We start from the raw sequence: 68,127 nt of genomic DNA, 5'->3' as shown, positions 1-68,127 counted from the left end.
TTTATATATGTAAATGACATTTAACAAAGAAAAATTAACCAAAAAAATGAGTTCGTGTGTCACCTCTGACACGCGTGTCATAGGTTCGCCATCACTGGTCTAGGAGATGAAAGAAAAGAGAGAACCACAGGTCCAGGCCCTGGGATGACAGAGGAGAATGGGGTTCCCCTGAACCTCATAGTAGATAGTGAATGCACTGAAAGTGTCACTAAATCCCCAAAGAGTGAAGAAAAATCAGGAAATGAAGAGGCAATGAGTTTGGTAGAGACATGTGATGGTAAGTTTCAGAAATGCCTAGTATATGGCAATATTACTTTGTCAACAATAAGATCTCTAAAGCCCAGGAATGACCATTCTCCCTGCATTTCTGAACCCAGACACTGGTGAAATATCTACAGGAGGAAATGTTGTTATAAAGTATTACTTTGTGAACAGTAGACTATAATTAGATAGTCATCACATACTTGTTAAATTACACACAATAAAAATACACATAGTTCAACACAATTCATTATAATTACAAGTTACTCAAGGCTACTTGAAGTTCCCAAGTAGCACACTTTTCACTAATAGTAATATATTATACTAGAATGTGGTATATTAAAATTACACTTTGAAAAAATAATTTAAATTCTTCCATGTTCAACAAAGAAATCTGAATGATATAATGCAAAAAAACATCACCATCCAAGAGGCGATTGCAAGGAAAGGAGAGGGTAGGAGGATTTATACCTGTGCCTAGAATTGGCAAATTTATGTGTGGGATGGCAACACGATTTAAAAAGGCCTGAATTCTAAAAGCAGGCTCTCACAGAAGGAATATAGTGACTTGGAGCCTGGCCTTCAGAATTGGATTTGGGCTCAAAGCCAGGCAGGAACTTTGTTCGCTGTGTGATCTTTGGCCACTTATTCAACATCTCTGAGCCCCAGATTCCTCATCTGTGATATTGAGATTATGTACCGGGGGGGGGGGGTGATATTGTGAAGATGAAATGAGATCATGCTTGTGAAGAGCTTAGCCCAACATGAGGTTTACAGTAAACATTCAATAAATAGGAGCTCTAGTAATTATCATTATTTTCTTAGGTCCAACCCCCTCTCCTGCTATGTGTGGAGTGGTACTCAATGAGAGTCATTGAGAGAAGGCTGGGCTACTTTTCCAAACAAGTCCAGGAGAAAGGCAGGACTGGAAGCTGGAGTCATCGACGGGTACGTCTTCTGTGGGAGAGTAATGACAATAGGGAAGTCTGGATGTGAACAGTTGTGTAATTATGAAGGCATGGTCGGCCCGATAGAAATGAACAACAGGGAGAGAGAAGAGAGTCATAGAAAACAGGCTCATTAGGAAGCACAATTAATTAGTTATATATAGATGAGGAAAGGGATGATTGCTGGGTAAGGATTTCAGGAAGAGGAAGAAGAAAAGTATGCCCAAGTACAGGTAAGCAGAAGGTGACTTACAGGTGAGCGCGCAGAGGGAGGCAGCTGATTGGTTTCAGTGCAGATAAAACTTGTTCCCATGAGGTTCTTGCATCATGACCAACAGCATTCCTGACCTTGGCTGGAAGTTCTGTCATAGACTTCCCCTCACCACAAGGAAACCAGAGCATGAGTAGATGAGTGCAGATCCAGCCAAACAACTCAAATGCTCATCATGAAAGGATCCCCATGAGTTTCAAGGCTCCCCCCTAATCCAGGCACTTTCCCGCCCTAGAAGGGATCTCTGATGTTTCACTTTGATAAGATGCTTAAGACTCTTAAGTCTCTGCACTCTGGCTTCCCTTCTATCAAGCTAAGGGAGACTTAGGGAAACATTTTTATAAAAGCGTAATATGCTAATTAGATCGGACAGCCGAAAGACCTTTCGGATGGATGAAGCTGGGGCTGCGAGGGCCAAGGCAAGCCACCACGGCTGCGAAGGCCGAGCCCCTTGCACGAATTGCGTGCATCAGGCCTCTAGTTTTGTAATAAAGAGTCTGGCCTTGCCGTGGTGGCTCAGTGGCGTCAATCCATGGACCAGGAGGTCACAGTTCAATTCTCGGTCAGGGCACATGCCCAGGTTGTGGGCTCAATCCCCAGTGTGGATCGTGCCAATCAATGATCCTCTCTAATCATTGATGTTTCTATCTCTCCCTCTCCCTCTCCCTTCCTCTCTGAAATAAATAAAAATCTATATTAAAAGAAATAAAATGAAAAATAAAGAGTCTGACTCCATTTTCTGATATTTGAATGCTGACAGGTGTTAAGCCTCACCCTCCCCTCTTTCCTTTCTGTCCCACATCTGGGCAAGCTGATGAGAAAGCCTGGGTACTCCCTCTTTGGCACAGAAGGGAAGGTCAAGCCACACAAGCCCCTGCCCACATATGTGGAACCCTCACTCCAGCCCCACCTCCTAACCACCATGGACACCCCAAGCCAGCATCCTTTCTCTCCTCTCACCAGCCATTGCTAGGCCCGCCTGGGCGTCTGCCCTGCCCTCCCCAGAAAGGCTCATGATATAACTAAGAAACCTTTTTCTATCCTCTTGGTGTGTCATTGGGCTTGACATCCAAACCAAATTTTGGGCGGTGGACCATCCTATCCTGACTATTCAAGATGATCCAACCACATTCCATTTGGGTTTTAACAGAAACACGCAGGGGCCCAGGCCCGAGGATCCCCATTCCCAGGCCCTGTGCCGTGGAGGACTGTGGTAAACACACACCCCACACCTGCCAGCTTATGGACATACATGTGCATGCCCTGATGCTCAGATCAGGTGCGCAGTGCCCGTGGGCACAGTGGGTGAGTCTAAACATCCACTCTCGGAACCAACACTGTCAGACCCAGGTAAACACTTCACATTTATCTCCCCGGGTCCTCAAAATAAAAAGTGACTCAGTTTCAATGCTATGAATCTCCGTGGGCTGTCATCAAAGATGTCAGAGAGGTGGATGCTTTGGGGTATGAGAGAGTTTGAGTGGTGGAAATTCTTAGACTTTTTTAAAAAAGATGAACTAATGTACTGGACAAATCTCTCAGGTCAAGAGATTGCTGTATAACTAAGCATCATTTCCGAGTAATGCCTAATATTCATCTTATTGTTTCACTTACTATTCGATAAAGATGTACCTGGTGGGGAAGGCACACTTTATTAGCAATACATGTGTTTTTTTTACTCTGGCAATTAAACAGACTGAACACTAGAGCTGTTAATAGTTGTTTTTTTATTAAAAATTAAAATAAAAGTTAATTAAATGTAAATAACTTAATTATTATAATTAATTTATAATTTGCTACTTGATTATAGTTTTGAATATTTTGAAAACATTTTTTTAAATATATTTTATTGATTTTTTTACAGAGAGGAAGGGAGAGGGATAGAGAGTTAGAAACATCAATGAGAGAGAAACACCGATCAGCCGCCTCCTGCACACTCCCCACCGGGGATGTGCCCGCAACCAAGGTACATGCCCCTGATCGGAATCGAACCCGGGACCGTTGAGTCCGCAGGCCGACGCTCTATCCACTGAGCCAAACCAGCCTGGGCAACATTTTTATTTTTAAAAATATATGAAAAATTATTTTAATTTTTTATTTCATATATTTTAATTCATTAGATCACTATAACACACATACTGTGAAAAATCTTGATTATAATACCTTAATTATTTTGCTGAAGTGAGGCAAGATAAATAAATGATATGGAGTACATGTATAAGAATATATGAATTGTGTATATTTTGATGACTTATACAAACATTCCCCAGCCATTAACAGAACATATGCAGTAATAATTAAATTCAATTATCTTTGATATTTTGTTGACTTAAACTATATATATCCTAGTCTTATCTGTATTTTTAAAAATGTTATTGTCATGAAGGTATATGTGTTAAGGTAGGATGATGAAATATGTTTTATTTAACTTTATTTTTTTATTTATGACTTATAAATGTTTTACATATGAGCTACAGGCCTCCACTGTTCTTGCTCAAGACCCCATGCATGTTGGGGGCAGGACTAGCAATAGGAGTAGTCAGATATATTTATAGAGTTTGAAGTAACTTCCAGGTAGAGTGATATTATCGTTAGTCATGCAGGTGTAGGGATGGCTTCCAACAACACTGTGCTGACTAACCGGTTTGTGTCACAAAGATGCAAGCAGGCCACAAGTCTCGCCAATAGAAAAACATGCCCAGCGGTAACCGGCATTCGCAGTGATGGAGAAACAAGGTTTGGAAGGTCTGAAGCCAGAAGATGGTCTATGGAAATTTCAATGATCAGATGTGTGGAGTGCAAGTGGAGAACGCGCTGTCACTGATGCCTCCTCAGAATAAAAGTTCTCCTGTGCCCGTAACACAGCACATACAGTGTTCCCTGCCCCATACATTTTTCTTATTTATACATGAGAATTGCATGAAACAGAATTTATGAGAATTTTAGTGTTTAAATTTATTAATAATCTGACAGACATACTGACTTCCACAGAGCTGACCTAGAACTCATACGCCACTACAAAGAAGACAGCGACAACGTACTGGTGAATGAGTGTCATCGATGTAAAGAATATTTACAATTAGTAACTTTGCAGGAAGACTTGAAGTGCCCTGAGCTCTTACAGCTTATATAAAAATAACTTCAATGAGGATGACTTGCCCAAATTTGATAATAATCCTAAAAGTGTAAAGTAATTATGAGATGTGAAGCTGAAAGAAACTTTTCCAAATTATCAACAATAAAAATAATTTTTACCTAGCTGGAGGAAAGACTGTTATATTTATATTTTCTTTCTAAAAAAATATTTTATGAAATTTTTGTCATATGAAGAGACATCAAAGAGTGTGTAACCAATAAGGAAGGAAAAAGAATATTAGAAAAGTATGCCAGTCAATTAGTAAAAATATCACATTTCTCAATTTTGCTGTTTGCAAGCTTTTTGAAAAAATATATTTTTATTGATTTCAAAGAGAAAGAGAGAGGGAGAGATAGAAACATCAATGCTAAGAGAGAATCATTGATCGGCTGCCTCCTGTATGCCCCACAGTAGGGATCAAGCCCACAACCAGGGCATGTGCCCTGACCAGGAATTGAACTGTGACCTCCTGGTTTATAGGTCGATGCTCAACCATTGAGCCACGCCGGCCAGGCTGCAAGCCTTTTAAATCATACTTTTTGTGACTTTTGTTCTTAAACATTCACTTTCATATCTGAGTATTATTTTCAGATTGAGGTTGCATAATCTCAAAGAAAGCCCTACAGCATGTGGAACTTCCCATATGCTTACCTTACTGATGATATATGGATAATATGATCATTTTCAGAAAACAAAGCACTTTCATCCATGAATGGTTCCTACTTTCTGAAATGCAAGGATCCCCATTACATACTGTTCTCTTTGATATACTAAAATAGGTATATGTATCCCAATATAACAAAAATTATATTCCCACAATAAATAATGCCAAGAATTCAATACTTCTAATCAGGCTAAATACTGGATTATTTCATCAACTAGTTCAATATTATTTATAGTATTTATGCTTCCATATCTCCGAAATGTCAGTTGTCATCTTAATGAATTTAACTTTTCTGTGGAAAGGATGACTTGGGGATAACTTGAAGACAATTGGGTTTTCTTTCCACAAGAGAGCCAGTATTTGGGCTGCTGTAGACAGAAGGACATATTTCTATCTGAGGTTTATTAAATACATATCCTTAAGCTCCTTCCATGATAAATCACAAAACACATTGTAACCAAAGCACTTATTTCCCTCTGGTAGATTTTACATTTAAATTTTACGTGACAGTACAGGATCTAGAAAAGACAGCCCAATTCAACATCTGGAGAGAGTTGTGTGCGGGACGTTCTCTGGAGAGAGACAAATAGAAATAAAGGGCCTTGGTCTCTTCTGATAGTGCCATTAGCCAGCTATGGCCTAGGACAATACATCCCCTGTTTATAAAAATGAGGAAGTTGAACTTTGTGATATAAGGTCCCTTTTGTGGTTGGGAATCAGCCCAGGCTTTGAATTTTAAGGGTCACATTCATTGATATTTGAATAAGATCTTCTGAGAAAGAAAGAAAACACTTGACCAATTGGCTTTCTCCCTTGCAATAATGCTGGTGCTGTCACCATAAACCCATCCTAAAGTGTGATGATTTGTTATCACACTGACTCTGTGTTTCTCAGTCAGGTGGTGACTCCGGACACCACCCAGCAAGGAGCACCTCTCTTGGGGCAGGACACCATTAAGTACTTTGAAGAATGGAGAATGACTTGAATTGTAACTAAAAAAAACCCAAAGAATCAGTGTGTGTTGATAGGAAAGGGGATAATTGAGGTCTAGTCACATCTGAGACCTTGCGGTGGCATGAGAAAAATGAGCACCATTGTTATTCTAAGACAGTGGTCGGCAAACTCATTAGTAAACAGAGCCAAATATCAACAGTACAACGATTGAAATTTCTTTTCTTTTTTTTAATAAATCTTTATTGTTCAGATTATTACAGTTGTTCCTCTTTTTCTCCCCATAGCTCCCCTCCACCCAATTCCCACCCCACCCTCTGCCCTTACCCCCCCACCCCGGCACTGTCCTCATCCATAGGTGTACGATTTTTCTCCAGTCTCTTCCCACATCCCCCAAACCCCTTTCCCCCTCGAGAATTGTAAGTCCACTCCCTTTCTATGCCCCTGATTCTATTATATTCACCAGTTTACTCTGTTCATCAGATTTTTTATTCACTTGATTTTTAGATTCACTTGTTGATAGATGTGTACTTGTTGTTCATAATTTTTATCTTTACCTTTTTCTTCTTCTTCCTCTTCTTAAAGAATATCTTTCGGCATTTCATAAAATACTGATTTGGTGGTGATGAACTCCTTTAGCTTTTTCTTATCAGTGAAGCTCTTTATCTGACCTTCAATTCTGAATGATAGCTTTGCTGGATAAAGTAATCTTGGTTGTAGGTTCTTGCTATTCATCACTTTGAATATTTCTTGCCACTCTCTTCTGGCCTGCATAGTTTCTGTTGAGAAATCAGCTGACAGTCGTATGGGTACTCCCTTGTAGGTAACTGACTTTTTTTCTCTTGCTGCTTTTAAGATTCTCTCTTTGTCTTTTGCTCTTGGCATTTTAATGATGATGTGTCTTGGTGTGGTCCTCTTTGGATTCCTTTTGTTTGGGGTTCTATGCGCTTCCTGGACTTGTGAGTCTATTTCTTTCACCAGATAGGGGAAGTTTTCTGTCATTATTTCTTCAAATAGGTTTTCAATATCTTGCTCTCTCTCTTCTCTGGCACCCCTATAATTCAGATGTTGGGACGCTTGAAGTTGTCCCAGAGGCTCCTTAAACTATCTTGATACTTTTGGATTCTTTTTTCTTTTTGTTTTTCCAGTTGGGTGTTTTTTACTTCTTCGTATTTCAAATCTTTGACTTGATTCTTAGGATCCTCTTGTCTCCTGTTGGATCTCTGTATATTATTCTTTATTTCAGTCAGTGTATGCTTAATTTCTAGTTGGTCCTTTTTCATATCCTCAAGGGTCTCACTAAATTTAACAGCGGTTTCTAGAAAATTCTTGAAAAACCTTATAACCATGGTTTTGAACTCTATATCCAGTAGTTTGCTTTCCTCCATTTCTGTCATTTGTGATCTGTTCCTTTGTCTCCGCATTTTTTATGCTTCCCTGTGTTGGTAGAGTGGCTTTGTGTGCTAGGTGTCCTATAGGGCCCAGTGGCAGCCTCCCCAATTACCTGGGGTGGACGCTCTTGGTGCACCCCTTTGTGAGCTTTGTGCACAGTCTTGTTGTAGTTAAGCCTTGATTGTTGTAGGTATCACTGGGAGGAATTGACCTCCAGGCCAATTGTCTGTGAGAATAAGCTGTGTCTACAGTGAGAGAACTTCTGTGCTGAAGACACCCTTATGGAGCAAGACTTGCTTCAGTGGGGCTTTGGTGCTCCCTGAGTCTGCCCCCTGAGTGTGTCCCTTATGGATCTGAGGAGTTGTAATCTGGATGGTCCCAATCTGACCACTGGGTGGGTACACTGGCTCTTGGATCTAAGGAGGTGCTAATTTAGCCTCTGCCTGAGGCTACCCAGCAGGAGCTATGGAGAGATCTGCAGATTCCTCTTCCTTGTTTGGGGTTTGGAGGTGCCCTGATGAGGCCCAGCTGTGAAGCAATGCAAGCTGCTGTGGGGCCTCAGGCCTTCCTCTGGATGTTCTGGGTCTTTCTGTCCCAGCTGCAGTTTGTTAGGTAATTTTAGATCTCAAAGGGCCAGGCCTTTCATATGCAAAAGCCTCTGTGCACAGCTTGGGTGGGCGGGGTCTCAGGGAATCAACAGGGTGGAGCAAGCAGCTATGGCTGATCCTCAGCCCTGCCCTAAAAGGTCCCAGGTCTCAGTGTCCTGGTAATCGCTGAAAGCACCTCTGAGAGAAAGCTGCCCTCGAGTTCCGCCCATTGCCAGACAGTCCAGTTTCTCCCCATATGAGTCTGGGTCCCCAGAGACTCGCCTGGAACTGGAGTCAGGGCTGCCGGGAGCTTATGCCTCCCTCCTGATTGCAAAAGACACCAGCGTCCTCCGTTGCCAGCCCCTTTCCGCGCGCTCGAGCCTCCGTACCTCTGCACTTCACTTCCACACCTCCTCTGAGTCTCAGTGTGCTTTTCTCTCTCCTTCTAGTTGTAGAATTTCCACTCAGCCAGCCTTCCTGTGGTTCTGGATGATGTCTGTTTTGTCTTTTAGTTGTATTTTTGAAGTGGTTGTGCGAGGCAGCAATTTCCGGTGTTTACCTATGCCACCATAGGTTTCTCCCAGACCTGAAATTTCTTTTGAGAGCCAAATTTTTTAAACTTAAACTATATAGGTAGGTACATTGTTATTAACTTAATTAGGGTACTCCTAAGCTGGCCTTTGCTAAAAACGTGGTATTTTGTGGAAGAGTCATACTCAAGGGGCCAAAGAGCCGCATGTGGCTCGCGAGCTGCGGTTTGCCAACCACTGTTCTAAGAGAACAGAAACGGGAGATGAGCTTCATTATGCACTGTGAAGGGGCTAACAAGGAAGCAACAACAAGGAACTAAACACCTTTAAGCTCCACCTTAAGAATGAAGCCCCCCCCCCAACCCCCCACCCTGCCCTTGCGCTGGGAGAATCCTAAGAAAGCAACAGGACTATTTGACAGATGAAGAGCTCAGCTTAAGGAGGAACCTTCTAATAAATGTTTCCAAATCAGATCTCATTGATTATTTCAATAATATATTTGAGAATCTATTTATACTTGTTATAAATAGGACATTAGGGGTTTAAATACTGAAACGGCCCTTAAGGAGACTGCAGTCTAGTAGAAGTCATATAACATAGGCATAAAGAGTCCCAAACCAGCCGGGCCTGTGTGGCTCAGTGATTGAGCATTGACCTATGAATCAGGAGGTCACTGGTTCAATTCCCAGTCAGGGCACATGCCTGGGCTGTGGGCTCGATCCCCAGTGGGGGGCGTGCAGGAGGCAGCCTATCAATGATTCTCTCTCATCGTTGATATTTCTATCCCTAGCTCTCTCTCCCTTCCTCTCTGAAATCAATAAAAACATATTTAAAAAAGAAAAAAAGAAAACCAAAACCTAATAGAAGGTCAAATTTATGAACTGAATAGAAAAGTAATACATCCAATGTCAGTTGGCGATGTTCAAGGAGAGGCTGTGTGACTATGTGGGGTGACGTAAGAGAGATTTATACATCCAGTAGGAAGTTAAACTACACGACCTTCAAGATCCTTTCCAACAAATACTTGTGGTTTTATTAAGACTGTAACTCCAGTGAAGGTTTTTATACAAGACAGGACTCTCTGATTTTCTGACTCACTCACATCTCTATTACATACCACCATTTTCCAACATTAGTTCTTGGAACAAATATTCTCAATTAATTTATTTAAAACATGTCTGAGAATTCAATCAGTTAGAAAAAGCCAATAGAGCATATTTAAAACCATTCCTAAAAGGCAGATGCAAAGATTTCCCCCCCAATATAATTATGATGGATTTTTAAAGGAAAACTTAATTATTTTATATACTACAAACCAGAAAAATGAGACTAATATAATAAGCTTACATACATCTATATTTTCCATTCACTCTTCATACTATTTTAAGTCTAAGATTAATTGTTCGGAATCTTATTTCACAGTCACTCACTTTTATTGACTTTGATATTGACAGACTTGGTACAAGTTATAAAGTCTTATGTGGCACAATATATAATTAAAATACTGTATCTCATAACTTAGATTAATGGGTACATGTCAGAGAATGTCAATGCGCCTCTGAGAAGAGTGTAAACTCACATTAATTACCTTATTGTGGAAAAGCCTATTAGGGCCTTTAACCACTTTGCCTTTGCCTTCCATAATGCTGGCAGCTACTAGCTTCCTTCATGTGACTTCGTTAACAATACATTCATGTTCAACTAGCCCACTGGGTACACTCTTCAAATGTAAAGCCACCAGGTTAGATTTTTTAAAAAAAATTTTTAAAGCATTAGTAAAAACATCTTTCCCTGGAACGACCCACTAGCACTTTGATCAGCACTTTAAATTGTCCCCAAATTTCTCCAGTCTTTAACAATGCCTAAGCTTACCCATTTAAAAAAATATATATGTTTTTATTGATTTCAGAGAGGGAAGGAGCATGACAGAGAGATAAAAACATCAATAATGAGAGCATTGATCAGCTGCCTCCTGCACGCCTCCTACTGGGGATCAAGCCTGCAACCTAGGCATGTGCCCTGACTGGGAATGGAACCATGACCTTCTGGTTCATGGCTCGAACCTCAACCACTGAACCACACCGGCCAGGCTAAGCTCACCCATTTTTACGTGGACTTTATCCTAGGGTCATTTTTTCCCCTAAGTTATTGCGTAAGGGAGCCTCACTATGGTTCCTAAATACTCATGCACAACTTCAGTTGAATGGCAATGAGTATGGTCCAACCATTTCTAGAACACTCGGTTATAACTAAGTTAGTACCAGGGTCTGGTCCATTCTTTACAGGTCAAGATACTTACTCTGTTCTTATGCTCAAGGGTGGTAAGTAACTGATGTAGCCACTCAAACTGACCAGAGGCTGCTACGTAAACTGGACAGCAAATGTATTAATGTGTAAGGAGCAAAGATACTCTACTGTCTGGTAATTATGGTCTCTCCCCCAAGCCACATCCATAACGTTCCTGTTGTTTGGTGAGCATAGCATCTGATCAGGGAAAGCTCGTCGAGTAATATTTATGGCCACTGCCATCCATCTGGGAAACTGATGCATTTATCTCCACAGTAACAATATCCTTGAGGCAACTGGCTGGGTCCATTTTTCCCCTACACAGTTCTGGGGACACTGACAAGTCCTTGCGCTTTGGACTCTCATACAGGTCATTCTCTTTAATACAGCCTTTCATCGAAGGATGACTGAGCATCACGGAGAGGCTTTGGTCAAGGTGCCGGTTACTCATTCAAATACCTACAGGACCAGCTAGTCACAGAGATAAGTAAGGCAGATGGGATGGGAGAGAAATGAAGTGTCAGAAAAAAAACAAATTTGTTTTATATTCCTGAACATGGTACAAATAGGCATGTATACTATTTACAGATATTTGACATTTTAAAACAAAAAACGACATTATAAAGATATTTTATTACTGACATTTTCTCTCATCATTTGTTACTCCCTAACTTGTCATTGAAACTAGTGTAAGACAGCCCTGGCCAGGTAACTCAGTTGGTTAGAGCATCATCCAGATGCGCCAAGCTTCCAGGTTCAGTCCCTGGTCAGGGCACATACAAGAGTCAACCAATGAATGGGTAAAACAACAAATTGATGTTTCTTTTCTCTCTCACTCTCTCTCTCTGTCTCTTGAAAAAACAAGAAAGAAAGAAACTAATATAATGATCGCCATCAGGCCATATTAACCTAACATACAAATCCTTCAACTAGGAGCGATAATTTGATTTACTCAGTTTCTTCGGCAGAAATGAAGTTTACCAACATTGGTGTTACTCAACATGTACAGACTCTGTACAATTGTTATTATCTAGAGACAAATTCAGTCCTGGCTTCCCAGCATCATTGTACTCGGTTTTCAGTTACTTAATTGCTTTGCAGCTCAATAGCTTGTAGCTCTTTTTTCATTTTATCAATGCCAAATTATAAAGGTAAGCTTTCTAACGTTGCAATGTTAGTTTACTTTCATAAAGTGAAAAATCAGAGAATCTTTTTGAAATGTTATTTTCAACTCTACAACTTTGGTCATGTAGCTCAAGACATGACTTTCATTTCAGGAAAATGAGCCAGATTATTCCTTGCCGAATTAGTTTCTTGAAGATACAATTTCACGTCATGTGAGCAAACTGAACCAAACACTGGTGTAGTTGTTTATGAATGCCTTTGCAGGGAACTACTCAAACCTAATAGGTTCCAACATCAACCACAAAGGCCAAGACGTTGATCCATTCCTCACTGTTGGAGATCGAGTGACAAACGTGTCCAAAAATCTCTCTCTGCATCAGCCACAAAAGTCCACATACCACAGCAGGTTGCCATAGTGCACATATAATTTAGACAAAGAAACCCTGGAGTATCTGGATTTTCTCTAGTTCACAGTGATGATATTGCACAGTTATGGTAGGTTACATTTTAAATTATCTGGCACAAAGCAATCCTGGCAAGATGATGTAATCGGAACACCTAAATTCTTAGAAAATGTTCCTTTCTTTAAGTTTTCACATCAAGACTGCCCATTGCAGGAGTTGCATCGCACTGACTAATTTTGATGAACTGCATAACATTTTGTAATTTTCTTACAGACAAAGGTAAGTCATTGGCTGAGTTTCAATCAGAGCGTCTCATCTTCTGACACATACAAATTCTCATCAATCTCACCAACTCAATATAGCTAACTGTGATACTTATGTCTGAGCTCGCCTCATCTGCCGTAGAAAATGCTACAACCTATTAAACTTCTTTTATTCAACTTTCCTGTAAGTGCTAAGACATGACTTCAATACGCTGGTCAACAGTATTTCTAGTAAGACAAGTTTACAAATGACTGTCTCTGTGCAGAACACAATTTCTGCTGTCTTCTGTGATGCTCTTTTAGAAACTTGCCATCTACAAAAGCTTTTGCTGTGTGGGCACTTTTTCCACTTACTATATAACCTCATTTACAATAACATCAGATATTTTATTTATATTCAAAAACAATATTTTGTTGACCTTGCAATCCTATTTTCATGTTGTTTTTCATTTCTCATCTTCTCCATATACCAGTCATAGATCTTAGAAGAGTTTACTTCATAATGGTTTCACATGGTTTATTTCATACCTTGCAACCTCTTAAGTTGTGGTTCTTTTACTATGGACATCTTTTATTTGCATATTACATGTGGAAGAATATTCTTCATTTCATCAGAGAAAGATAATCTCTTCCATTGTGTCTGAATCAAGCATATTTTCCCCACATTCAGTGGAGAACAGGGGTATAGTGAGGCATTTTCTTTTCTAAGAGAAATATGTGCAAGTGGCAACTTAGATCAGCTTCAGAGATAGACCATAGGGAGTGGCTTATAGCGAATGAAACAGCAGATGCTCCATCTAAGGCAGTGATTCCCAAAGTGGGCGCTACCGCCCCCTGGTGGGCGCTGCAGCGATCCAGGGGGGGCGATGATGGCCACAGGTGCATTTGTTTTAACTTTTTTTTGTATTACCTTTCTATTCTGAGTTCAATAAATAGTTTCATAATTTCAAACTTCAATGTTTCTAATTTACACCTTTCTTTACTATATTTTACGAAAAAGGTAGAAACATTAATACATATATCTTTCTGTTTAATTGCTATTAAAATTTTAAAAAAAGTAATTTCCAGGGGGCGCTGAGTAATATTTTTTCTGGAAAGGGGGCGGTAGGCCAAATAAGTTTGGGAACCACTGATCTAAGGGCATAGTTGCGGTTGCTCCATATAAAAAAGGTGGTTGATTATTTTCATGCAGCAATGCAGATCTAGCATTGCCAAAGTTTTTTTTGTTTGTTAGTTTTTTTAAACAGAGAAGCTGAAAATGATCGACTCAATTAAAACAACAACAAAAACAGTTCAGGTCATCAGGCCAGGCACAAGCTGCAGTAGCCCTATTGGCCATCAGCGTGCAATCTCCCTGTTAAAGTGTTAGATGTTTTTATAGAATGTTCTGGGTGCTGGGGCACTGGCAGGATCAAGGGCTTTCTTCGTTTAAGGCAAGATCCCTCCTCACCCTGGTTCTGGCTTTTACATTTAGGTCTATAATTAGTCTTTTTTTTTTTTTACCACTAATCACTGGTTGGTAAATGAATGCTCAAGAAACACCAAATGATAGAAAATTCAGTTTTCACAAAAAATACAGTCACACCAAGCATTTTGGAGATTCAGTGGGAATTATTACAAGTTTAAGGAAGCCAAGGAAGGCCCCTGCTTCCACCCAGTTCTCTGGCCTCTTCCTTGGCCCCCTCTCTTCTCTTCACAAATTTTTCTCCTTCTTCTATGCAGGCCTTTTATTTTTTCCTTTCTTTTTAAACAATTTCTACCCCCAAGTTTGCATATAGAAACCAATCAAGGAATTCAAATGAACAGGGGAATCTACTCTACAGGCCAGGTGACCAACCTTCCAAGTTCTGTTAGTGACATTCTCAATAGGTCACTGGTCTCAGGCAACATATGAAAATGCTCATTTTCTTCACACTTACAATGGAGAGAGTATCACTTATTCAACCAACTTCAGATGGTTTCTTGAAAGTTTCACATGAACTAGTGAATATAGAAGGTATATACGCTTTTTAAATTCCTAAAACATGTAGCACATTTGTAACAAAGATTTTAGAAGTTTTCGCAAGGACCAATGTGTAGAAGGAATGTAATCCAGCCTGCTTAACAAAATAGATCAGATTTTTTCCCTTCAAAAACTGGAACCAAGAATTCTCTTGCTCATGTAAAAGACTGTATATCCATTTCAACATTTCAATTTTTTGGATTTATTAGATAAAATAGGACAAAATCTAATGTGAGGTACCAAAAAAATCCTCCTAAGGTACATTTTTTAAAAAATATATTTTTATTGATTTCATAGAGGAAGGGAGAGGGAGAGATAGAAACATCAATGACGAGAGAGTCATCGATCAGCTGCCTCCTGTGCGGGCCCTTGAGTAGAAATTGAACCAATGGAGCCTTCAGTGCACGGGCCGACGCTCTAACCCAGTGATGGCGAACCTATGACATGCATGTCAGAGGTGACACGCGAACTCATTTTTTTGGTTGATTTTTCTTTGTTAAATGGCATTTAAATATATAAAATAAATATCAAAAATATGTCTTTGTTTTACTATGGTTGCAAATATCAAAAAATTTCTATATATGACACGGCACCAGAGTTAAGTTAGGGTTTTTCAAAATGCTGACACGCCGAGCTCAAAAGGTTCGCCATCACTGCTCTAACCAGTGAGCACCCCCAGCCAGGGCCGGCAACTCCGTTTTTACCATATTTTTGTTCAATAAATGTGAACTCCTGCTGAATTATTTCCAAGCCTACAAGGGTAACACTGTTCCATGATATTAAAATCACCAGCACAGAGATGCCCTCTGGAATACTAAGCAGGTTCCGAGTCCTGAACGTGTGCCAGAACATTACAAACGCAAGCACAGAAGAAACCAGATCGTGCTGAGGGCGCAGATGCTCCTTCTTAAAGGACAATGTCATCTGCAAACGGAACTGAACAAAGAAAGCCCTTGATCCTGCCTTAAAGTCAAGAAGTTCTTGAATTATGTCTACAATTATGTCTGTGCAATTTGCATTGATTGCAAGCAAGCTGCTCTCTGGGCTACACGGAGGATGCCTGTGTTTGGGAATTGTGGACAGAGAGAAGCCGTAATAAGAGGCTCGCTGTGAACAGTGAACCTGCTGGGAGCAGACAGTGGGTGGGTGGATAAACAGGACTTGAACTTTCTGATAAGAATAACAAGGAGAATCTCAGCGTTGTGCACACGGAGCCAGGTGTCAGCGCCTTGATGGAAAGGAGGTATCCAGAAGAGAATGTCCAGACTCAGGAATATGTCTGGAAGGGGTCAGGACAGTGATTTTTCCCCTCCAAATAGAAAGACCAGGAAGGGACCAGAGAAACAAGCAATAGAGGTTTACAGGATAAAATAAACAAACCAGCTGACAGATACACATCAGTATAATACAGACTTCTCCGATTTTCACAATAGCACACAGAGGAGTGCAATCCAAAGGTGTGAAAATAACATAATGATTTCTGACTCTGAGCCAGCAACAACCAGACTTCTATGCTATAATCCTGGCTGCACTGTACCTACCTGCAGTTTACAGATTACTTAGTAGGACAGTTTCGGGGTCCGAGTCTGAATGAATGAATCAGTCTAGCTGGTTGATATTAGTCTATCAACTAAGGGATTATTTGAATTGCCCTCCTGGTTGCCTCCAGCACATGGTTAGAAGGAAAGGATGATGCAGATAACAAAGATGATCAGATCAAAGGAGACTGCCACCCACCAAGACCCACAGGCTTTCTCATCACTCCAGGCTCACATGGCCCGTATTAAAAACCAGAGTCTGTCCAGGGAAGACAAGGGGGAAGGTGCCGCACCTGGCTGCAGCTGCCTCCAAGCCAACTCCAGAAATCCACCAGACAAGCCCAAAGGCTGCTTGGCTTATATTTACCCTTCACTCGTCTTTTGCAAAAAGCTCTGAAGTTACCAGGGTGGTTTTCTGCTATGGGTACCGAGGAATCCAACTTTGAAATGCACAGCACAGCGTACAGATGGGCCAACAGCTCCGGAATGGCCAACTGGAAAACGTTTTCCCCAAGGAACTCAATCACACCAGAACCATTAAAGTATTTCTCAGCCTTCGTTGAATATTCAGTTTAGTTGAATTACTCGGGGAGCTTTAAAGCCTTGGCATCGATTTTTGTTTGCTTGTTTGTTTTGTGTAGTCAGCATTTTTTCTCCCTTTTAAAAAATGTTTTAAACTGAGGTATATTTCCCACCCAATAAAATATACAGATCTTCAGGGTTCGTTTCAATGAGTATTTTTGTTGTTGTTGTGGCAAAGCATAGAGAACACGAACTCTACCATTTTAAATATTTGTAAGTGCACAGCTCAGTGGCATTGCTGCAGCCATCACTACCATCCATCTCTAGAACTTCTTAATGCAACTCTATACTCATTAAACACCCACACCTCCATGACGTAGTGCATCTTTTCCTAGGCTTATTGGCCATCTGTGTATCTTCTTCTGTGAGGTGGCTGTTAAGGTCTTTGGTCCATTTGTTAACTGGGTTGTTTTTTTATCGTTGAGTTTTAAGAGTTGTCTGTATATTTCATGCAACAGCCCTTTAGCAGATGTTTCTTTTGCAGATATTTTTCCCACTCTATGGCTTACCTTCTCATTCATTTGACATTGCCTTTCACAGAGCAGATGTTTTTAATTTCAATGAAGTCTGGCTTCATTTTTTTAAATATTAATTTACAGGAGTTTTTTTTATATTCTGGGTATAAGTCCTATGTCAGAATTATGAGCTATGAATATTTTCCCCAGTCTATAGCTTGTCTTTCATTTTTAAAATAACACCTTTTGATGAGTAGGAATTTTTGATGATAAAAAATGTATTAGTCTTTTTTTTTTTAATGCTTAGCTCTTTTTGTGCCCTGTCCAAAAATAATCTCTGTCTACTCCAAAATTGCTAAGATGTTCTCCTGCGTTTCCTTTCTAAAAGGTTTCTGGTTCTGGCTTTTACATTTAGGTCTATAATTCATCTTTTTCATTTAGGTTTGCATTTGTTTATGTAGTGAGATAGGGATTTAAGTGTATTTTTTACATGGATACCCAATTTTTCTAGCAATATTTGTTTTAAAAGATGTTCCTTTTCCCCATTGGAGTGCCTTGGTACCTTGGTCAAAAATCAATTGATCATATATATGTAAGACTATTTCCATTCTGTTCCTTTGACCTATAGTTTATCATTATGCCAATACCACACAGTTTTGATTTAAGCTTTAAGGACTAAGTCTTGTCATCAGGCAGTGTAATTCTACCAACTCTGCTTGTTTTTCAAGATTATTTTGGCTATTCTGGATCTTTTGTATTTCTATGTAAATTTTAGAATCAGCTAGTGTATATTTCTTCACAAATCCTCCTGGTATTTTTCATAGTGATTTCATTGAGTGTATAGGCTTATTTGGAGAGAACTAACATCCAATGACACTGAGATTTCTGATGTATGAACATAATATATCTCTTCATTTATTTAGGAACTCTATAACTTTTCTGAGTAACATTTTATACTTTCCAATGCAGAAGACTTACACATCTTTTGTAAGATATTTATCAAATATTTTCCAAAATATTTTATATTTTTGATGCCTTAGTATATTTTAAAATTTCATAATTGTTCATTGCTCATATATAAAAATACAATTAATTTTTAAATATTGCCTATGTATTTCATAATCTTGCTAAATTCACTTGTTAGTTTTATTATGTTTTTGGACAATTTCATAGAATTTATATTCACTGATGTCATCTGTGAATAATGAGGATTTTAAAAGTCTTTTCCCAATGTAGATGTTTTTGTTTCTTTCTCTTGCCTTAATGCACTAGCAAGAACCTCCAATACACTGCTGAATACAAATGGTGAGAGCCAAATTCTTTGCCTTATTTCCAATCTCATTCCAGCAAGACCCATTTTTAAATTTGTCTCCAGAACAGTAAAATAATAACTATGTGTTGTTTTAAGCCACTAACTTAGTGGTAATTCATCACAGGAACAGTAGGAAACTAATAAAATCTATCACCATCTATTCATCTATATGTAATATCTGCACACACATATGCAAGTTCCACATTATAGGTTCTTAAAATGTTATTGTACTATATTTTCTAAATTGCCTCTTTTTGCTTAACAATGTATCATGGATATTTTCTAAAACTGATTAATATAAATATTCCTCAATTTTTAATAGTTTGCATAATATGCCCTTGATTCCATATTTAAAACTACAAATGATGCTCTATTCTTGTTCATATTCACACAACCCATGCTGGTACCTACTAGTACCTGCTAAATTATGAAATTAAAATGATAGATTCTCCCAAAATATTATAATGTAAGAGCATGCTTTTCAACCCTAATGTCATCAATATTGGCATAATCTTTTTAATTTTTGCCAATTTACAGGAAAATTTTATCTTTTTATTTGCATTTCTTTAATTATAAATGAGTTTTAGTATCTTTTTATATATTAGCCTTTGTATCTTTCCTATTAATTATTGATATCTCTAGCCTATTTTTCTAGTTTCCTTTTTTATTAATTTTTTGAAGTTCTCTATATATTATTGATGTCCACCCTTCACCTATCACCTGTTGCAAATATATTTTCCATTTCTTCTTTCTGTGTGTGTTTTGAATATCTTTTGTTATAAATATTAGAATCAGATGAATGTTTATAAGTGTCTGGCATCGTGTCCAGTGTGTAGTAGGCGTTCAGTTCATGGAACTATTGTTAATAACTCTGTCCTGTGAGTGTTGATACTAGGAGCCTCCCATGTCTGCCTGTACTACCAGTCCTTTAGGCAGCTAAACGCTTCACTTTCCGTACACTTCTGTGTGAGACCCCTCCCCTCCACACTAGTCATTCTGTTTTCTTACTCCCACATTCTGCTAACAAAGCAGCTAAACTGAAATCTTCTATAGGAAACTGAGTTTTAATTACTCTAATCCAGCTCACACTAAAACACTGACACCATTTTCCATGACAAGCATCAGAGAATAATTTAAACTCTTTTGACTCATCCTTGAGAACAAAACGTGCTCAGACATTGGAACACAAGTGTAACAGGTGTCAGTCAGCATTACAGTCACAGTCACCTGTGCCCTGGGTGAGAAATGATGTCATGGACAAGAAATGAAGACTGTCGACATAATTCACTATTCCCTGTGCACCTTCCGCCACGGGAAAATGTTGTAGTGGGCTCTCTTGCTTGGCTTGATCCAGCAGGTTTCTATGGTATAAACAGTGTCTGCAGCTGTTGTTAGATAAGATGGGAACTTTTAAAAAAGAATCCCGGGCTCCATGAGAACCCAGATAAAAAGGTGGTAGCTCCCATGAGGAATCAAGAGGGAGTGTGAGATCTGATAGCTACTACACTTGCACACAAGGCCTATCAAGTGAGAGACTAACTACTCCTACATGCTCGACTAGTAAGTCCTTTACCTACCAGTGACACCTTGGGATTAATTAAACCCAAACTAACTTCCTGTCACAGAGATTGTTCAGCCACTGGGAGAAATAGAAAGCTGGGTGAATATCAACATTACAGTGATGAGTATTACATATTTTGTCCCATCTTCAAGGAGCTTCATCTAAATTTTTAACAAAAATAATTCATTCAGTTACTCATTTATTCAACAAATATCTATTAACCACTTACTAAAAGGTTTTCCCCACTCTGTATGCTTGCTACATACAGCACTGAGCCTGGCATAGTTGATGATTAATAAACATTTATTTGATAATGAATAAATGAATGAATGAAATCAGGAGTTGCTCAGTATGGGTTTGTTTTCATCCTTACCTTTCTTGACAGCATTGGAAACGGTTGCCATTGCTTCCTTCTGTAAAGCTCTATTCCTAGACTTCCTCAGTCTCTCACTCTCCTGTTTCTCTCCTACTTCTTAGAGCAGCCCAGCTGCTCCTCGCTGGCTCCTCCTCCCCTACTGGACCCTGAAATATTCCAAGTTCCTCCAGAGTCTGTCATGATCCTTTTTCTAAGTCTACTCATTCTCCCCAGGCCATTCAGTCCATCTCCAGGTCTTCAATTATTGTCTATGTGTGTTTTTAATTAAAGAGAGAGAGAGAGAGAGAGAGAGAGAATATTGTCTATATGTTGACAACAAATCTTTATTTCCAACCAAGTTCTCTCTCTTGAGTGATATATAACTAGTTATCTCTGAGCTTCTCCACTTAGATATTATGCAGATGCCTTGCACTCATCATAATCAAACTGGAACTCATCCTTTCCCCCTTCAGCTCTCTTCAACCTGCCCCCGCCCCATGACACACTATCTCAATAAACAGTGCTCCCATGCAATCTAGTGTTCAAGCTAGAAACCTGGGAGGCATGTTTGATCCCTCTGACTTTTTCATTTCTCCATTCTACTTTCTTTTATACAACCAATCATAAAAGCCTCTTAATTCTAGGGCTTAAATGTTTCCCAAATCTGACTCCTCCCAATCTTCTCCACAAGGATTTAGGTTCAAGCCACTATCAATTTTGACCTCCTCCTACTACATTAGCCTCTGGTCTTGTGCCTCTTCAGTTTCTTTCCCATACTGTGGTAGGAAAGAATGACAATATAAATATGATCATACTCTTCCCCTTACTGAAACCCTTTGTCCACTGTCCTTAAGGTAAAATCCAAGCAGCTGAAACAACAAATAATGCATTTGAGATCTGGCCTCTGCCCACTGTTTCTATTCTGGGTGAGATTCAGTTGCTTGAACACTCATGGTATCATCTCTTGCCTCAGGGGTTTCAAACAGGCTCCGTGCTCTTCCGGAACAGTCAGCTCTCACCTCTACTCCACCCTTCACCATGCTAACTCACGCACTGTCTCCATGTCTGTTCTCACAGTACCCTTAAAAACCTGCCATAAAATTCAACACATACTTTGTAATTCCTTCTCTGTTAATTTATCTTCCCCATTGAAAATAAGCTTTCTTAGTGTAGGTCAGTGTGCATGTTGAATTCTGCCACCTTTCTAGCATTAGCACCCGCTTGGTAAGTATTTGTTGACTAAATGTATAAACCGGGTTCAAATGAAAATAAAAGTCTCTGCCCTTAAAGAGTCTAGAAGAAACAGAAAGGCAAAAGGACTGGTTGTAATTGAGCCCAAATGATGTGCTATAACACAGATGTATGTAAAAGTTAAAAGAGAATTAAGGGCCCAATTAATTTTGCCTATATTGAGAAGGGCACAGAAAGGCTATACAGAAAAAATGGACACCTGAACCAAACTTGAAGAAAAAGTATACATTCACGGTGCTTGGGGTATAGTAAGTGTCTCTGCTGGTAATGCACAGCACTCACTCCTCCTTCTTGTGGCAACATCCCTCCCATTCTCTTTTGGAGAAATACACTTTCCCTTGTTCAGTGCATGAGGTTTGCATAAACTGATCTCAAATCTTGCCCTGCCCCTCAGCCTGGCCTGGCCAGTGAGAAGGGGGTTTCACCCACAGGAACCTATGCCAGGTCAGGCCAAGGAGAGCCAGTTCAGAGACTGCAGGCCTGTTGGAGAAAGGTGGTCTCTTTCCACGGGGATAGCTACACTGATCAAAAGAGCCTGAAGCTGCCAGTAGCCATCACCACCACCACTCCACATGGGCAGAGTGTGCCTGAAGACGAAGCTGGAAGAGTGGAAAATGGACGTGGGGTGGGGAGAGAGGCTGGTTCATTCCTGTGCTGAAGCCTTGGGCCCAGCTGTGCCTGAGGCCAGGGTGCACTCCAGGACTTCTCAAGTGGGGCAGCACACTCCTCCGTTGTTCTCTTGAGCTAATGTGAGTTGGATACCTGGGCTTTTGGAAGTAAAGTGTCCCAATTTATGCAGTGCTCCATAAATATCTATTAAAATGTATACAAAGTTAACAGGCAGCAAACATGAGACAAGGTTCGAGGACAAAGGAATAAATAGCATAAGCAATGGAGAAAATTAAGTTTTAGACAACTGGATTTCACCTTCCTTAAAAATGAAGGAGAGGACATATATTCCTGCACTCAGCAGCCCACAGATGTAAGGGTGTGTGTGTGTGTGTGTGTGTGTGTGTGTGTGTGTGTGTGAATCCTTACCGGAGGATATTTTTCCATTGATTTTTAGGGAGAGTGGAAGAGAGAGGGAAGACAGAGAGCAACATTATTATGAGAGAAACACCGGGCCTGGGCTGGGGAAGAACCTGCAACCAAGGTACGTGCCCTTGACCAGAATTGAAACCAGGACCCTTCAGTTTGCAGGCCGACGCTTTATCCACTGAGCCAAACCAGCTAGGGCTAAGGGTTTGATGTCTCCTAAGGCACCTATCTGAAGGTTCCTCCTTCATCTTCAAACTGTCATACATAAGAATCACGGTTCCTTATAAAAGAATGATTTGTCCAGTTTTGTTCAAAGAAGGCTATATATTTTGTTCATGTTCCACACAAAAACACTCCAGGCGACATTATAGAACTCATTTATCACATCTACATTAAGCTCCTAGAATCAATCCATAGACTAACCATTATGATGTCATTGTACTTGACAAGCACCAGGAAAAAATTCCTATTCTTAACTTATAACCAATAGATTTGCATAACCGGTGCCCTATTCAAACAGCGGACAAGAGGACTAGAGCATGGCCAACTCATGATGACAGAGTTTCACTCCCTTATCTGCATGATCAAGTTACATCTATGCAAAGAGGTCCTCTCAGCTTGTCTTGTGCAATTCCGATGTTGCAACTTTTCTATACACATAAAACCTCATTTCTGATTCTTAACATAATTCAAACATAATTCTGTCTCAGTCTTATGTCCAGCACATCTTTCGTTTTATGTAATTTGAAATCCTAAGGAATTTGTAGAACAGAAATATCAAAAGAGCACCAATTGGCTTTTGTGCCTCTACAATCTGGTTCTAAATTAACTTTAACATTTGCTAAGAACCACAGGAGGGGAGCCTGGGCAATTCTGCTCCTGATGCAGGCAGGTGAACCCCAGGCAGACGGGTGAGACAGGGGGTCTTCCTGGGCTGGGAAGGCACAGACCACGTTCCAGGCAGCAGCAGCATCTGGAATCTGTGAGGCAGGGTCCTGGACAGAAGGTGCTACCTAAACAGGTGGTCAGGGTGGGAGCAAAGGGGTCTGCCTAGGGGTAGAGGAGGAGCTGGAGGCTAAGGGTGGAGTTAAGGCCATGCCTCAGTATAGAAACCACATCCTAGAAGAGTAAGGGCCCTGCCCTAAGACTAAGTTTAGAATGAAAATTGAACTGCCCAAAGAAATGATAAAACCAAGGTAACAGGATCAAAAGAATTTCACCTGGCAGGACAAAGCAAAACATTCTTTAGGGGAACATGTTATACTCCAAATCCATCACAATGCACCATCCCCAATAGCCAGGATAACATTCCAAACACTGAGGAGTATACACACAAGAAAATGCTCAGGACGCTGAATGAGCACACTGCTGGCACACGCAACAACACAGGTGAACCTCACAAACACATGTGAAGCCAGATTCAAATGGGTGCACACTGTATAATTCATTTACATGAAGGGCAAGTACAGGCGAAACTAATCCACAGTGAAAAAATAGGCCAAACAACGGTTACCTGAGGCGAGGCCGGGGTGGAGTAGGAATTGACTTCAAGGAGACAGGGAAACTTCCTGGGGAGATGAAATCGCTCTGTCCTTTGGTTCCAGTGGTAGGTCCAAGACTTTGTCAAAACTCATCAAACTGCCCACTTAAAAATCTGTGCATCTTATTGTATGTAAATCACATCTCTACATTTAATTAAACGAAAAAACAGCAAAGAAGAATCTAGAACCATGTTTCACAAAGAAATCATTGAGCTCTTCCTGCAAGCCAGAGAGAACTTTTTCACTATAAAAAACATAATTTTATTGAAGTCATTACAAGCTGATTTACACTGCCTTGCAAGCACTGATGGTTAAACTTTAGGAACTTTGCAAGCTAGACGTTAAACTGCTGTTAGCTTGAAATTGGCCATGGGTGAAGCCTTCACAACACATTACAAATCAGCACCCCCCTCTCCCCACCCCCAGCCCTGGTTTCCTGGCAACCACTGGATTTATGGTTTACACTAAAATAAAGACCTGCTCTACATGCCTTGTTTACAGTTATGATCAAGAAACAAAGCAAACTTTCCAAAATGTAGTGCTACAAACTCCTGTTCCGGCTCCCCTTTTCTTCCCATCACCCCCACCCCCAGACAATAATTTCAACCCTTTTGGCTGCTTAATTTTGAATTTGCCTTCATGTGACTATATGAAATGCCCATGCTGCTATTAATTTTTCTCAGTTTTGGCACTGTCTACTGATTTCCCACCGTGGAAGGCATGGAGTTAGTCTTCTTTCCCATAAAACATCTGCCACCACCATAAATACACTGCTCCCCACCCTTCCAACACTGCATTGTACTGTTAGATCAATATTAAGTGTCTACACAAATACTACTATGAAAACATCCACAGCTCAGCTGTCTAGTATGGAGTCATATTGCTTTTCCTTCTTTGCACAACTTTTTGTTTTCTCTGGAGTTAGTGATATTCTTGAGGGGTTGTTTGCTTGCTTGCTTCATTTTCTACGTACTTCTCATTGAGTTATACCAAAACTCTATCTCAATTGTTTAAAATTCCTCTCAGTAGTTCCAATATATCAGGTCATCTAGCACTTTCATCTTCTTAGAAACCCCGCTCTGGAGGCTCTCGTTTGAACTGTTTGCTCTCTAGGCCTGTGCACAGCTATGATCCTGGGATTTATCTTCTGCACGTCTATGGGTTCTCGTGTGAACTGATAAACAACTGTTGGATTGATCATCCAAGTGTTGCTGTTAGGGAGGTCCAAAGCATTCTGACTCCTGATCCTGCCAATGTGACTATCTTTCACTTCGGAAACTTATCAGATCTCACCTTTGTCCTTCATATTCTGAAATTTTGTGATATGTCACTTGGATAGAAGGCCAAGAAGTGGTTGACAAAATAATGCACCTCTCCAAAGATGTCTCCACCCTAATTTCCCAAAACTACGAATCTGTGAAGTTACCTGGCTGAGGAGTGAGGCTGCAGGTGGAATTCAGTCGGCTGCTCAGTTGAGCCTTAAGAAGGAATGCAGCCTGGGCACCTTGCTTAGTCCCGTCAGACCACTTTGGGGTTCAGACACCCAGAACAAACGTGCGAGAACAAACGTGTGCTGTTGTAAGCCACAAGCTGGTAGTAATTTGTCACAGCAGCGATAGGAAATTAATACAATTGACTAGCCAATGTAGACAAACTAGTTAGTCTTCTCTTACTCTCTAGAACAAGCCAACAGACACTTATTTAACTTAGTGTGCAAAGTCAAAATTAAATCATCACGTTTTTTTGTTAGTACAAAACTGACTCCGTTTTCAAATAAGTATATTCCCCGATAACATAACTAATGAAGTTTTATGAAAACAGAAATTAGAGCTGAATTAAACATGGACACACAGCCTGTGTAGCACGGCCTCATCCTTGCATCACACTGTTGGAGTTCAGCCGAGTGTGCTTCCTTCTACATGTTGTTAACCAAAGGCATCCTCTCCCAAGAAGAACTGCTTCCCCGAGTCCGTATGCAGACACTGTTTCTTCATTCTGGCAGTCTGTCAACAGCCTTCTTTCAAGGTGCCTCCTCCATTCTTTAAAAATGTTCCCAGGCTAGTGGGGGCTCCCAATTTCCCCCTTAACACGATCAGGGTGCTACCATAAATAGCAAATGGCAATTGGTTTTACTGAGTGCAAATTTAAGTTTGGGGGGAAGGGAATCACCAAAAGAAGAATTTTTATTTATTTTTTAATTTCTTAAACTGATTTCAGAGAGGAAGGGAAAGTGAGAGAGAGAAACATCAATGATGAGAGAAAATCATTGATCGGTTGCCTCCTGCACCCCCTTTCCCCCACTGGGGATCGAGCTGGCAACATGGGCATGTGCCCTTGACAGGAATGGAACCTGGGACTGGAACCCGGGACCTTCCAGTCCACAGGCCGACTGAGCCAAACCGGCTAGGGTGCCAAAACAGGAATTTGAGAAAGAAATAAAGTTAGGCTTCTAGTGTTCAAAAGTTAATGTTAACTAGGTTATTTAAATCTTAGCATACACCTTCTCTCACCTAGAATATTACAATGATTAGGTTCCGGGTCAGTCTATAAAGCCTGGTCAACCCATTAGGTATGTGAAGTCTAACTTAGTCACATGCACGAAGCCTTCTGCATTTATTGGGGATTTTCTATATGCAAGGCGTTCTTGCCCTCCTAGAGTTCACAGTCCAGAGGAGAAGCATAATCACACCACGGCTGGGTAATAACATAATGCACATTCAGAAGTTCTGTGGGGCCCAGAGGGCACGCTTAATTTGCTGATGGTACCAGGAGACACTTGGCAGAGGAAGGAACACTGCAATATCTGAGAGGAATGAATCGTCCTATGCCCGTGACCGCCACACTTGCTGGGAAGGAGGAAACAGTGGCCTCCACTGGGGAAGAGCCAGTTGAAACATCCCTGGCACCCAGTCAACTGATCGCTGCCTCTGGGAAAGAAATGGCCCTTTGCTCCATTTCTAAACCCAGGCAGAGAGCCCTGAATGTAGGGTGTCCTGGGTTCAAATTTGACTTGAAACTGTCACTATATTCTCTTGGTAATTTGCTTAGTGTTGCAGCCTCTGCTTCCTTGGCTGTAAAACAATAATCGATATTCCCATCATTTAGGACAGCAGTGAAGATTAGAGACGATTTACAGAAAGCGCCTGGCAGAAGAAATCAAGGATAGAACTCTGAATGCAGTCTCTCCAACACCAATACACACTCAAGTCACGGGTTCACAGATCAGGAAATACACAAAATCACCGCCTAGTTTAACTGATACCTTTCAGAAAAATAAAGCAAAATGCAGCAAAACTAAACCCATCTCTTCTTGCACGGAAGAATAATAAATCTAGCAGCTCTGAATCTGAATTGCCTTGTCATTTCACAACAACCCCTTACCAATTCTCAGGAAGAAAGAAGCATAAGGGGGAATGTTCCTTAAGCAACACAGGCCATGTCTTAGTCCCCCTCGTCCTGTACTACATGATATTGTTTAGTAGGTGCTCATTTTTTCCTTAAAAATATAGTGATATAGAATCAAATTGAACATATCCTATATAATAAAAGGCTAATATGCAAATAGACCAAACGGCAGAACAACCGGAACAACCAGTCGCTATGACATGTGCTGACCACCAGGGGGCATGTGCAACATGGCAGGCATCGGCTGTGGCTGGATGGTGGAGCAGGTGAGTGGGGATGCCAGACCAAGGCGGGGTGTCGGTCACTGTCATCGGGGCGAGCCTCTGGTGGTTACTGAAAATTCTTTGCTCCCGCACGCCACGGTCCCACCCAGCACTTGCAACTGCTGCTGGCGCCGTCCCTGCTCACACCCGCTGCCGGCACCGGAGCTGCCGCTCACACCCACTGCCAGTGCCTGGCGCCAGCCGTGATCACTTGGTGCCATCAGCGGGTGCAAGCAGTGGCTGCTGGCCCCAACTGCCCCTCAGGGTTTCTCTACCTCCCCCTGCTCCTGAGGGAGATCGGGGCCTGGCAGCCGCCTCTCGCACCCACTGCCAGCAACGGCCCCATTCGCACCCACTGTCAGTGCCAGAGCCGCTGCTTGCACCCACTGCCAGCGCTGGCCCCACTCGCACCCGCTGCTTGCGCTGGCTCCAATCGCTCTGCGCCTTCAGTGGGTGGGAGCGGGGCTAGCCCTGTCAGCACGTGGGAGCGGCAGCGCGGGAGTGGGGCTGCCGGGGAGTGGGGCTGCCGGCAGACAGGGGACCAGGGGCCGTGGTGGGAGGGGCCGGGCATAGGCTCAGAGGATGGGCCGAGACCCCGCCCCTGTGCCTACTGCAGCCACGTGGCCCACAGTTCCTTTCAACGTGTACGAATTTGTGCACTGGGCCCCTAGTGTATATAATAAAAAGGTTACATTTACTTGGACATTATAAGTTAGAGTTGACAGAAGTACCAAGAAAATGTCCCTGCTAATATAATTTACAAAACACTTTATTTGAAAAAGAGGAAAATCACTCAAAGCAAACCCATTCACTTGAGAAATAAGCTATTTTAGGACATACTATGTGTCAGGCACTGTTGTAGGCACTGGGAGATAGCAGTGAACGAGAGACAACAATCCCTGTCATCTTGGAGGCTACATGCTAGTCTGAAAGATAGTGGATATAACAAAATTTCTAAATAACTAATAGAGGAGGTGTCAGCGGGGCCCACACCAGGGCAGTAGTTATGCTATTCCGAGAAGTTCCAGATTCTGCATATATTTTGAAGGTAGAAAAAAATAAGATTTGCTGATTGGACACATGGAGTACTGTCAAATATTCAACTATTAGGATATTCTTGGAGTCAGTAAAGACACCCCAATTTCCCTTCATCAACAGAACTGTGCTAGAAAATACTTCAAACACTTAACTCATGAAACAACATAAATTCTGTAGATCTTAAATGATAAGAAGATAGAAATTTTTTAAGAAAAGCTTTAAAGGAAACACATATCTGGTGACAAAGCTGATTGGTGATTGGCGGGTCAATTACTAAGGATCCTAAGTAGAATGACTTCACTTTATTTGATGGATCAACAATTCACAAATGAATCTTTGAAGACTAAAAAGAAACACTAAATAATCAAGGTTAGCACACCCAGAAGTTATAGAAATAATCAATTACTTGAATCACCAACTCTTCATGTACCATTAGGGAAAAAGTTTCTTACTTATGCTTTTTAATTCAAAAATAAAGACTATGACTATGCATTGATTAAATTTAGTAGGCTCCTTTAAGATCAGTATAAGTATAACTAGTACTGTAATAGTACTAGAGTTTAACTTTTATGTACCTTAAATTTTATATTTCTCTAGTATACATGTGACACTAATTTAAAAATTAGAACCAAATACATATTTGAAAATTATATGTGGACAATTGAAAATTATATAGAGATTTAAATTTTATACCTACATAAATGGGGGAGGAAGGAGGGAGGGAGGGAGGGAGGGAGGGAAGGATCATTTCTGTATAGTAATTTGTCATTCCCAAACTTCCCCAAATTTTATCATCTTGTTCAAGGTGGTACCAGAGAAATCCAGCAGATGGCACTCATACATTTTTTCTAAATATGGTGCTGAATAAAAACAGGATTGCTTAAACTTTGTATTTCAGACCAGAAAGACAGAATAAATCATAGAAGCAAACACATTTAAAAATTTTCTATTACCATAAAGAAATGGTGCTTTTAAGCTGCTCTAATGCACATTCATAGCTTGTAACCAACTTGCAATTTTCGCTTCCTATTCTAGCAGCTGGTGGCAAGTAAGCATTCAGAACCATTATGTGCCAATCAACCGCTTGATAATAGAAAGCAGCCCAGTGACCACTGAGAGACCCACAAACTTTTCCCCATTGTGGATCCTGGATCATTATTTAATTCTAGTTTCTTTTCAATGCTTTTATTGGTTGTTCTACCTAGATGGGCTTTGAAACCAGCAAACATTATTACTACCATTTTTCAACTAAGTAAACACAGGCTCAGAAAGTAAAAGAAATAAGAAGATAGGCTAATTCAATCAAGAAAATCAACAATAAATGAATCCAGTTTAACTAGAGAATCAATAATTTATGCTTAAATCCCCAATTAAAAAATATGGGTTAAATGAACAAGTTAATTCAACCATATTTCAACATACATATATTGAACACCTCCTATATATCAACACTGTTCCAGGCTCTGAAAAAAAGTGGTGCATAAGACAGACAATGCCCCTCCTCTCACAGAACTTATGCTTTAGTCGTGATAAATAGAAAAGAAAAATAAGTAAGGATATCAGAAGTTAGTAGTATGAAAAATTAGTGAATTAAATTAGAGTGGGTGATAATGTGGCCACATGACTACATAGACTGACTGCTTAAAGGAAGGCTTCTCCAGGGAGACACTTCAGTGCCGCCTGAAGGACAGAAGCAGGAGGAGGAGCATCCAAGCAGAGGGAGCACAGCTCCTGAGATGATCCCAAGGCCACAGCCAGGAGGGCCTGCGTGGAGAGCAGACAGGCCAGGGTGGCCCAAGAGGAATGTGCAAGGAGAATGGTATGACCTGAGTTCCCTGCAGGAGCCAGGATGGATGGATGGATGGCCAAAAGAATGGATGGGAGGAATAATAAAAAGAGGGGGAAAATAAAGAAATAAACAAGAGCCCTGACTGGTTTGGCTCAGTGGATAGAGCGTCGGCCTGTGGACTGAAAGGTCCCAGGTTCGATTCCACACATTCCCAGGAGGGGGTTGTGCAGGAGGCAGCTGATCGATGTTTCTCTCTCATTGATGTTTCTAAGTCTCTATCCCTCTCCCTTCCTCTCTGTAAAAAATCAATAAAATATATTTTTTTAAAAAAAGAAAAAAAAAGAAATAAACAATAGTGTTAATTTCAAGTTAATCAGATATTTTTTTACATGTTGATCTTTCTGTAAGTTTTCTAGCAAGTACTAAAAAATGAACATAACTCTTATTCTTTGATATTTTAAGAAGGTGCCATCCCTCAGGTTATCACCTTAAATTATCAATGACCAGAGAGGGTAGCACTGAAAAAAAAACCCCATATCTGTTGAAAGTATAATAAAGTGAGATGAATAGGTGTTAATTTCAAGAGATACCCAGAAGGTGAATTTTTAATAATACTTGATTTGAGTCTGTTTTATACTGATTTGCCCCTTTCTCCTCAGGGAGTATAAAAGATATTCTTAGTTTATTAAATATTCACATTCACTGATTCTGATTACCAAAAGGGTGATTTAAACGATTCTCAAATTTCTCTTATCTTCTAATATTTACCTGTTGCATAAGATTTTTTATAAGCCAATATTCAAAAGGAATATATACTTTTAGGTTATTCAAACTGAAACCTCCCTAGCCAATTTGGCTCAGTGGATAGAACATCGGCCCTTGGACTGAAGGGTCCCGGGTTCAATTCAGGTCAAGGGCACGTACCCCAGTTGCAGGCTTGATCCCTGGTCTTGGTCGGGGCCTGTATGGGGAGGCAACCAATCGATGTGTTCCTCTCACATCAGTGTTTTTCTCTGTCTCCCTCCCTCCTACTCTCTCTAAAAATCAATGGAAAAATATCCTCGGGTGAGGATTAACAAAACATAACAAAACGAAACTAAACTAAAAAAACCTGAAGCCCAAGCAATTAAATTTTAAGTAAAGAGGCCCACTGTCCCTTGTGGGGTCACACAAATCACATCATCATTCCAAACCTCCTTTCCTCCTGCAAAAACTGGGATATACGCTTGTCCCCAACTAGAATCTCAATAAAGAGCTTTGATTATATTGGATAAAAATAACTTTATAAACATGACTTTGGTATTTTACAAATTTTAACTGGCATCAGATCTTAGAGCTGACCTTACACTGAGCCTATGATTACTCCCAGGTCACCCATTCCCAACCAGGAACTTCTTTGTCTAAAGTCAACAAAAGCTGTCAACAACCACACCATTTAATGGTGGTTGGAATTTGCAAATACTTCCTTCTCAGCAATCACAAGGCCATATCCAGAAATATTCATTAGCAATTGTATTTGCATCTATTAAATGTAGATTAAGAGGATTTTATTTTAACAAGATTTTATTTACCCACTAATTAGAAAGACAATTTATTACAAGTATGAAAATAATTAACTTAGGGTTATAAAGTAGTTTAGCTCTTTTGGCGGTAAGAAGAAAACAAAATAATTTTTCTCCCACTCAATAGGCCTCATTTTGCACAGCCACTTACATGGGCCATTGTTATTAATTTCACATTTTGACTTGCTCTTTATTTTCCCAGACAACTGAATTCTGGCGCTGTCAATTTCATGACAGTCTTTTAAAGATAAATTCGCTATGTATCAAAAGCAGTTGTTTAAATAAGCATTTGGCTCTGACAGTTTTGCTCTAGATACTTTTCAAGCAACAGCTAAAGAGAGCATTTTACCATCCGTCACGGCTTTCTTTGTTATCCTTTCTTTTTTTCCTCCAATCTAAGTAAATGTGTTCTTACAACTAGCATTACCTTGCAAAACTTGCCCTCATGTGTAGAGAATGTGACCCTCAGTACAATGAACAACAAACGAATGAAATCCAGGTTCTCCCTCCTAGAACTGGGAGAGCTATCAAATTACTTCCTTCATATATTGATCAACGCTATCTCAAGATGTCATTTTTGTCAAATGTCAGTAAAGCAAATAAAAAGTAAAGCTTCTTCACTGGGCTGATGATTTCATCATAACCAGGCCAAGCAAAAACCTTATTTAACTTGAAAATATAATGTATAGGAAGCACAAATGCAACTAACTATGCATTCCTACCTCCAACATTTTCAAAGGTAACTTCATCCTGCCCGTTCTTTCATTAAATAAATAAATAAATAAATAGTTCTGTTATCTTAAGATAAAAGGGCCACAAACCTCCAAGACTTAATCCCTGCTTCAGGCGAATGACAAAAAATATTTTTCATTTTTAGTTCACATCCTGAAAACAATTCCCTCAACAGAAAATGTTCTGAACTAGACTCCGAAAGGAAAATGCATTTGCTTCATTTACGTTTTTCAGGATGACAAAGGAGAGGAGTGGAGAACAAACATAAAAGTTGACCTAAAATACATCGGTTTCAAATATTAAAATACTTTTCAGTATATTGAACACCTTCGGATTTCAAAATTCATACTAGAAATAAATATTTGAGTGACAGAACACCTTACCCTGTCCACCCAGGTTTAAAAATCATATCATAGTCCTGGCCAGCGTAACTAAGTGAGTGGTTCTCACCCTTCCTAATGCCGCGAGCCTTTAATACAGTTCCTCATGTTGTGGTGACCCCCAACCATAAAATTGTTTTCGTTGCTACTTCATAACAGTAATTTTGCTACTGTTATGAATCGTAATGTAAATATCTGATATGCAGGATGTATTTCAGGGGTCGCGACCCACAGGTTGAGAACCGCTGGATTAGAGCACCAGCCAGCAAACCGAAGGGTCATGGATTCCATTCCAGTCAAGAGCTTGTACCTGGGTTGCAAGTTCCCGCCCACCTGGGTTGCAAGTTCCTGCCCAGTTGGCAACCCATTGATATGGTTCTCTCACATCTCACATCTCTCTCTCTCTCTCTCTCTCTCTCTCTCTCTCTCTCTTCTTTCCCCTCCCTTTCACTCTCTCTAAAATCAATGGACAAAATATCCTCTAGTGAGGGTTAACCCCTCCCCCAAAATCCTATCATATTTCTAATCACGTCACTGAACTGCTACTGTTTTCTGGACTGCAGATAAATGACCTATTCATAATAATGTGGCACAGTTATGTATGATTGATTGACCTGAAGCAGAAAGGGACTTTGTCCTCAGCATCGGCTTACAACAGGCCTGTCTGGTGCAGGCTGCCTGTCCATCTGCAGCCAGCCAGCTGAACTACCGACTGCCCCGCTGATAAGAGACTCAACAGGTTCTTCACGGCATAATTCCCATTCTACAAGAAACTACCAATCCCAACTGATACTGTTTTAAAATGTTTCTAGATCCCAACTCATTACAATACAATGACTTCAACCTTATTTTGGACTTTTAGGAATCTCAATACATTTTGTAAAGTTTAAGGGGGGAAAAACAAGCAGACAAAATGCTCTCAATTTTGGTTTCTTTTTCAGAAGAACACACTACTACTGACAAAACAATGAATAGTACAGAAATCTTCCTGACTGCACATATCTTATAGCTTTTCTTTTTCTTTGCTGTTTCCTCCCGTCTCAATAATTAGACCAGGGAAGAAAGAAAGGGATTTCCAGTCCACTGGTCATGCTCCACATCCTATAATTTTGCTGCTGGTTTTCCCCTGGCCAAATAGCTCCATTAATCAGCAGGAACAATATGCAGCAAACTATCTAAACATCCTAATATTACCCCCAGCAGAGAACTGGGAGTTAGAAAGTTGCTTCTGAAAAAGCCTGTTACCATGAAGAATGATGATGCTGCCAGGAACCTCAGAGCAGCATCAGGATTACTCTGGGGTAGTTTGAGCTTTGGTTACAACTAAGAATTGGAAAAATTCAGTGAATGAGCATTTATTTAAGAACTAGAGGCCCGGTGCACGAATTCGTGCATGGGTGGGGTCCCTTGGCCTGGCCGGCCAGTCGAGCCAATCGGGGCATCTCGCCCATTGAGGGGGGATAGGGACCGCAAGAGGTTGGCCAGCCACAGGAGGTTGACTGTGGGAGTGCACTGACCACCAGGGGGCAGCTCCTGCATTGAGCACCAGCCCCCTGGTGGCAGTGTGCGTCATAGTGACTGGTTGACCAGTCATAATGGTCACTTAGGCATATATATGTGTGTGTGTGTGTGTGTGTGTGTGTGTGTGTACTGCATTTCTGTAGAGCAAAAGACTACTTCTAGAACAATTGAGGTCACTCTGAGACACATTCTGACCCAGATAATTTCTGTTATTTCCCTACTTAAAAGTTTTATGAATTACTAATTCTTAAAAACGTAAAAATTCACCTACTGTTTTGCTGATATTTTATATTGACAGTGCAGTTTGGGTTCATACACTAATTTCTATTGATTGCTATATTTTCTTTGTTCAGTGAGCTTGTTCCATTGATTACATTGATTCTAACAGTCCATTATTTTGATTGGTATCACATGTAGTGCTTTGTATTACTCTACCATGCAGTGCTAAAATAATCATTTATTTGATTGTTTGAAAATTAGTTTAAATCTTAAATATGCAATTTCAGCATTTTGAAATAATGAAAATACTGAACCTCCCTTTTTTTCCTCAAATTTAATTCATATTCATCCTGATTCTATTACTGAATATCTAATTCAGATACTCTGACGCACACAAAAAAATACAGTTGATATTATCAGTAAGAGTTTATTCTGCATATATGCCACTGTGTTAGTTATGCAAATAAATGGCAGATCTTTAGTTCACAATATTTTAGTTATAAAACAATAATAAAAATTACTAAAAAGGCTTTATGTGTAAGCTCAATCTACATGTTAATATACATATTTAATAATATTCACAAGTCTTAGAACTTAGAATGTAAATAAATGGATTAAAATGAGACAGAACTGAAGTCAGAGCTAATCCCAATAACTATTTCCCACTCTATATTTGCATATAAAGTGGACTGCAATTCCCTGGTACCTTTCATTTTTTTCTTCTTAAGCAAAAATAATTTATTAAATATTGAAAAAATCAAAATAGAAATCACATCTGAAAATGCAAATTATGTAAAGAGATGGCAATTGGGACACATCTCAAAGGAGACTTTTAGCTTTGCTAATTTTTAAAAAATAAGGGTGTAAATCAACATATACAAAAAAGCTCTGCCAAAGTAAGACTCTCTGTGAAACTAGACCTAAGTACTCTACTTTAACATCAGCACATATAAGACATTTGTAAACATCTCACATTTGATGTTAAACTAATTCAACTATCACTACAAAAGAAAGCATGATTCTCATATTTGCGCTCAGTACTTTGAAATATACCCCAAATAGGTTTTGTTCCATTTCCCCATCTATTGCAATCTAGGGCCTTATTGAACAGTTTTAATACACTTTTTTTGAAACTACTGAAAATACACCTTTCTTCCTAGTCAGGATTGTTAACAGCAGAAATATATGTGATGTTAGAAATCTGGTGGCAATACCAAGTTTGATTCAAATGTAAGTACACTGTCTTCAGTTGCAGTGTTTCAGGCCACCAGCGAAAATGAATCCTGATGGCCGTAAGATTACGTACCTCCCAAGTGGATGACTTATTTCATTCTAACCCAAATGGGCATTAGGAAGAAAACTGGCAGGCCCAACGTGCTGGATAAGGGCTGCAAGTGCCCCGGACTTAACTCAGACACGTCCAGAGAAACGTGGAGAAAACTGGCTTTTGCAGATAGAAGACCTCAGAGGACCTCTGTCAACTACATCGTGTGAGTGGAGAAAGACTGAAATGAAAGTGAGCACTTTGTAGGTGGAAATGGCACTAACTAAATTGGGTCAATAATCCGAATGCTTCTTCCTATGTGTGTTTGACTTGACCCAAGGCAAGCTGCAACAGAGAATAAACAACAGCAGAAAGTACAGATTAGCTTAAGGGTCAGGGGGATCTCAGAAACTGAGCACACACTACTGCTCCTTTTTCTTCCTTTAGAAACAAAATCAAAAAACCACATGAGAACCCTTAAAGTTCCAGCAAATAATAAGACCAAAAATATACATTGGTCCGAACCAATTCTAGACATCAACAACTCTGAACATTCTGAACCTCACATTCTCCACAAGAATCTACTGTAATGGGTCTCATTCATTATCTATCACAAAAATTTGCTTCTAAGATGCTTTGATCAAATCTCAGGTAGCTCATCAATTCTCTACACGTTATTTATTTCCCTGAAGATCTTTCTGTGCCAATGTCTGAAAGGAAAAAATATTAATAGTTACTCACAAGGAAAGTGAAATTCTTAATAAAGGGATTATATACAATTTATGTAAATTTAACACCATAATAAGTCTGGGCATTTCTAAATTTTATTTTAATAAGTTTTAATATAAAATATAAATCCTGACATAACCTACCAGAGCATTTGTAAACAAAAAACATTTACAGAAAGTAAACATGAAACGAAATGTAACATATTAAAATAAATTTATACTTTAACATGCTTTAAAGCTAGCTATACAGGTGTCCAATTAAAATAGACCATGACAAATACTGTGTTTGTTTCATAAACAACCAAAGAAGGTTAAAAGCAATTTGAAGTGCTCCAAAACAGTCTGAAAATAAATTTTCAATAATTGAATCCAAAGTTCTTGAGATCATAAAAATCTCTAATGAGAAAGTTTTAGGATCAAATAAAATAAAAGTATAATTTATGTTTATCAAAAACAAAAAGCTTTTAGCATCATGATAATTAAACCCCTTTAGTGCATGAGTCCTCTAATAACAGTTTCCATCAAGGGAATGTTGTGTGGTCAAGTTTGAATTCTTTTTTAACTGAGTTTGAAATTATACACATTCTCTTTGAATATAACTTACTGTATGTAGCACCTCGCTCTAAGAACTCAAAACTCTTCACAGATTTACATCCTGACCTCAGTTTTTTTGGTTATTGCTGCTTTGGTTTTTTTTTATATCTAGTACAAATCCATGTGAACAGCAAAAACCAATGCAATAACATGTGTACCATGTTACTACTGGTAATCAGAAGTTAAAGAATCAATGATGGCTTACCAACTCCAAAAATTCTATTTCTGTTTGGAGAGCTTCGTAAACACTTTGCATGTCATCTTCCTTATAAAGTTCTAATTCCTTTTTAAGTCTGTTTTAAATGAAAAATTCACCCTATTAGTTCAGCAATCTTGTATGATAATTTTTTTATTACATGAACGGTGGCAGGTCTGCAGCTCTATCGTCAGAATTTTAACTTAACACTAAAGAATTTGGAAAGGAATTTTAATTCTCTTTAATTCTGTAAGGACTACATAAAATTCTGTGAAAAACTCCCATAAATAAAATAAGGTAGACTGGCCCTAGCCAGTTTGGCTCAGCGGATAGAGTGTCAGCCTGCAGAATGAAAGGTCCTGGGTTCAATTCGGGGCCAGGACATATGCCAGGGTTGTAGGCTCAACCCCCAGTGTGGGGCATGCAGGAAGCAGCCAATCAATGATTCTCTCACATCATTGATGTTTCTATCTCTCTCTCCCTCTCTCTTCCTCTCTGAAATCAATAAAATACAGGCAGTCCTCGGGTTACGTCGGACTCGATGTATGTCATTTCATGCATCTCCCATTTATTTATTAAAAAAAAAAAAGTTCCGTCAGTTCCGTCATTTCGATGTGCTTTATGTTTTTTATTATTTATTTACCACAAGTAAAGGTCAGGAATTGTTATCTTTCCTTTAAATTTTTTTTACTGTTTCACTTCATTACTGCTGTGTATGTGCTCCATGTGAGTGACGTAGGTGCTTATGTAGGTGGGTTCCGACTTACAGCGAAAATCGCGTTACATTGCACCGTAGGAACGGATCTCCAACATAACCTGAAGACCTACTATATATATATATATATATATATATATATATATATATATATATATATATATATATAAAATAAGGAAGACTGAATAAAAAACTTAATAATTTAGGGTAATTAAGAGAGCAACATGGTTTGGCAGGGAATCTACAGTACTATCTGATGGCCTCTAGTTTAGTCTTGGCCACTACCAAGCCAAATAACCTAGGCTATGTCATTTAGCCTCTCTGAACCTCACCTGAGAATTTTAAGTGCATTAAAAACATGACCTCTAAGATTTCTTCTTGCTCTAAAATTAAAACATTAACTTGATTTTACACATATATCATAAAAATATATTTTGAGTGTGAAAAAGTAATATCAATGTTTCTTTTCCCCAATTAAGCCTTTAATTCTTTGAATATTCTGAAATTAATTTTAAAAATTATTTTATGCACATTTTTATATGAAAAATAGTGATGAAACAGTCTTCCATTTTTAGCATGACTAACATTCTTTCCCAAAAACAAAACACATAAGCAAAAGCCATGAGCTGTGACTGGAGAGGTGAAGAGCCAGGGCCTGAGACTGGGCAGCTAGAAGGGAGAGGCTGCCCTGAGAACAGATACTAAGAGCAACACTGCTCTCACAAACCTAACCAAGCTGGGCCAGCCACAAGGTAAGCCCTATCCTTAAGGGGAGAGTGCCGGGGTCCTAGGCCAGTGGCACTCCCTCTAGACTAGCAGAAGCAAAGGAAAATCCTCTCTGAAGGAAAGTTTAAGGTTATTTAGGCTCATAGGCCTCCCACAGAGAAAGATCAAACAATGAGTTTACAATCAAAGATCACCAAGTACCCAAGAAGCAACCACTATAAGTAAAGGTCACTAGAGACAATAAACAACAGATAGGAAGAACTACAAGTCAATAAGAAAAAATAACACAATTGAAAACGGGCACACACACACACACACACACACACACACATTTACCAGATTACTCACAAAAGAAGATATCCAATGGCTAATAGAATATGAAAAGGTGCTCAACTTCATCAAGGAAATACAACATAAAAGCACAATGTAATGCCACCACACACCCACCAGAATAGTTCAAATGAAAAACAGGAAATACCAAGTGTTGACAAAGACATGCATAAACTAGAATTCTCAGACACTGCTGGCATAGGTTACCATTTTCCATTCTTCTACTTTTAACCTATCTGTGTCTTTATTTTTAAAGTGAGTTTCTTATAGAAACTGTATAGTTGTGCCATACTCTTTTATCTAACATGATGATCTCTTTGAGTTGGTGTATTTAGAGCATTTACATTTAATATAATTATTTATTTGGCTGGATTAAAAATTTTGCTATTGTTTTCTATTTGTTCCACCTGTTCTTTGTTCCTTTTTTCCTCTCTTTTTTCCTGTTTTGGATTGCTTGATTTTTTTATGCTAGTATTTTATCTACTAATTGACTTGTTTTTATACATATTTTTAAAATTTTATAATGCCTATGCTGAATTTATAATACACATCTTCAATTTATTACTGTCCACTCTCAAATAATATTATACAGTCATACTTACAGTATAAAACCTTTACAACAGTATGTTTCCAATTACTCCCTCATATTTTTTTCACATTGTTACCACATAAATTTTTCTTTTACATTTACTATAAACATAAATCATATTGCTAGTATTTTTGACTTAGGCTCTTATATTTACCTTCAGTTCAACAATTTCTGATGCTTTTATTTCTTGGTATAGTTCTGAGTTTCTATCTGGTATCATATTCTTTCTTCCTGAAAAACTTACTATAGCCTTTTTTTTGTAATGTAGTCTGTTTTCAAAAAAGTCTATACACTCATATTTGTTAAAAATATCATACTTTGTCTTCATATGTAAAACATATTTTCATTGAGAATTCTGAGTTGACGACTCTCACTTGATAGTCATTCGTCTCTTGTTCTACATGATTTCTGATGAGAAGTCTACTGTAACTCTTATATTCATTCCTTGTATGTAATGTCTTTATGTCTTTTCTTTTTCTGCCTTCCTTCATGATTCCCTCTCTATCTGTGTTTTTCAGAGGTTTGAATATAATATGTAAAGATGTTTGCTTTTTTAAAATGCTGCTTGGAATCCTCTGAGCTTCTTGTGTCTGCTTTAAAGTATTTCATTATTTTTATTTATTGATTGATTACGGTATTACATGTGTGTCTTTATCCCCCCATTGCCACCCCCCCCACCTCTCCACCCCCACCCCACCCCCCCACCCCCGTTGATGCCCTCACCCCCTGATGTCTGTGTCCATTGGTTATGCCTATACTTTTATAATACACTCTGCCATGGTCTCTAACATTATGGATGTTAGAAACGTACGGATGAATCTCAAACACATTACGCTAAATAAAAGAAGTGAAACAGGAGATCATATTGTGCCTAATAAAAGAAGTGAGACAGGCTAGCTACCATATTTATCACTTTCATGACATATTGGACAAGACGATCTACGACTAGAAAGTAGATCAGAGACTGGACGAGGACTGTGGGCCTTGATTATAAATGGGCAAGTGGGGACATTTTGGGATAATGGCAGTATTCTGTTTTGATTGTGATGGTGGTTGCATAATTAAGTGTGTTTGGCAAAATTAATAGAATTGCATATTTAAAAGGGTGAATTTTATTGTATGTAAGTTATACCTCAATAAGCCTGTCTTTAAAAAATGACAATGACAGGAATCCACATTCCTATAAAATAATGGCAACCACCTAAATAAAAACAATCCCAATTACAATGCCAAATAATGCCACCTATAAGCCATACTTACAAGCTAATCAAGAAACATGTGATATTACAAACTTGAAATTACACTTAAGTACAGAAATAAACAGGTTAATCCCGCAGAACCAAATCTGAAGTCTACACCAAAGCGGAGACTGAAGCACAACGAAGTGGAAGAGGAAAAATGAAAGGGCGTGCATGGGGGGTGATGTAAGACAGGTTAAATGATCCTCAAAAGGAGAAAGTCCTACCCTGCGTGGGAAAACACTGACAACAGGCCTGAGGCCTCATGGTTGAGAATACTGGCTTTTGTCAGATTGAAGGAAATGGGTTTTGTTGTTGTTGTTGTTGTTTGTAATATATTTCTATTGATTTCAGAGAGGAAGGGAGAGGGGAAAGAGAGAGAGAAATATCAATGATGAGAGAGAATCATGCATCAGTTGCTTCCTGCACACCCCACACTGGGGATGGAGCCAGCAACCTAGGCATGAGCCCTGACCAGGAATCGAACCCATGACCTCTGTGGTCAGACTTTTTAATATTTCCTTGGGCTTGGGAACGAGCAGGCTTTCTTTCAAACTCTCCGACCTCCTTCCCGGCTTCTCCCGGCTTGTGTTCATGCCCTCTCCATCCATTCTCTTTCCTGGATTTTCTGAGGCTTGTGCCCCTCCCCTGTCCGATCTTTTTCCCACTTGTGCCCGCCCCCTTTTATGGTCCCCATTGTGGCTCCTACTGCACATGCACTCAGTAAAAGGAAAAGCCCCTCACCGTTTTCTCCCTCCCACATTAATCCCACAGAACATGCTGGTCACACACACCACCAACATCTACCTCCCCCACCCTCCAACCTGGCCCCCACCCTCATGGCTGTGGCCGTAAAGCTATCTTTCCTGCCTAGTTGACGACGGGCGGGATGTTTTGCTCCATTGGGCTGAAATATGCTAGTTACTCCCCAGGGTGACTGCTCCATCCCTTCCCTCCTCTTTTGTTAATTATCTAACTAACTGCCCGCTAGAACTCTGCAACTGCCTACTCAACACTCCTATGTGTACTTAAGGCTCCATTTCAATATATTTATCTTTTCAAATAAAATGGTAGGGCTCTTTCTTCCCACCATATCCTCTTTCAGGTCAAATGGACTACAGGTCCTATAAGATCTTTCATGTCCATCAGAATTGGGTGGTGACGACGTTCGCTTTTAGTTAACAATAAGAATGAGAGACTACTGAAATTAAGGAGGGCGCTTAGAGCAAATTATAGGAAGTATTTCACTGTTCAGCATATAATCAAGCTGTAGAATTTAGAACTGCACTTAAAGATTGCTGTTGCTAGCTTTAAAAAGAGGCTGATGATAATGGGATGAATATTAATGCGGTTGCAGCTAGCCAACGCTATATAATGGTAAGCAGTGCATAGACTAACTGCCTATCGGAGTCAAGATGGACTTCCTTCACCTCTGCACAATAACTAAGGGCGGCCTGCCTTGGTTACTGTCACCTTTCTTTGAATCAATTAATGACGAGGATGGCCAACAAGGCTAGCTAGTTCAGCAAAACTTACATTCATTGTGTTTTTATCATTTCGTGCAGCCTTACAATTTTTTTCAGTGTCATATAAAATGTCCAATTTTGTTTCTAAGTGTCATAGAAAAGCCTTAACTGAATGAACATCCCTTTCAGCCACAGAGCTCTACAAAAGTACTATTTAATTAGAAAAAAGTTCATCCGAAGTCTTAGTGCACCAACGCAAATGCTATTAAGGTTTAAGTGTATTCCATCACAGTCTTTTGTTTCCATCTAATAGTGATTATGCAGTATTGTCTCCTAGCTTTTCTTCTGACTAAAGTGTATCATATACATGTCCCCCAGTTAATTAAGCATGCCAATTAATACCATTTCAGATACCTATGTAACAGGGCTAGGTGGCTACACCACAGTTAATCAGCCATGGTACAGCATTTAGATCGTCACTTTTCTTTTCCTACCATAAATAACATTTCTGTGAACACTTCCGTGCATAGTGTTCCTTCTGTAGTTAGAATTATTGTCCTTAGGAGAGAGCTCATAAGTGGGATTATGGGGTCAAATGGCATAAACATTTTAAAAATGCCTATAATTTATATTCCAAATTACATTCCAAATATATGCAATTTATACTGCCACAACAATGTATAAATTAGCTCTGTACCACACCCATGCTAATTTCAATTATGGTCATTTAAGAATGTCTCTAAAAATTTGATAGAAAAATTATATTGAGTGGTTTTAATTCGCATTTAATTGATAAGCAGTTTAACAGAATTATCTTATCTTATTCATCTTGGTATTTCCAGTAATTTGCAGAGTGCATGATTCCAAGTGGCATTTAATACATGTCTGTTGAATATATACATTAATAAAGAACTATTGATTTCAGTGTTTTCTTATTGATTTTTGTCAGTTGATTATTTGATAAACTGTTATCCCTTGTTAGTAATAATTACTATAAATTTCTCGAAGTTTATCACTCTAAGTTGATGACTTTTTTAACACATGGGATCTTAAATCTTCTATGTTGAGTCTGTTAATCTTATCCTTTTTTGTTTCCTTAATTACACCAGAGGTTTAATAAGTGGTCCTTTCTACTTTTTGCTAGTTTTCCTATGACCCGATGGGTTTCTATATTAATTTATATAAAAATTATTTTAGTGACATTTAAACACAAAACACAATTTTAAAAGATATATGGGCATCCACTTTCATATACAATTTATTCTGAAAGTTGAATGTGTCAAAGCAGAACTTCAGTTTCCTAATTATGCCTTCCCTCCGTCCAGGCCACCAGCAGACAGGTAGCAACCTTCACAGGTGTGCAAGGCAGCACCAGCGAGATCCGCCATCATCTCCTTCACCTAAATCCTGGGCTGGTTGGATTAGGCAACTCCTTTTACCACATATTTTCTATCACCTTCCCCACTCTCATATCAAAAGGGGTTGTTTATAAAGGTAAATAAACATATGAAAATTTAAAAACATCTTATTATGACATCAAAGATACCAATGAATTTGGAAATGATTAATATTATATATGGCTCGTGCAATAAAGAAAATTATTTCAAAGTTTGGGGATATTTACAACCTGGCACATTTAGATCAGAATATAAATTCTAAAATAATCAATTGATTCTACTGTCAAAATGTCTCTTGTACTTACATAGAAACTTTAATGCCTATAGTGTGTGGCAAGAATTCACAAAACGGGATCTCTATTAGCTTGAAAGCTATATAATCACTGCTGTAGAGACACTTCCGTTAGTGAATAAATAATGAAGCTTTACCAGAAAAGATGCAGTCCACAGAAATACTGAACAAAATACATAGCTAAGAATAACCCTAGAATTAAGTGGGAATTTTCATATTTTATAAAATTTTTAAGAAGAGATGATATGGCCGTAACTGGTTTGGCTCAGTGAATAGAGTGTCGGCCTGTGGACTGAAAGGTCCCAGGTTCGATTCCGATCAAGGGCATGTACCTTGGTTGCGGGCACATCCCCAGTAGGAGGTGTGCAGGAGGCAGCTGATCAATGTTTCTCTCTCATCGATGTTTCTAACTCTCTATCTCTCTCCCTTCCTCTCTGTAAAATCAATAAAATATATTTTTTTTTTAAAAAGAGAGAGATGATATGGGTTAGACATATAATTATTTTTGGCTAGTATTTTCCAGAAACTTTAAAACTGAGATCCTGTTACACTTGTCCATTTTGAGCTCATTCTTGATGGCAGAGAGAACTGCAAAGTAAATGTGCATTATTTTCTCAAAGTAGCCTGGACAACCCTTTCTACTACTCTGCTAAATGATGCTTATTCTAAATAATGTTACAGAAACACTCCCCTACATATTTAAAGATACATGAATTAAAATGTTTCTCATTATGAATATTTAGAAACTCTTGGTGATCCATCGATGGGAGAAAAGTAGCATAAATATGGCATCTCTATACATTGGCATTAGATAATGAAGTTGATTAGTACAAACTAACATGGGATAGGGCTAAGTAATAAGGCAATTTTGATGACAGAATCAATTAATTGTTTTAAAATTTATATTCCAATATAAATGGGCCTAGTTGTAAATATCCCTAAACTTTGAAATAAGTTTGCTTATTCTACGAGCCACATATAATATCAATCACTTTCCAAATTTATTGGTATCTTTGGTATCAGAATAGAATTTTTTTTGTACAGTTTTCATTGCAAATATGCTCTTTACAAAAACATTCTGTCTTCAAATGTACAGAAGAAAATATCCCAGGCTGATTACTATGCAGTTTCACTTCTGTAACAAACTTCCTGTTGCCTTGAAGAATCACAAATATTGCTTATTAAAAATGTAAAACCATTCTACAATGAAGTTTTGTGAGTAAGGACAATGCCTGAAACGCTTCAAGTTGTCCAGATATTTACCACTTGAAGTAAATAAAAAGTTGTGACCTAGAACTATATTTTAGTGACTGGTGTTGGATAATAAAAAAAATAATAGGTGTTCAGAGTCAAATCTATCACATTCTTCTTTCCTGCTTCTCTGAGGTCACTCACCTTCCAGAGCTGGGCTTCGAAGGCTTGTACTCCTAACCTCTATGCGTACTTGCTCTCAAGGCCCTGAGCGCTACCATCTCTGTGCTGCCTGGACCACATGAAAGAACTAGCTCGTCACAGCTTTACCCCTTCGGGAAGCTTCCGAGGAAGCCTCTGGCTGACGTGTGGAGCAGAGCAATATTCTACACATTAGCTGCCTTCACACCTGTTCATGAATGAGCCCACACACTCCCATGTAGACTCTTAAATAGACAGACATCTTGGTATTTATAAAAACGGAAAGATCACCTACAGCAGAGATCATGAAACCATCGTGAGGGTAAGTACTGTTCTCTACTTTCATGGACGGCATCAAGATAGAGTTTAACAAATAACCTAAACATTGCAAATTAACTTAAAAAACACATAATAATTATAAAAGAATTCAGTAATATAGATAGAATAAAATATGTATCAAAATTTTCTAACTGCCCAGCCAGTGTGGCTCAATGGTTGAGTGTTGACCCATGCACCAGGAGGTCGTCGGTTCGATTCCTAGTCAGGGTACATGCCAGGGTAGTAGGCTCCATCCCCAGTAGGGGTTGTGCAAGAGGCAGCCAATCAATATTTCTCTTTCATCGATATTTCTATCTGTCATTCCTCTCCCTTCCTCTCCCTCTAAAATCAATAAAAACATGTTAAAAAATCTTAATTACTAAAAGTAGAAACAATACGCTCATTGAAATGAACTAATATTAATTTTTTTATAATTGCTGTCTTACCAACGTTTAATAAAAGTATAATTATAATAACCTTAAAATAAAGCCAGTTGTTCAATGTGGACGATTTCCCTCATATCCTTGTGTGCAGGGGACAGTCGGCAATAATGTCTGGAGACACTTTTAGGCATCACAGCTGGGGGTGATGGGTGCTACTGGCATCTAGTGCATAGAGTGCAGGGATGCTGCTAAACATCTTACACTACGTAGGACAGTTCCCCGCCACAAAGAACAACCTGGCCCCAAATGTCAGCATTGCCAAGTTTGAGAAACCCTCCTATCCACCTATAAAAATAACAGCCATACCAGTAGTAGCTAAACCTGAAAATTTAAGGAAAAGGCTACTATTACAAAATTTAGTATACATTTGAACAAAAAGATGAAAAAGACTATTCTCTTCCAAAATTTAGGGATAAAACCAACTGAACTTTAATGAGGGCCTTCATGATAAAGTTGCATAAATGTCACATCATTGCTTGCCATCATTAGTGTCTTGTTATGAACTAATTTATAGGACCGAAGGCCCTCTTTCCTAAAAATTTTACACTCAGTACTTTGACTCTGCTCTTCACACTCAAAATAACTTTTACAGACTATACCAGCAGGGAAACTAAGGTACACATATCAGAGTTTAAAGTAGGAATTGATAAATATTGGCATTTCCTGTAATAACTCCAAAGAACAGCCTGGGTATATGGACCAATGCTCCTTTCTTCCCAAAGTCCCTCTTTGGGTAGTCAGTAAGGGAAAGTACGCTCTAACAGACTCTGTGTGGTTAAGTTCAACCCAGGGCACAGTTTTATGATGAGTGATAAACCCACCAAACTGGAGGTCCTATCAGAAGTCCTTACACTACTAGCTATGATACCAGTGGGCATTACCATTTTTAAAAGTGTAAAAAAATCAATGAGCAGATTGTCATTACAGAAACTCATTCTGCATCACACATATCACCCAGGAGATTGATATTTCATGCTTACAAAACTTAACATAAAATTAAATTGCAAATATTTTCTCATAATCTACTAAAATTATGGCCTAAGGCGATACACTACTAATATGAAGCATTTGTTCAGCTCCAGTGGACATATTTCCTATATGATTTATGTGAAAGAGGGCTTCATTTGCTTCTTCAGAGATTCAGTAATGAGGTTTCTTTGGTTATTCTAAGCCTGGTTGAGTCTAGAAAATATAGAAACTTCTCTAAATTAAACCAGCAAACATAACACTGAATTATTAATAAAGAATAGTCAAATTAATAAACTGGGTTTTCTTTTTCCTCCTTGTGTATATGACTATTTCATTTTAAACATCAGCCACTCTTTCATTATCCAAACACATAAAAAGCATCTGAATATTCCATACAGAAAATACAGCTTCATTCTTTAGGCACAAAACCAGAGTAACAAATTCCAAGCAAAATAGTAGATGGTGACTTCCCTCCCCACTGAAAACTAGAAAGATAAAAAATAATTCCAATCATTTCCAAAAGAAAAGTCAGGGATAAAAGAAAGGAGAGTTGTGGGACCAATCTTTGTCTTAATCCATTAGGATGTGAATAACACTGAACACAGGAGGTATAAGAAACGATAAAACTGATTCCAGCATTATCAACTCAATGCATCATGAAACTTATATGAAGCACTTTCTAGCTAGTGACATGCTTGCTTATTACCACATTTCAGAATACACAGAGAAAAAATAATGTCTTCATCTGAAACTGTAAAAAATCTATGCAGTTAGCTTTATGCTGAAATCTATCTGACAACTTGAAAAATTACCAGATTTTATACCAAAGTGTAATGGGCAATTCTTACCGTAAGCATTCAGCATCATTTTGAGGCTTTTCACTGATTTTTATTTTTTCTGCCTCTAGGTATTTGGTAGTACAAATGGCTTCATTCTTTTTCTCTTCAAAAACTAAACAATTAAGAAAATTCTTAGTCTTTTAAAAATTAAACATAAAGTTTATCTTTACTCATTCATAAGAACAATCCTAATTTTTGCTGCTTCATATAAAATGTATATACTAATGATTTTTATTTTTCTACTTTAATATAGCAATTAAAGGCACAAAAATGCTATTAACAAAACCTGAGACATTAAAAATATCTGCTAAACATCTTACATTACGAGGACAGTTCCCCACCACAAAGAACATCCTGGCCCCAAATGTCAACTTCCAAGTCTAAGAAACCTCTGGTGGCTCAGTTGGTTGGACCATCGTCTATACACCAAAAGGCTGTGGGTTCTACTCCCAGTCAGGGTGCATGCCTAGGTTGAAGGTTTGATCCCTGGTGATGTGTGTGGGAGGCAATTGATTAATATTTCTCTCTCACACCAATGCTTCTCTCTCTCTCTTTCTCTCAAAAACTATTGGAAAAATCAGATCTAACACTGATTAATTCAGTGTTTTACCTATTTCTTTCTTTATACCAATAATAGCACTATATCCCAATAGGTTGATACATTTTGAAAGAATAATATGACCCTATCTTTTGTATATGAATATACTCATTGGCAAAATAAACGAACACATAGAGTATGACCTTTAAGGTTTCTCTGCAGAGTAAATAGTTCCTGCATTAATTCACTCTTTTGTTTTTGAAGTTCTTTTAACTGGCCACTGTCATGTTCCATTGACTGCATTTCTAGAAACAAGTAAACAAAAAACATTATTTTAATTACTTAGGCTTCGCCATAAATGTCAGCACTTCTTAACTTTTTCTGCTATAGTAAAAATGTAAGCAGCATATCATCAATTTTAAGCCTGGACTGGCTTCCTTGGCCACCTAGGAATTATTTCTAACAAACTGACCAGGATTCTTTTAAGCTCCAACTGGATACAAATGAATGTTAGTTGACAGTTAGACTACTAACAGAGAATTCAAAATAAAGTAATATCACTAAGTAAAACAAACTTACCAATGAGACAAAAAGAACACTATCTTTCATAGCTAAAGCATATTTAGAGTGATTTTATATAGTATTCACCAAATGGCTACAAGGTTCCACAATAATGCTAATATTGTTTCTTCTACCTGGAATGCCTTCCTCCCTTTATTCCCACAGCAAACACATTTATATTTAAATTTTTATCACAAAAGGGTGTTGCATCTTGTCAAATGCTTTTTCTGTGTCTTTGATTACTGTTATATCTTTCACTTATGTCTTGATTATATCCATGTCTGTGAGTATACTTATAATATTTATAAGAGCAATGTTAAAGTCTTTCTTTGCTTACTGCATCCTACCTGTCATTTATATGTATGTTGCAATTGACCTAATTTCCTCCTTGCTATGAGTTACAATTTGCTACTGCTCCAAATGTCTAGTGATTTTTTATTGAATACAAGACACTGTGTTTACTATTTTGTTAAATGTTTGAATTTTGCTATCTTCCCCTAAACTATGTTGATATTTGTTATTTGGCAGGTGGTTAAATAACTTATGGATCAGGTTCAAATCTAGTTTTTAACAGTGAGTCTAGAATAGCCTTAAACCTAGGCTAATTTAATCCTACGATGAAGGCAAGACTCTTCTGTTTAGTGAGATCTTACTATTCTGACAGCTTAGAACATGAATGACTGTTTTTCCTTATAGGAATGTACACTGCGGTATCACCAATGCCTATAATAGTGCCTGATACACAAAAAGGTACCAAAAAATAAATCATTACTGAATGAATATACTAGACACATTTTAGAAATACACTGGTGAGTAAAACAGACATAATTCCTGTCCTTGTGAAAGTTTACACCTTTGTAGGGGAGACAGTTATGAACCAACTAAGTATGTAAGTAATTACAATGCTCTGAAGAAAAAAAAAAATAGAGACCATGAGAGAATAGAATCAGAGAAACTGACCTAATATGGGATGGAGGAGGTCTGTGTCAGAGATGATTTCCACCGGCCGTAACATTTGAGCTGAGATCAGAAGAATGACTGCATTAAGTAGATAAAGAATAAGAAGGGTGTTCCAATAGAGCATATTCAAAGGTCCTGCGGCAGGAGGAAGCACAGCACAACCTAGAGCATTGATGGCGAACCTTTTGAGCTCGGCGTGTCAGCATTTTGAAAAACCCTAACTTAACTCTGGTGCCGTGTCACATATAGAAATTTTTTGATATTTGCAACCATAGTAAAACAAAGACTTATATTTCTGGTATTTATTTTATATATTTAAATGCCATTTAACAAAGAAAAATCAACCAAAAAAATGAGTTTGCATGTCACCTCTGACACGCGTGTCATAGGTTCGCCATCACTGACCTAGGACACAACAGAGGTCAGTGTGTCTTCAGCACAGAAAGCAAAGGCACCGGTGAGGCTGGAGGAGACAGGCAGGAGGTTGTGCAGGGACGGCAAAGCAAGTTGAGGTGCTTGGTTTGCTATGTTTATCGTGATATTTTTAAACAGAATATAAATAAAGTAAGAGGTTCATTATCATAGGCCAGTAGTAATATAATAATTTCTTTAAAAATATATGGGTGTTAATGTTTTGGCACTTTCAAGGAGTGAGAACAGAGTCTAACTCTGGGATTAAAAAATAAGTCCAGGAGGATGTCTGGCAGTGGAAAACACTCTGAGAAGTGGAAAATAATAAAACAGCTATGGAGTTTGAAGATGGAGATTATTCAAAACCCAGAAAACTGGATGACTAACCACAGTTACAGGCTAAAAGCTCCATGGAAAATGTCAGAGGGGGAAGCCAAGGGAAGAAGGAAGAGGCAGGAGAAAAATCAAGTGTCAGGAAATAACAGATGTGGTGGTACGGATTAGAGGAGGGGATGGAAGAGCAAGCCCCGACAGGAAGGAAGACAAATGGAAACTAAAACTGCTCTGGGAAGAAACTGGCTCTCATATCTGCTTAAAATTTGAACAATACGAAGGAGAGAGAAAAGCATCAGAGACATTTCACCAATGAGTTGTTTCAAACCTTGAAGGCACTGATCATTTTAGTATTTACATTTTTCCAGCTGGAGAAAAAAGGAAGCATTTTACATTCTTTCAGTTGACTCAACATAACACTCACACAAAGATTAATCTCATTTATAAGTATTGGTACAAAAATCTTAAAAAAATATTATCAATTCAGAATTCAGAAGTACGTTCGATGACTAAGAGGCCACAACTAAGTAAGGTTAATAACAGGATATTTATTAATAAAATTCACTATATTAATAGATTAAAGTGGGAAAAGCTTATATGATCGCATCTAAAGGAGTATGATGGAGGAGGAGGGAGGGAAGGAGGATGGGAGAGAGGGAGAAGAATCCTCACAACAGCCTTGTTAAGGTCATTATTAAAATCCCCTATCTTTAAAGAGAGGGAACTGCGACAAAGAAAAGTCAAACATCTTGCCCAAGATCAAGATCAATTAAGTGGTGAAATTACAATTTAAATTCAATCAGCATAACTTAAACATTTATAATCTTCAGGATGGTGGTTCTTATATGACATATGCCTAGTAAATATTACCTATAATAATAAAAATTGTCATATGTAAAGCACAATAAAATATTCATAACAATAGCTCTAAGTCAGTGATGGCGAACCTATGACACGCGTGTCAGAGGTGACATGCAAACTCATTTTTTTGGTTGATTTTTCTTTGTTAAATGGCATTTAAATATATAAAATAAATATCAAAAATATAAATCTTTGTTTTACTGTGGTTGCAAATATCAAAAAATGTCTATACGTGACACGGCACCAGAATTAAGTTAGGGTTTTTCAAAATGCTGACATGCCGAGCTCAAAAGGTTCGCTATCACTGCTCTAAGTCAATAAAAATGTTAAATGTGTTTATTATTCTTCATTGACTAAATGAATCCAACAGTACATTTTAAAACAACTTCCATGAAAAACTCATTTTCCATTTAATATCATTTGTATTTTCATTCTCTACTTCCTCAACCACCACTCTATGATACTATTCATGACATCTTCTGATTGTCAAATTAATTTCGTATTTTGATTCACACTCATTTGCAAACAACTTTTTTTTTGCTTTAATTTCCAAAATATTACTGTCTACTGGTTCTCCTCTTTGACTACTCTAATTCTTTTTCTATTCCTTTCCTTAAATTCTCTGCTTTCCTAGTTTCTAGCTTTAGTCTTTGCTCTCCTCTAGGCTCCCTCTGCATGTTTGCTCTGCATGATGTCACCAACTCCCCTGGATTCAGTCCCAAACCTAATACTCTAGCTCTGCTCTCTTATCAGCCTCACAACCAAATTTCCACCTGCCTTCTGGGCGTCTCCACCTGTTTATGCCATAGACATCTCCACCAAAAATATCTGAAGCCAAGCTCAATTTCATTAATGCCAGATAAATGAGGTAATATTATATAGTCATACCCTTTTTCAAAATGTTTGCCTGGTTTTCTAAGTCAGATATTTCAATCTTGACATTTTCTTTCATCAAAAGCTCTCTTTTCTTTGTTATTTCATATTCATTATTGAAGTCTGTAATTTCCTTAATAAATTTTTCCTCCTCTTCTATCACTTTTTTCGTAGTAGCCTCCTAAGAAGCAGAAACAAAAGATCAAATACAAGAAGTAATTGCAAAAATATTTTTATTTTGTGATTTAAAATGCAATCATTCGAAGTTATTAACAACAAAATATAACATTATACTTCTCGGTATTGTCACAAAAATGCTTTACTTCTCTGGTGATATTCATAAAAAACTAAAGCTATTATGTAATAACAGCCAACTATTTTCACATGAAAGATTTATTTGTAATGTTTTGGGAAAATTATTGATGTAGAAACTCTACCACTCATCATTATATATGTGTTTGTTTCTATATTAAAGTTATAATCATATATTCCATTTTGCCACTGCACTATAAATTTGGTAGTAAAATAATTAAATGACCGAACTTGAATATAAAAATCTATATGCAAAGAAATTACTGCCTTATAAAAAACAGAGACACAAACGAGGAAATCAAAGGAAACCTTTTAAAATGTATACAATGAAAGCAAAATTATATATTCATTTCAAATTCAGTTCTAAATAATAGCTTCCATTTTTATGAATTATCAACATGCAGTAGAAATAAGAATTTCCAAAAACTTTGGACAATGCTAGAACCTAAACTTTTGATACAGCTAGAAGCCAAACATTACTACATTTTTCTATTTTTTTTCCCCTAGGAAATGCCAACTGATTATGAGCTACATTTGGAAACTGGCCATGCCATTCATAAACCACCGGTCGTTGATTCTGTTGACTTTAGATATATATTTTTAATATTTTATAATGTATTTTCTTTGAAATGTCAATTAATTACAAGTTATGTTCCTTAACTGCCCCTGTCATTTAAAACTACTGTGTCTGTTGGCTCTGACTTATGATAAAAAGATAAACAAAATCCATCTTTTCACCCACATCCATAAATATGCCTACAGTGCAAACCTCTCTGCTTTTCAAAAGCCTTAAAACCAATGTTCAGAAGTCTGAGCAATTCAAATCAGTTTCACTGTTTCTTTCATGCTATTACAATTACAAATAATTTGCATACTGTATCCTTGCCAATAAATACTCTTTCAAACTACCAACTGTTTTTAAATAGCACTTAATACTTTCTGTATCTGACAGGACTATCTGCCAACGTGCCTGTGGGTAATTTTCTAAAAGTACACCTAAATGTATTCAAATAGACACAGTTAGTGAAATAGATTTCTCTAAGTGGCTGGAGACTTACAAAGGTTTGGAGAAGCATACTCCTTTGGTTTATAATTTCACTGCACTGTCTTTCTAAGGCATTTTCATGAGTTTTCAAAAGCTGTAAGAGGGAGGATTTTTCACAAAACTGCTGAACCTTAAAGTAAAATAAAAAAAATCAGAAATCCAAATGAACCAATTATACATTTTAGGGTACCTTAGTTAATAGAACAGCTCTATATAGTATAAAACATGTTCTGTACTATCTTCAAATACAAATTATAATTCACATTAAACACCTTACTTAATATGTACTATCTTATAATATTTTGTAAGTGCTTTATAGTTATGGTATTTATAATCTCTTCCCCCAATAAAACTATAGGCTTCTCAAGCGCAGATAATCTGTTTTCTTTTTCCTTTCCAATATCTAGCACATTTCTTCACTTAGGCACTAAAGGTTTTTGACTACACACATGGAGATCTGCTTCAAGACAGCCTTAAAAAGAGAACAAGTTTCTGTTCTCATCACTCATAAGAAAGATATGGATGAATAAATCATAGATATGATATGACTAATAAAATAATGAAATAAAAGCTACAAACCATAAGCAAAAACTGAATCCCATGGCGATAGTTATATATTAAATAAAACATAAATCTGCTAAAATCCTCAAGTGGGTTTTGAGAACTTATTTTTTACTTTAGTACCGCAATTGATTCCAACTAGCAAGCGATATAGTAAACATTAATATTAGACATGTAACTGTTATTTTATTTGGGCCATAAAAAATAGCATCTCTTGAGACCATGTATGTTGAAATAAAAGTCAGAAGGCTGTGATATATAAAAGCTAAAAACGATGCTGGGCTGGAAATGCCCTTTCCACAATGTTCAGTACTGGCCCTCCCTCATAAGAAAGTATCACTCCTAGTTTGGGGCTATTCTTATCTCCACAGAAAAAAAAAATTTAATTTAAATTACAGAAAGCAAGATTTATGTTAGCTGTAAGTCAGGCTGTGAGAGACAGGCTGTGAAATCTCTGCCCTAGAAGATACTGAATAGTCAAGAGCTTAGAAAGAGTCCAGTCCAAAGGCAATGGGCCTAAAAGACATTGAAATGATGTGGCTCAAAAGTCCTACAAATATTGGCATTTTAAAAAATAGCCCAAATTAAACAGAAGATATGATCTCACACATATATTACCATAGCACATCTGCCCACACCTTCAGTACCTGGTGCTGTTCTCATCAACTCTGTCTTAAGAAAGACATCAATAGAGCAGTGGTTCCCAATGTGGGCCACAGGCCCACAGGTGGGCAATTTGATTTTTTATTTTTAAGAGGCAATTTGACTATTCAACAGTGAATTTTTTGCGCTTCTTAAGGTCCTAGGGGCCTTGTATACAGTATATAAATATATATATTGTGACATATTTATGCATATTTATGCATTTTAGTTCTTTGAAACTTTATTTGCTATTTTTTCATATCACTCATATTATTAATATTTTTTAACAATTTTTGAGTGATTTCTTCCTCAATACTTCAACTGTCCTTTTGTTCTTTTATTTTTCTCTTTCATGGATGCCATGTTCTTTGGAAGCTTGTGTAGACTAAGTTCATGGCCTTTGAGGCTTCCTCCACGTGAATAGGAGTCCACTTTTTGAATAATAAGAATTATGTGTCACAGGGGGAGCATCAGGATTTTAGAGATGTTCAGGTGGGGCATGGCCAAAAAAAGGTTGGGAACCACTGCAACAGAAGAAGATTATTAGAGAGGTGAATTTTACAAGGCCAAAGGAAATCAGAGAGTACTTTTAAAATTGGGGGAAGTGAGAATGGGGCAGTTAATATTTCACTGTCTGATAATACAGATTAGAAAACATCTGTTCGCCGAAACCGGTTTGGCTCAGTGGATAGAGCATCGGCCTGCGGACTCAAAGGTCCCAGGTTCGATTCCGGTCAAGGGCATGTACCTGGGTTGCAGGCACATCCCCGGTGGGAGATGTGCAGGAGGCGGCTGATCGGTGTTTCTCTCTCATCGATGTTTCTGACTCTCTATCTCTCTCCCTTCCTCTCTGTAAAAAATCAATAAAATATATTTTTTAAAAAAAAGAAAACATCTGTTCAGATCTATAAAATCATATAGAAATTGGTAACAATGGCAAACAAGAGTCTGATCATGAATTCCATCACATTTATTGAGAATAAAAAATACTTCAAAGCTATGTAGTATATATTATTATATAAATGCAAATAAAATGAGTTCCAGAGAAGTCAAATACCTTAACAAAGGTTACATAATTAATTAGGGGCAAGCCCAGGACTAAAATAGGGATCTTCTGACTTCCTTTCTTATAAATCATGTTAACAAGGAAATATTAGAACTATTTCAAAGTAATAAATACTTCTGGTATCAGAAAGGGACTTCAGTTCCTGATAATAGTGTAAATTGAAAGAATATAAGTTTAAATAATTATCAAAGAGTAGGTCCATCCCAGTTTATTAAGAAGGTTGCTGGCGTATGTATCGAAATCTCCAAGTTGCTATTATGGATGGTAACCAGGAATGCCTACAAAAATGCTTTGAGACCAAATATTGGGCTGGATAAATTTTGGTTTCATCTAATAAGGTATTTCATATATCAAGCCTGTTAGAATCCAAATTCTTGAATCCTGATTCTATTTCTGCCATTGATCTGTTGTAAATGACCTGTGTTGAAACACACAAGTTGACAAAATACTAGTTATCAAACTAAGAAATTTCACAATAAGACTTAAACGAATTTATTATTCAAGTTCAGAAATTAAGGTGTTCTGTTCCAGCTATCACCAACTAAAATCTAAATCACCACTAAGCTGACATTCGCTTTCTAAAAAGGAAAATAAAGAATATTAAAGAAAACTATTAGCACTGAATTAGAATATTTTATCATAACTTGAAAAATAAGACCTATATACTCAAAACTGAAAAGTAGACAGTTGTTCAAAAGAATGATAAGGAGGATATATCTATAATACCCCTTTCTCTAAAATCCTATGTGAATTATCCATTTTGAGGTCTTTTCTGCTTTTTTTTATTATTATTAATCAGCCTACTCATCTTTATCCCCTTTCTGTCTTATACTATCCTGTCTTTATCCTTTACTTCTAACATTTTCCTCTTTTAATCTACCTAAAAAAAAATCCCAGACAATCAGTAACTATGGAAAAATTACAACAACATTCATTTTAGAGCAGCATAATAGAGACAGAGGCACGGGAGAGCTCAAGTCAGGACCGTCAGAAAGAATAGATGCCTACATATGCTGACTACATGTTGAGGACAGCAATTCAGTGAGGGCTGCAGACCACATGGGGTCTAATATTATTAATAGTCTACATATTTTAATGGAATAAAGGGACAAAAACTTTGGGATCTGCCCAGTTCCTCTCTACCAAGTATAAGTTACTAATTCTTAAGGACTGAAATAGCTTTTCATGGCCACCTATTTGCAAAATGGGTTTCTCATCGTTTTTTGTTTGTTTGTTTGTTTCTATTATCACAACTAATTTCTTAAATTATTCTTGTGTTTGAAAACCAGATTTACTGATATGTAAAATTTAGGTAAATATTCCTGAACATACTGATAGGATCACAAGATGAGGTAGGTCATTTCACAGAATAAATTATCCTCAGAAAACTCTACCTCTCTTTTGTTGCAACAGTGATGGGTGGAGATCAGAATTGGGAAGATAGTAGAAGAGACGTAAAATCATGACTTAAATATTTTTGAAGTTACTGACTCTATTTCCTAAGTTACGCAGGGACCCCAGGGGGCTACAAACAATAAAGAGAAAAGGGTGGAAGCCCTCGCAGCAGTAACACAAATTTCTCTTTCTCATCGCTCTCTTTTCTATGACTACAAATGAAGAAAAGTATTTGCATGCAGCTTTAAAGTTACATTCTCATATGAAATAGCCAAGCTTTGTCAGAAAATATTGCTGTTACGGAAAATTTTCATTTATAGCAGTGCCAACCCTGGATAATTCTGCTTCTCTCAGCAAAAAAGATCTTTTTCCTTTCCCTATTTTATTCCTCTTGGGATATTTGATTTTCAACAGAGCTTACAGTTTTCCCACTGAGCTGACTTATCTGGTCAACTGGGTCAGTTTCAGCACAGCCATGACTTGTGACTCTTCGTCACTCTTGCTGCCTGGGTGCCTGTAGGTATTTTTCTACTATAAGAACTTGAAAATCTAAAGTGACTGAGGTTTTAAAATTAATGCTTGTGTCCAAGTAAGCAAAGCACAGAGCTACTCTTTGTTCTGGTTCTTGTTGTTTAAAATAATCTCAGCCTTTAGAAACTGACATTGTGCTGATTAAAAGCTCTGCAATAGTATAGGAGGCAACTTTACATAAGAAAACAGAGAGAGCTATGCAGATTTCATATTTGTAAGATCATACCAATTGGGGGAAAATGTGTTTATTATCACTAAGACAAAAGACATTTTAAACACTAGAGTACATCAATGAATATTTGATCAATAGCAGATATTAAGGTTTTTTAAAAAGTTAGATCTATTTTTTATAAATACATTTCTTCACCACAGATGCAATGCCTAAGGAATAACTCACTATGACACAGTAACCCTAATATAGTAAGGAAAGTTCAATATTAGCACAGAGTAGTCCTTACTCCTTTCTCCGTGTCCAATCTTATCTCCACCGGTCTCCTCAGTCTCTCCTCTCCAGCCACACTGTTTGTTATTCCTAGAACATACTAGGAATACTGCCCAAGGCCTTTGCACTGGGTGCTCTCTGCCTGGAAATCCCTTTCCCAGCCTCCTGGTGGCTGGTTCCTTTACCTCAGTCAAGTCTTTGCTCATCTGTCACCTTTTCATTGAGGATTATCAGGATGCCTGGTAAGACCATGGCTACTTAAGTTTGTCCTGGAAGTTCTTGTTAATGCAATAAGGCAAGAAAAAAGAATAAGAAATATAATTATACAAAGAGCTGACACACAATTCTCTCTCTTGTTTGTTTGGGCAAATGTCATTATTATATACCTAATAAATTTAACAAAATCTACGGAGAAACTGTTAAAAATAACAAAATAAACAACAAAAACTAAGGACTGTATCTTTTCTAGTTATCAATAATAAATTTTTAAAAAGCATGAAAAAGATCCCATTCACAACAGCAAAAACAAAATAAAACACAAAAGCTTAACAAGAAATAGAGGTGAAGAGAAGCTCATGATAAAGAGAAAAATATCATTTTAGAGTAACAATCTGATCTATTTCCTACTGTGATGGTCACATATTTCCCATTCCTTCCTCTTCTCTATCTTCTCCTGGCTATGAATATTGAAGCAAATTAAGACAATAAAAATTCACTCCCATCTTTTGACATGTGGGCTTTCTGTCTCATGTAACTGTACATTGCCTATCATTTATAGGAGAAATGAACTATATTTAAAGCCATGTAACTAGTCTGAATCAAAGAAGCTGAGGTAGGCAGCCTTTCAACGTATCCTGAAATGTTATTCAGACAAAACAATTCATAAGACCTCATAAGAACCGAGGGTTATGTGAGAAATTCTTTCCAGCAGCATGAAGATCACAGGCACAGCGATACGTACCCACTTTGCCCTTGACCTCTTTCATTCATCTTTTCTGAACCCATCTGGATTCCAAAGTCCATTGCCAACTTTCCACCCTTGTCAAAATAACCCTCATTCTCCAAAAATGACTCTTCCCTTTTCCTCAAATAAAACTCCCATTCCCAGAGACCTGCTGATTAAGGAAAGAGTAATAAAGCACAAGTATTATTTTGTGTTTTTATTTAATTTATCTTTATTGTGGAAAGTATTACACATGTCCTCTTTCTTTCCCCATTGACCCCCTCCACTCCACACCTGCCTCTCCCAGGCCTTCACCACACTACTGTCTCCATGGGCTCTGCAATATGCATATAAATGCCCCAGTTAATGTCTCCCTACCCCCTACTCCACCCCTGAATGATGCTTCTTAAGCTGACTCTTATTAGGGAGATACTTTTAAATAAGGTGACTTCTATGTTATTTGACAACTCAGGAGGTAGTATCTAACCTTACCTATCATTACAGCTTCCTATTCTGTCACGAAATAAAACAATGGAATGCTTACTGTAGTGATTTTTCATGTACTGCTTTTAACAGAACAATAAAATGCCACCGATTCCTTAAAATATACAATTCCTCTTCATAATAAGAAAATGTGGCACATGAGCAAGAAAAGATCAGACCTCAGTCAAGTACTAGTATACTGCAAGAATACTAGAAATTGGGTTGGAGACCTTAAATAACATTAAATGTAAGCAGGATATAAAGTTTTCTTTGATTAAATTTAAATAATAAACATCTCAATTTCAATAGTATAAATGATAGTAATTTGTGATTTTGCTCTTTCCCTAATTAGGTAATAGAGTACTAATGGATATGAGATTGCCTGCTGCTCTGAGAAGCCTCTTAACTTTTATCAATTAAAGAAAAGGAATGTGTACATTTTTAAGTAAGGCAGTAAAAGAAGGCACCTTGAGTTACTTGTTTATTTCAATATAATTTTACTTTAAAAATTCATAACATTTAAGAAATATGTTTTTATTGATTTCAGAGAGAGGAAGGAAGAAGAGAGAGAGAAACATCAATGATGAGAGAGAATCACTGATCAGCTGCCTTATACACAATCAAGCCTGCAACCCAGGCATGTGCCCTGACCAGGTCGAACCGTGACCTCTTGTTTTATAGGTCGATACCCAAACACTGAGCCACACCAGCCAGGCTAAGAGTTCATAATATTTTATTATTGTTAAGATGTCTACTGTAGTAAGTTAAAATTGGGAAAAGAAAAAACACAGACAAAATCACCTCTGACTTTCCTCCATTTACTTCCTCTTCAGAATGGATGGTGCTATGTTAGGTTTGATATATATATTTATAAAGATTGACGATACACTATTTTAACGATACACCATTTTCAAAACCTAACACATTCTTAAAGGTGCTTAAAAGAAACTACAAATATTTTGAGATTCCTTAATTTTGATTTGCTCTGTTATCAGTGCTAGAAAACCTCTCCGAAACTCTAGGCAAGCATCAATGCAAATCCTGCTCTTGTCTTTCTGTTTGCATATTACCAATCCTAACCAGGCATACCGTGGCCGTCCAATTCGCAATGTACTCATACCATATAATATCAGACTTTTGCAACCACATATTTTAAAGAATTCACTGAGCCCTGAAAGGCAAATGCTATCATTCAAGTTCTAATTACATGCTACCTGGGTTTTACAGAACAAAAGAAAAGTGAATATTGTACTTCCTAAATACATTTTTTGACCACGAGCAACTTCTAAAATAAATGCTTAAAATATTTCTGAATGTATCACTGTACAACTAACTCAAGCACTGGCCTATTCAAATTATGTTCTAGTTTCTCTTTATGCTGCTTCTACTTGATAAATTGATCAATAAATGCCAAGTCAAATATGTAAGTAAATATATTTTCATTGTTATTGGCAGACATATAATTAATTCTGCGAATAAAAGAAACAAGAAATCAATTTATGATTACTTCTACAGTTCTTCCCATTAGTCACTTACATTGTAATTGTGCTTCCACTTTTAAAACCTTCATACACACATATACACACACACATACCATTTTGACTATATTATAAATCAAATTATTTAAATTACAAATTACTATTATATGAACTGTGACCCTCATATGTTAATTTTATTAGTAGGCTACAATTGTATTAGTACCCACATATATGAGCTCATTAAAAAGCAATGCACATTTATGAGAATATATTAATTAGTAATTTCAGCAAATGTTTCTAACAATGTTAGGGATTTGCTCTTTCTTATCTCAAGTATAAATATTTGAGTCATCATTTTTTATGTACGTGTATATATCAATAAGCTACATTTCTATTTTCCAGCAAAACAGCCTGCTAACAAAGAGTAAACCTAATTTTTTTCAAAGAAATATTCAGAGTAAATTTTTTTCTTTAACATTTGATTTGTTACCTGTCAGGTCAGTATCTTCATGAATCCCGGAAAAATACATTCTGTATAAAAACTTACACAAGTGACCTTTTAAAAATAATGCCCTAAACTAGATGTAAAAGCTGCAGATACAATATTATATATGAAAAAAGAAATTCAAGATGAGTTTCAGAAATTTGTTTTAATAAAATATGCTGTTGTACTTCCATTATGGTAGTTTGTGTTTAAGTTATATGCCACGGACAAGTCATTTAACCTCTTGGTTTCCTCCCCTAGAAAGAGGGACTAAGGATGGTACCCCATCACATGATTCTGCCAGGATTAATGGAGTAAATGCAGGTATAGCCTATGGAACAATGCCAGCATATAGGAAGTGCTCAATAAGTGTTAGCTATGCATTACCTAATTGTATACGTTTTGCCTATCACTTCTAATAGCTTCTAGTCACCAATCCTGAAAGTATCTTCATTCTTTTTAAAGAGAAAGAAAGCTACATTATGACATTATTAATGCTTTGCCCATTCTCTTCGCTTTCAGCACTGCTCTTAGCAGCTAGTTTATCCACTACTCACAGGCATATAGGGACCTAAGGTTTCACTAAATAACAGTTCCAAATTCTATTTTAAAAGACAGCACTACTCTCCCTATTATCTCATCATTGGTACTTACTAATTCACTTAAAACGCTAATGTTTTATGTGCTAGGCATGGGATATAGGCAGTGGAAATAAAGAATGGGTAAGGAAAAAATTCCAGATATAGTGCTTACAAAATAGTGAAGTGGATGCAAACACTGGACCTATGGTTTAATTGTAAGGTGGAAGGTAGTGCACTGAATGTTACAAAACATCTCTTCCAAGATGCCCGAGGGAGGGCTTCAGGGTGATGTTCCAGCAGATTTGGAAGAGCAGAAGCTCTTGCGTAGAGAGAGGATCCATGTTACTTTGTTCAAAAAAAAGAACTGGAAATTCCTCACAGCGCTAAGTTAAAATAGACATATTTTAAGAAAACAGACTTCCTCAAACAGATCTCCCATCCCCCACTGCTTGCTTAGTGAATCTTCAGGAGCTGAAGAAATAGTTTTGCATGACTGTCTGCCCCTGCCCATAGCAAGGCCTTCGCTGTGATACACCTGAGCGATGTTCCTCGCTCCCATCCTCCCAGAGCTCAGAGCGAGCTTCTGAAAATCACTTTTCTCACACAGGTTCCCAATCAAAAGCCTGCAATGGCTTACCCCCTCCCAGGCCTCAGCCCTCTGCTTTGGGAGATCTCTCTCCCTTCTGCCCAAATGCTCCCTAGCTCCTCAAGTGTTTCTCCTACGGCTTTGCCTCCCCAAAATTCTACCCACCGCCCCCTTCAAAAACCTATCAGATTCCCTCGCTTCTATTTAACATAACAACTTTACAAATGCTGCAGAAAAGGGAGAAATGCTAGTAGGAAACACATGCTTTGGCGTGAAAAGTTACGTCCAAAACGTGGGAGAGAGTTGAAAAAAAAAACAGAAGACAGAGACTCCTTTGAAAGTAACATTCAGTTGTTGCATCAACACAGTCCGCTTCTTACATTATTGATGATTCAAAGCGCATGCACCGCACCGACTGCTCACGGAATCATTCTTTTCCAATGACATTCCGCTCGCGTCAAGCTTTAACCATCCCCAACATGGACAGTGACCTCTTTATCGCTCACCCTGGTTTCTTTAGGACAAACTCATAGGAGACTGGACGGTGTCACTGGATTCGGGACTTTAAACATCCCCGGGGAACGGGGCACTAGCTAACCGGCCTGCCAGCCTGCCTCCTCCTGGGAGGGCAACGAGTTAGGTAGGAAAACCGCCTTCACAAAGTCAAGTGAAAACACCTCTTCCCGTGAGAAGGGAGCCCGCGCTCCATGGCCAATACCTTAGATTCCAACTTGATTTTCTCCTCGTTCAGCTCCTCGGTCGCTTTCCTCATGTGGTCCCGGCATCTGCTCACTTCCGCCCGGACTGTCAGACAAAGCAAAGGGCTCAGCACAGCGGCCTCCCCGGGCCCGTGGCTGGAGCCGGGGCTCGGGCACCGCTCGGCGGCCCTTCCCTCCCCTCGGCGGGCAGCCCCTCCGACTGCTCTGACCACCGCCCGGGGGACCGCCTCCCGCCCCGGGCCCCCGGCTGCTCTGACCAACCCCCAGGGGGACCGCCTCCAGCCCCGGGCCCCACGCGACCCTCCCGGTGCCCCGCGGACCTTCCCGCATCCGGCGGCGGCTCTCCTGGGCCAGGTGCTCGGAGGAGAGGATGTGCTGGAACAAGGACTCCAAGCTCATCGCGGCCCGGCTCCGGGATCCTGGTGTCGCCCTTAAATATTTTATAACCGCGTCCGAGGATCCTGGAAAGCGCAACCGAGGATTATTCTAGGGCTGCGTCCGGCTGGGCCTCGGCTGCGGACCCCCCGCCCGCACCAATGGCCAGGCCCACGCAGGCCGGGGCTGGACAGGGTCCCAGGGCCCCAGGTTCCCAGCGCCAGGCCTGGCTCCCTCGGTTCCCACCGACAAGCCGGGTTTCCCCTCCTTCCGCCCTCGCCCCCTGCGACAAGGGCCTCAAACTCCCTCTTCCCGGCTTCCGGCTGCGGGGCTCCGGGGCCCAGGCCCTGCTTCCCCGCCATCCCATCGGTGCGGCAGCCCTTCCTGTCCTCAGCCTGCACCTCTCAGCCCCGGCTTTTAGTTTGTTTGTTTGTTTGTTTGTTCTGTATTTTAATGTTTTTATTGATTCCAGAGAGGAAGAGAGAGGGAGAGAGAGAGAGAAACATCAATGATGAGAGAGAACCATGGATCGGCTGCCTCCCGCAGGCCCCATACTGGGGATCGAGCCCGAACCGGGCCTGTGCCCCGACCGGGAATCCAACCGTGACCTCCTGGTTCATAGGTCGAAGCTCACCCACTGAGCCCGGCCCTGGGTCAGCCCTGCTCTTTGGAGAGAAAAGGTCCTCCAAGTGCTTGGTTTCTCAGCGGACGTGGACTGGCTCAGGATCTCGCAGCTGGAGAAGTTGAAGGTCGCGACCCCACGCGGGAGGGAAACTACGGCGGCTCCTCGGGGCCAATCCGCGTTCGGTTATTTTGCGGCGGCCACGTGGCCCCAGAGTCTTGGGCCTGATTGGAACCCGCGTGATCGGTCTCCAACGCACAAATGCCGGGTGTCGTGTAAAGTGCAAAGTGCCCGCGGTACTAAATATAAACGTTTGCAAAGCATTATCCTTTATGGCAGAGACTGCTGTACACGAGCGAGGTCTGACATTCCGCCCTAATCATCCCCCGGTAATCAGGGCATGTCTCTGTGGCCTGCTTTGAAATTAATCATTGCCTTTTGTAATCAAGTCGCGGTGATATGAACACGGAAATATCTGTGCCGTCTGTGTCGGGGACCAAAGCGGTTGCTAATCAAAGCTTAAACGTGAAAGGCACCTTTGGGACGTCTGCATGGGATTTTTGTTTAATTAAAAAAAATAATAATTTTCATTTTGGTGGGTCGAAATATTACGATGACAAGAGACATTTGACTTTATTCCTGGTGGCTAAACTTGAAAAAGTAATTTCTAGTTAGGATGTATTTAGAATTAAGTAAGGGAAGGTAAATGTAATTTCTGGCACATCATCTGTATAATAGACTTACTATTTCATTAATGCTGTAGTCTAAGCCGTTATAAATTTTAACCCTGTTCCAAATTTCCACCTTAATTTCCATCAAGCCATGTGTGCAAAAAAACTTAATTTTAAACTTTGATTTGAAAGAATACATACTGCAAAGTGTAATAAAGTAGAAAAGAATTGCCCACCAAAATCATTCAGAAGGAAATATTGATAACATTTTGGTTGTTACCTTCTAGGTAATCTTCCTCGCCTTGCATTTTTCCTTTACAAACTTGAAAAAACAATTGTGAATAAGTAATAATAATTATTTTTTATTGAGTAAATTTGCCAGGCATTATTCTGGACATTCTCTATGTTTGGTGATGACTTTTACTATTACCTTCCAGGTTTAGGAAGCAGGCACAGCACAAAGTATCTTGCCGAATTTGCATATCTAGTACACTAGAGGCCCGGTGCACGAAATTCGTGCAGGGGGGAGGGCTTCCTCAGCCTGGTATGCACCCTCTCCAATCCGGGACCTCTCGGGGGATGTCCGACTGCCGGTTTAGGCCCCATCCCTACGGAGGGGCCTAAACCAGCAGTCGGACATCCCTCTCGCAATCCAGAACCACTGGCTCCTAACTGCTTGCCTGCCTACTGGCTTGATCGCCACCTAACTGCTCCCCTACTGGCCTTATGGCCCCCAACTGCCCTCCCCTGCCAGCCTCATGGCCCCCAACTGCCTCTGCCTTGGCCCCCACCACCGTGGCATTGTCTGGAAGGAAGTCAGACGGTTGGAAGATGTCCGGTCTCCCGGTCCAATTAGCATATTACCCTTTTATTAGTATAGATGGCAGAGCGATCTCTGAACCCAAGAAATCTGAGATCAGAGGCCATGGATTTAATTTGGATTCTGCTCTTTTTCCCTCTTATTACAAGCATTTTAGCATTTCATTGAAAACTCCTCATAAATACATTTTTTACAACTTCCAAATCCTCCATCACATAGATGACCCTGTAAAAGTAAGATGTACTGAAGTAAATTTGACTCTTATCTGTTCCAGGATGGAAAACAAAGCTGAAATTGTAGTTTGAACCATTTTCTTTGAGCACTCACTTAGAGGCTTATGAACTATGCCATGGCGGCCATCAAAGGATAGGGCTTCCGGAAGATAAATTATATTACTAATTAATGTCACTCCTTTCAGAATTATTTCCCGTGGACTTACACAGGGAGCGTCCTCAGACGGGGGCTGGTTTTCAAAAGCATGCTGCTCTTTAACATTCTAATTTTATTAGTTACACTCAAACTCACATTTATTATTTAGCATGCTCTTTCTGTACTGAAACTTGGCAGAGTGAAATTTGGGCAGCCGTTAGGGAGCCCAGTTGCCTCACTCACCAGCAGTACAGAACAGAGAGCTGCTGGAAATTCTGCGAAGGGAGCAGGAGAGAAATGGCTTCTTTATCTTCTGCAGTCTTCTTCCAATTCCAGAATATTTTGGTGCTTTTAAATCCCAAGTTTGAGTCTTTTTAGAGAAACCCCAACTTTAGACATTAGCAGGGTGCTTTATTTTATTTCTTAAAGCAAACATAATTATGCCAGCCCACCATTCAAATTTTAAAAATGTGTCATAATAATCAGTAAACATAATATATTAAGATATTTTTTCCTTATAGATATACATTGAAGCAAGAGTAGCAATACTCTAACGACATGGTAAAACTAGGGCATACTATTTTCTGAAATGTATAGTATGCGTCTAA

At 38.7% G+C, this 68,127-nt stretch overlaps 1 protein-coding gene across 1 annotated transcript; it reads right to left on the bottom strand.

The window, feature by feature from the left end:
* Window positions 1-37,299: 37,299 nt before the first annotated feature.
* Window positions 37,300-65,119, bottom strand: CCDC172 (coiled-coil domain containing 172). Its single transcript, XM_006088155.1, has 8 exons — window positions 64,983-65,119; window positions 64,662-64,747; window positions 54,765-54,881; window positions 53,410-53,575; window positions 49,599-49,700; window positions 48,867-48,969; window positions 38,153-38,240; window positions 37,300-37,335 (listed from the first exon to the last, which is right to left on the bottom strand). The coding sequence occupies exons 1-8, from the start codon at window positions 65,059-65,061 to the stop codon at window positions 37,300-37,302; spliced, it is 777 nt and encodes a 258-aa protein (XP_006088217.1). The 5' UTR covers window positions 65,062-65,119.
* Between the last annotated feature and the right edge of the window lie 3,008 nt (window positions 65,120-68,127).

Source organism: Myotis lucifugus, unplaced genomic scaffold (assembly GCF_000147115.1).
Source record: "Myotis lucifugus unplaced genomic scaffold, Myoluc2.0 scaffold_44, whole genome shotgun sequence".
Classification (NCBI taxonomy): domain Eukaryota; kingdom Metazoa; phylum Chordata; class Mammalia; order Chiroptera; family Vespertilionidae; genus Myotis; species Myotis lucifugus.
The sequence above is the reverse complement of the archived record's forward strand: the minus strand, read 5'-3'. Positions and strand labels throughout refer to the sequence as shown.

Excerpts from the sequence above, each read along its gene's own strand:
- CCDC172 (XM_006088155.1), bottom strand. The coding sequence starts at position 65,061 with ATGAGCTTGGAGTCCTTGTTCCAGCACATCCTCTCCTCCGAGCACCTG. Across the intron at positions 49,701-53,409 it reads GGCAAACATTTTGAAAAAGG|AAATGCAGTCAATGGAACAT; the intron begins GTATGACTATAT and ends ACTTGTTTCTAG. Across the intron at positions 48,970-49,598 it reads TCTGCAGAGAAACCTTAAAG|TTTTTGAAGAGAAAAAGAAT; the intron begins GTCATACTCTAT and ends TTAATTGTTTAG.